This window comes from Pinus tabuliformis, chromosome Q, assembly GCF_031772625.1.
Source record: "Pinus tabuliformis cultivar Carrire ecotype Pingquan chromosome Q, CPIR1, whole genome shotgun sequence".
Taxonomy (NCBI): domain Eukaryota; kingdom Viridiplantae; phylum Streptophyta; class Pinopsida; order Pinales; family Pinaceae; genus Pinus; species Pinus tabuliformis.
The window spans coordinates 881780814-881852902 of NC_142296.1; positions in this window are offsets into that span (position 1 = coordinate 881780814).

Here is a 72089-nt window from a genome sequence, read left to right on the forward strand (position 1 = left end):
CAAATTGAGTCCTCCACTGCTGCTAGGCCTACTAGAAGGTGTAAAAGAAGAAGAAGAACAATAGCAGTGGGAAGAGGTGGAAAGAAAGGCATGATTCCATGAAAAGGAATAGAATATCACATCAAAAGCATGGGATGTCAGGGAGACCATCAGGGCCATCAAAGATGAGGATATAAACTAGTTTCTCAGAGGATGAGCAACACATTCAGTAGGGGTGACGATGAGCCCCATAAATCGGTAATTATATGGGCTCATTTGGCCTCCTAACTTAGCTTAATCCACCATTCTCATTAGTTTATTGCATGTTTTTTATTATATTTATGCTAATAGAGTGAGTTGGGTTAGTCATTATGCCATGAAGTCTAATGTGTGATTTATGCAGATTTTTGGTCAATCTTGAGACAAAGTCAAAGGCTTAATGAGCATTTGGCAGCCAATATTCGAGGAAGACAAAGGAGAGGATTTATGGGAGGGTGTCTACCTCATTGATGACTCCTTACTTTGAATCCTCCTTCAGAAAGCTCAGAGCACAAGCAGCCACATCAATGCATCAAAGAGGCAGCCAAGTAAGTGAAGGTTAATAGTTGTCTATCTTAAGTCCTGGGAGCCAAGCCTCCCTGATTTTAGGAGACCTGTTGGGAGATCCAGTTGTATAAATAGAGAGGCCTAGGGCCTCAGTACGTTGTTGGATGTTAGTCAAATTTCCTCGCTTTTGTTGCAGCTTTTGCTCATCCCATTTCGAGCTTCCTTTTGTAGACAGTTTTATGTAATGTGACTATTATTTTGATAATGAAGATGAAATATTTTCTAAGCCAGCACTGAGTTCTTCCAGAGGGCTAAAGCTCTTGGGTTAGGGCCCAACCCAAGCTGCCCAACACCTCTTGTTTTGTATTTATATGTCTTGTTGCAGTTCACGAATTAGATGATGTTAGATAGATTTCTTCCTTAGTAGAATAGGTTGTTTTTTGGTGATTTAAATAGCTATTTCCGTTTCAGTTTGTTGAAGTATGTTAAATAGTGGTAAGAGAAAGATACAAAAATGGCCATCAATAGAGCCTTAACCTCCTTTCCTCCCTTTGGGACCATGAGCTGAGGTCAAAACCCTCTTGCTGCCACCAAAAACATAGTTTTGCCTTCTCCATGCAATTTCTAGTGTTATAATTTGATTTATAGGTTAATGTTTTTCTTCAGTTCCATTTTTCCATACTCATTTCTATTTCTACAGTAAATCTCCATTCATGCTTTCCTTTCCATGTAGCATTGTTCAGCATTTTGTTTTCCTAGATTAGAATTTAGGGTAATATGAGGTACAGTTCTGTTTTTTGGTGCAGCTAGTTTCTTTTCTTCCTCAGTTTCAGTGTTTGATTTGCAGCTCTTTTGTAGTACATCTCTACTCATAATAAGTCAATAAATCAGCCATCACCATCTCTTTTGCTACATGTTCCATAGGTCATTCACAGCCCCTCATAAATCTGCCCTAATTTTCTGCACTTTTCTCATAAACTTTCCTCCCTTTCCTTGAACAAATCCAACCACCTCCCTCTTTCCTGATTCTCCCTGATGAACCTCAAAAACCTTAACACATCCTTCTAGCCCTAAACTACCCTTTCCAACCATTTTCCCACCTTCAAAACCTCTAAAACAGCCCTCGGCATCCTCCTATAGATCCTCCTGTAGACCTCCTATAGATCCCCTGCAGCCTTCTGTAGAAATTCATGTAGGTGACTTTTTGAAGTCTGATTTCAGGGAAAGCCTCCAGAAGGTTAACAAAGGCCTCCTAGGACCCATCCACACCTTCCTACACCTCTGCAAACTCCAAAGTCTCCCTCCATCGCCACCTAATCGCTGCCACATCCACAAACAAATAAATTACTTGCATGACAATTCCACATAAAATACATAAAAACCCAAAAAGATGTTCTTTTTTCTCATTTCCTTCTAGAAATAGATTGAATAGATGCTTTTTACTCCCCAACTAGGTAATGGAATTCATTTTATGGTTTTTCACCTCTCTTTCTGTAAAAGTAGGGTTAGTTGGTTAATTAGGGTTTGCTGGGGTTACTTCACATTTCAGCCTTGCTTCAGTTTTTGCAAGTAGAGTAGCCTGTGTAGGTTAAGATTTCCTTTCTTTCATCACATATAAAGCTTCTTCTGGAATTCATAGAAGTTGTCTTGAGCTCCTTGCGCCAGCTGACCAAGTGACACCCTGCAGTAAGAACTAGTACTTCTGCATACAACACCGTCGCTTCCAATTTTGTTACGAACTACTGGGTTTATAAAAAGTAAAGTAGGAAGCCTGATATGAATTTGAAACTACTTGTAAATGGTTTGCAAGGTATTCAATTCAGTAATATACATGTTTAAAAGATGTCCATGTCTTGCAGAAAAGAAACAAATCAAATTTTCAGCTGTTCATGACCCATTTAAGTATAGCAGATTTATTTCCTTTTACTGTTTAACACACTAAAACGAATTTGTTCTACAAAATAAATCAACCACAGATGCAAAAGAAGTTGATGAAGAAGTTCACCCCTCCTGGGCTACGTCTGTTGGGTCCAAGGCTCCCAAATGGGCCTGTCCTTGTTTTAATTAAATGCTCAAAATGAATATACAGCTGAATAAAAGTCTCTACAGGTGGAATAGACTGTAAAAACGGATTCATAACACTTGAATCCTTCAGGATTGACTACTGGTTCACCTCCAATGAGTACCTGTAACCCTATACAGTTCTCCCAATACTGGGCCCTAGTGGCTCCTAGAACTTCCACAGCTCCAAAACCTCTGCAAATGACCTAATATGGCTGTAAGACCTGTGTCAATGGCTTCAGAAGGTCGAAGATACCCAAAAAAAAAATAAAAAAATCGTCCAAAACGGACTTTCCTAGCCAAAGTTATGGCTCATTAAAGATTCCCTCCAGTTTGGCCTAAAAAAACTCCAGCTAACTGTAGTTGGGGCCAGTTATCTCCGCCAATTATGGCGGGACCGCCAAAATTTGGTGCTCCGCCAAAAGTCCGCCATCTTAACTGCCACCTAATTGTCATGTTACCCGCACATGTGAACGGGATCTTCGGAATCGACGGTTTGCATTGGAGTTCGTGTCATAACCTTCGGTTGGCAGGCAGTTATCTTAACTCCGCTTTATTATACCATGTGGACACGTCCCACACATTAAACAGAAGACTGTTGGAATCACGGTGGCGGTTTGGGGTTAAATTCCTCGGTTCCGGGGCTGCGGACATATGTGATGGGGGCTGGCCCCCTTTATGCCATGCCCAACATAATACAACCTTTTAATATGGTTAACTCTGCCACCAAATCAAGTCCCACTGCATTGGTGCAATGGTAAAGCGTTGTAATGTTGTTTGAGTGGTCGTGGGTTTGATTCATAATCCAACCAAAATTTTAAACATATGCGCCCGTTATGATGACGTCACCTTGGGCCACGTGGTGTCCTCCGGGCCTGCCACATGGCAACCTATGATTGGCTGCCCCAAAAGGAATATTCCTTGGAATATTCTATGGAATATTCTTTTTTTTTTTTTGAAAAGTTCAAAAATTAAGGGTTTTTGGGCAATTTTGTTTTTGGCATAACTTTCTCATACGGCGACCGTTTTTCGAACCATTCACGGCGCCGGAATTAGGAGGAGAGCACTTTCCAGTTGTTCAATTTTGAACTAGTTCTGAGCAATTTAATTTTTGAGCATTTTACGACACTTAGGACATGACCACCTGATCACGCCTCCCCATTGGGAAGCTTTTGGACCCCAAAAGCCTTCAACTACCTGTTAAAGTGGTGAGGGTATAGCTCCCTCACTCTGTCCACCTCCATCCACTTTTCCTTGTTCGGTTTGCTGCCTCTGAAACCAACCCGCACATAATCTACATTGCCCCTCCTTGAAGTGCGTGTCCTTCTGTCAAGGATTGTATCTTCTTTCAGCTCATCTAAGAATTCTAGCGATAAATCTTCTATATATGGCAGTTGAACATCACTTTCATGATCAACAATCAAAGGAGGTTCATACAAACATAAGTTCTCCACATTGACAACATAATACATTTGCATGTAGGAAGGCAAATCTAATTGAAAAGCATTATTTCCAACCTTCTTGAGGATTTTGAATGGACCATAACGAATAGGCTTCAACTTTTTACCTTCTCCTTGCATCATTTCCTTACTAATGTACAGCCATACCTCATCCCCTTCTTGAAACTTGTGATCGACTCTATGCTTGTCGTGTCTTTCCTTGTACTTGCCTTGACTCTTCTCAAGCTGTTCTTGAATTTGCTGATGTATTTGCTGAATTCTTTCAATGAATGAATGAACTTTGTCAATATCACTATGTCCCTCAATGGCGACATCTTTCTCAAGAATGAAATCAAGAGGTGATTTTGGCAAGTAACCAAAACAAGCTTCAAATGGTGAGGTTATTGTGGAAGAGTGCTTGGCACGATTGTAAGCATGCTGTATGTAGTGCAAATGTTCATCCCAAAGCTTGGGATGCTTGCTACAATAACCTCTCAAAAGGTGCACAATGGTTTTGTTCACAACTTCTGTTTGTCCATCTGTTTGCGGATGGAAAGAAGTACTTTTCTTCAACTTTGTGTCCATCATCTCCCATAGGTTGGACCAAAAATTCCCCACAAATCTAGAATCCTTGTCACTAATAATGGAAGTAGGCAAACCAAAGTGAATCCATACATGATGAAAAAATAATTCAGCAGTTTGTTCAGTAGTTATAGTTTTCTTACAAGGCATAAGTATACACATTTTGCTGAAACGATCAACTACTACACATAAATAATCATGCTGCTTTCTAGATTTTGGCAAACCTCCTACAAAATCCATAGAGATGCTCTCCCATGGTCTAGAAGGTACCGGCAAAAGAGTATACAAGCCAAGCTTCCTATTACTAGGCTTGTTTGTAGCACATAATGAACAACCTCTTATGAATCTTGAAACAAAATCTACCATGCGAGGCCAATAGCAATACCTCTGTAGATGTGATACTCTTTTGCTTACACCAAAATGGCCAGCAATAAGAGAAGAATGAGCTTCTCTTATGACATTTATTCTCTCCCCCTGTGGTATACACAACTTTCCCAAATGAAATAGCAAATTGTTATGCATGTGATAGTCATTTTCCTCTACATAATTCCCTTTACTCAAGTTAGCATACAAATATTTAAAGTCATCATCAGATGCATATTGTTATATGTAACTATCATGTACAATGGAATCATTCTTAAGTAAAGTAACAACACCAATAATAGGCCTTGAAAGCATATCAGCAACTTTATTCAGAGTACCTTTCTTGTACCTTATTACAAAATGGAACTATTGCAAGAAGCCCATCCATCTGAAGTGTCGTGACTGTTGTAACTTGCTTTGTGATTGCAAGTACTGTAAGGGATGATGGTCGGTATGTATAACAGTTTCTTTGCCCATCAAATAGTGTTTCCACTTTTTGACGCTTTGTACCAATCCATACAACTCCTTATCATATGTAGGATAATTTACAACAACACCATTAAAAGTTTCAGAATGAAAAGCAATAGGCTTACCATGCTGTAGAAGAACTGCACCCATGGCATAATCACTAGCATCGGTTTGTATCTCAAATGGCTATATCAAATCCGGTAATGCAAGGACCGGAGCTGAACTAATATTCTCTTTCAAAGATTTGAAAGCTTTTTGCTGCTTGCCTCCCCATTGGAAAGCATGCTTCACACTTGTCACTGCATGCATAGGAGCTGCTATAGAAGAGAAGTTAGAGATGAACTTCCTCCAATATTGAGCTACACCCAAAAAACTTCTTACCTCTGTTATGGATTTGGGAGTAGGCAAATTCACAATAGCCTCTATTTTAGCAGGATCTATTCTCAAAGCACCTCCTCCTACTATGTGTCCCAAATAAACCAAAGAAGTCTTTCCAAATTCACACTTTACATTTTAAGAAATAACTGATTCTTCTTCAAAACATCAAGTACTTTCCTAACATGCATGACATGATCTTCTCTAGACTTGCTGAAAATTAAGATGTCATCTAAGTAGACAATAACGAAATCATCAAGAAAAGGATGCAAGACATCATCCATTACCCGCATGAAATTTGCGGGTGCATTGCACAAACCAAATGGAATCACAAGCCACTCAAAGAGTCCTTGTTTGGTTTTAAAGGCTGTCTTCCAAATGTCACTTTCTTCAATTCTTACTTGATGATATCCACTGCGCAAGTCTAACTTAGTGAAATATCGAGCATCTTTCAGCTGGTCTAGAAAGTCATCTATCCTTGGGAGTGGGTAACGATTCTTTACCGTTATCTTGTTCAAGGCCCTGAAATCAACACACATACGACAAGTGCCATCTTTCTTTGGAATCAATACAATCGGTGACCCACATGGCGAAGTACTTGGCCTTATGAAACCCTTGTCCAACAAGTCCTTGATTTGCTTCTTTATTTCAGCATTCTCCGTAATAGACATGCGCTACATGACTATGTTTGGAAGAGGACAATCTGGATGCAAATGGATTTCATGCTGAATCTCCCTCTTAGGAGGAAAACCTGTTGGCTCCTGAAACATCTCATGATATGCATCAACTACATCATACAGTTCTGACTTAAGTTTTGGATCATAATTGTCAAATGACTCATGATTCACATCAACCTTGGGCTTAATCATAAGAAGAATAAAATTCTTACTTGAATTGACCAGCCTTTTTACCTGTCCTGCATTTACCATCGCTATATTTGTCTTCTTGCGATGAGCTCTAACAATGAACTCCTTGCCATATTTGAAAAGATGATATTTGTTTTCATGGCGATGAAAGATAGCTTTCCTGTCAAACAAGTAAGGACTTCCCAAAACAATTCCTGCTATATCAAAAGGTACCACATCAAGTTCAACTGTGTCAATAAAATGTGTAGTAATTGCAAAGCGCAATGTGCACTTTCTTGAAACTTGTAAATTTGCATCCTTGCAAATCCATCCAAGTGGATATGGCTTCAGATGTGGAACGGTTTCAAGTTTAAGCTGCTTGACCAAGTCCTCTGATATAAGGTTTGCTTGTGACCCACTATCAAAAAGTGTGTCAATTTTAGTATGTTTTGAAATCACCCTCACATGAAACAGTTCAATTCTTTCTTCCTCATTAGGAGCGTGTACATGGCAGTTTGAGGTACTAGTGCTGGCTTGAGTTTCAATTTCTTTTCCCTTCAAGTTTTTCAAACCCATGGCTGCAATTTTGGTCTCATCACCTGAATCATCCCCTAAATCCTATGGTGTAGATGTAGTAGCAGCAGTTTTTTGTTTCCCTTTGGATTTGTTAAATTGAAGTCTTTTTTCAGGATGTAATTTCCAATAGTTTTTCTCCTCATGGCCTGGTTTAGAACAGTGTTTACAGATCACTTTCTCACTCTCCTGTTTGACAGATGCATTCTTTTTTCCCTTTCCCTTGGAGGCTTTTTCTTTGTTTTTCCCCTTTGGGGGCTGGTTTCTACCCTCTTCAAATGTGTTTTTTCCCCTTGCCTCTAAATGGGTAGCTTGGACACAAACCTCGTCCAGGCTAGTAGGATTAAACATCAAGATGGTGTGTCTAAGGTAGCTATGCAAGCCACCAATGTATTTCAGCAAGGTTTCCTGGGTCTGTAAATCTACCCCTAACAAGAGAGCTCTTCTCCTGAATTCTTGGGTGTAGTCTTGGACACTCTGACCCTTAAGTTGTCTGAAATTTTGTCAGTTCATAATGGTTTTCTGCATGTGAGCAAGAGGATAAAACTGTTTTTTAATGGCTAACAGAAATTCAGGCCATGTTAAGGTAACCTTACCAAATTTCTTGATCTCCTCTTTAGTCTTGGCCTCCCACCAGACCAATGCTGCTCCATCCATTCTCAAAGAAGCCAACTGAATCTTGGTGGCATCATCATGCATATTCTGGATCCTCAAGTAAACTTCCAACTGCCTAATCCAATTGTCAAGCTTTTCTGCATTCACTTCACCATTAAACATAGGTAATTCGAATTTTACACCAAGCTTCAAAAAAGGACTTTTTCCAGAGGATCTATGCTTATGCACAGAAGAAGAAGATGAGGATGAAGAGGAAGAAGGTGACGATGGGGGTGGTGGATCACCATTACCTCCATGTCCTTTCTTGGAATGATCATCATCCTTCTTACCTCCTGAAGAGCCCTCTCCTTCATGTGGATGTTTGGACCCTTCTCCAGCCAATTTCTCATTTCTTTCTTGGTACAATATCCTCACCATTTCAGTGAGGTCCAAGAAAGCCTTTCTGAAGACTCTTTCTTCTTCTTTTGGATCCATGTATGCAAGAATTTCTCCTTCATGTGCAGACATTCTTGAAGCTTCTGCTGAGACTCTTGAGGGTGAAATTGAAGGTGGAGGTGATGGCTCTCTGGCCTTCCTTGACTGAGGATTCTCTCGTTCTCTAGTCAACTATCCTTCCCCTCTTTTAAGTTTCAACCTGGTAAGCATCAATACTTGCAAGACAATTAGAAGATCTTTGCACAAAAACAATCAAAAGACAACTACACCAGAGATTGACTGAAAGAGCATTTATCTACTTTGCAATTGTATAAAAAGAGCATTTCGAAGGCTTCCTGGCTCGTTTCAGGCTCTGTCTATAGTTTATTTGACTGCTTTTGATATAAAGAAACAAAAACATAGATCTGATACCAACTTTATCTGAATTTGAAACTACCTGTAAATGGTTTTCAAGGTATTCAATTCAGTAATATACATGTTTAAAAGATGTCCATGTCTTGCAGAAAAGAAACAAATGAAATTTTTAGCTGTTCATGACCCATTTAAGTATAGCAGATTTATTTCCTTTTACTATTTAACACACTAAAATGAATTTGTTCTGCAAAATAAATCAACCACAGATGCAAAAGAAGTTGATGAAGCAGTTCACCCCTCCTGGGCTACGTATGCTGGGTCCAAGGCTCCCAAATGGGCCTGCCCTCATTTTAATTAAATGCTCAAAATGAATATACAGCTGAATAAATGTCTCTATAGGTGGAATAGACCGTAAAAATGGATTCAGAACAGTTGAATCCTTCAGGATTGACTACCGGTTCACCTCCAATGAGTACTTGCAACCCTATACAGTTCTCCCAATACTGGGCCATAGTGGCTCCTAGAACTTCCATGGCTCCAAAACCTCTGCAAATGACCTAATTTGGCTATAAGACCTGTGTCAATGGCTTCAGAAGGTCGAAGATACCCAAAATAAAAATAAAAAAAAATCGTCCAAAACGGACTTTCCTAGCCAAAGTTATGGCTCATTAAAGATTCCCTCCAGTTTGGCCTAAAAAAACTCAAGCTAACTGTAGTTGGGGCCAGTTAGCTCCGCCAATTATGGCGGGACCGCCCAAATTTGGCGCTCCGCCAAAAGTCCTCCATCTTAACTGCCACCTAACTGTCATGTTATCTGCGCATGTGAACGGGATCTTCAGAATTGGCGGTTTGCATTGGAGTTCGTGCCATAACCTTCGGTTGGCAGGCCGTTATCTTAACTCTGCTTTATTATACCATGTGAACACGTCCCACACATTAAGTAGAAGACTGTTGGAATCACAGCGGCGGTTTGGGGTTAAAGCCCTCGGTTCTGGGGCTGCAGACATATGTGATGGGGGCTGGCCCTTCGGGGCTGGCCCCCTTTATGCCATGCCCAATGTAATACAACCTTTTAATATGGTTAACTCTGCCACCAAATCAAGTCCAACTGCATTGGTGCAATGGTAAAGTGTTGTAATGTTGTTTGAGTGGTCGTGGGTTCGATTCACAATCCGACCAAAATTTTAAACATATGCACCCGTTATGATGACGTCACCTTGGGCCATGTGGTGGCCTACAGGCCTACCACGTGGCAAGCTGTGATTGGCTGCCCCAAAAGGAATATTCCCTGGAATACTCCAAGGAATATTCTATGGAATATTCTTTTTTTTTTTTATTTTTTTTGAAAAATTCAAAAATTAAGGGTTATTGGGCGAACTTGTTTTTGGCATAACTTTCTCATACGGCGACCGTTTTTCGAACCATTCACGGCACCGGAATTAGGAGGACAAGAACTTTCCAGTCATTCAATTTTGAACCAGTTCTGATCACTTTCATTTTTGAGCATTTTACGACACTTAGGACATGAGCACCTGATCAAAGCCCAAGAGTTGCAACATTATTGCTGCAATACTGGTGCTCACCACACAAATCACACTCAACTACAAAAGTAAGAATGTCCTTTTTCATTCCTGTCCAAAAGAATGAATGTCAAGTGCGAACATAAGTCTTCTGAAAGCCTGAATGGCCTATAGTGGGAGATGAGTGCAACTCTGCCAAAATGTGACTTTTAAGGGTAGATGTTGGTGATATCACTACTTTGTCCTTGTAGCAAAGAATCTCATCCTACCAAGAGTAGCCCGCTATGGAATTTGGATCCGCCTGCAATTTATTAATGAGTTGGGAGAGCAAAGGATGTGAAAACCATTCCTTGCAAGCCTCTTTAATCCACTCTAGAATGGGAAGAGAGATTGCTAGCAGGGTGCTTTCCTCCTCAAATTGGCATGATAAAGCATCTGCTACGACATTTTCTCGCCCTTTCTTGTAACTTATCTCATAATCATATCCCAACATTTTGGCTAGCCATTTATTTTGTTGTGGCGAGGATAGGCATTGCTCCAAAAAATATTTCAGGCTTTGATGGTCTGTGCAGATTTGGAAAGGCCGCCCCAATAAGTATGGTCTCCAGGTATCCATTGCATGTAAAATGGCCATCATATTCTTCTCATAAGTAGATTGCCCCAGATTTGTCCCACTTAGTTGTTGGATAGTGAAGGCCAAGGGTCGACCTTCCTGCATTAAGACAGCCCCAATACCCGTACTTGAAGCATCACATTCAATCACAAAATATTTGGTGAAGTCGGGTAGTGCCAATACGGGAGTGAAACACTTGGCATGTTTGAGAGCTATAAATGCCTGTTGCGCTTCCTCATTCCAGAGGAATGAATTTTTCTTGAGAAGGTGAGTGAGGGGTCTAGCAATGCTACCATAATTGCAAACAAATTTGCAATAGTAGCTGGTGAGACCCAAAAATCCTCTCAAGCTCTTCAAGGTCTTTGGTTGAGGCCAATCTTGCATTGCTTGGATATTTTTGGGATCCACCCTAACACCTTCACGCCCCACAATGTGGCCCAAATACTCAACTTCTTCCATGCCAAAAGAGAACTTGGACAATTTGACAAATAATTTATGCTTCCGGAGCAGTTGCAAGAGCAGATCTACATGCTAAAGATGTTTTTCCCAAGTAAGGCTATAGATGAGGATGTCATCAAAGAAAACAAGGACAAATTTTCTGAGATATAGTTTAAGCACGTGATTCATGAGGCTCTAAAAAGTGGATGGGGCATTACAGAGACCAAATGGCATGACCAAGAATTCATAATGGTCTTCATGAGTTTGGAAAGTAGTCTTTGGAATGTCTACTTCTTTCATGCGAATTTGGTGATAGCCCGAGCGAAGGTTGAGCTTACTAAAGAATTGAGCACCATTTAGTTCATCCAGCAAATCAACAACAACCAGGATGGGAAATTTATCTTTGACTATCAGCTTGTTGAGGGCCCTGAAGTCTAGACACATATGCCATTCTCCATATTTCTTGAGCACCATGACCACAAGCAATGAATAAGGACTAATGCTAGGACGAATGACACCAGCTTCCAAGAGTTCCTCGATGATTTTTTCAATTTCATTCTTTTGGGCAAAAGGATATCTATATGGGCACACATTTGGTGGTTGTGCCCCTGGGACCAAAGTAATGCTATGATCATGTTCCCCTCTCGAGGGTGGAAGCTCATGAGGCTTGTCAAAGACCTGTAGATGGTTGTTTAAGACTTGTTGCGTCTCAGGATGAATATGAAGAGAAGCGGGTTCGAAGGCCTGGATGGAATTAAATTGGGCTATAACTCCATGGTGGGCCCTTTTTAACAATTTTTCCATCCTATGCGAGCTGATGATAGAAGGAGCACCTACCTAGAGTCCGCGGAGGGTATGTGTGCAGTTATTCTTCTTGAAGCTCATATATAACTCTTGGAAATCCATTGTGATTGGGTCAAGTGTGCGAAGCCATTCAACACCCAAGACAATGTCACACCCACCCATGTTGATGGCAAACATGTGGGTCTTTAGGTGATACCCCCCATTTGAAGTTTGACAATTTCACAGTGGCCTTCACATTTCATTGTCCCCCCATCAACAATCTGGACCTGGAAATTAGAGACTTCACTGACAAAAACAATGTATTGCTTCCATGACACTTCGATGTATAAAGTTACGCATACTGCCACTATCAATCAAGACTATTATAGGGCAATTCTTAATAAAACCGCTGATTTTGAGAGTTTGGGGAGAAGAAATTCCTGCGAAAGCATGAAGTGAGGTAACTGGTTCTTCTGGTGTAGCTGGGAGCTAATTGTCTAGCTGGTTGTCCTCATCTTCCTCCTCTTTTCCCTCAAATGGTGGGGCTTCCTCAGGTGAACTGTGATCATGATCCGGATTTAAACAGGAACGCAACAAATTACAGAGATAACCACATACCCAAAGATGCAGCGGAAATAATACTTCATTTCATTAATGGAAAATACTGAAATATGCTTACAACCAGAAATGGAAAGAAACCAGCTAGGGCGATGGTAGCTTATCTCTGAGAAGAGATGTGGCGGCTACATGCCTCTGAACTGTTCCGAACTGCATTACAATGAGGCTCGAAGGCCTATTCATTGTTGATAAACAATGGAAAACCTTTCACATCCCGACACCTAACCCTAGAAGATGAAACGCCAAATTGTGGGCACCGTTTGGGTAAATTGGTACATCAATTTCCCGGGGTCGTAACCTTGGCATACGATCTCCATTTGACGTGTACGATAGCTCGTTAGAAAGATCTATCCGAGTACTACCACTTTGGGAGGCAACATCGGTCCATGGACCCATGTTGCCCCAGATTCCCAAAAAAAAATCGTTTAGGGCCTCAAAACGGCTCCGGAAGTTCAGGACCCGAAAAACTGCTAAAAATAGTAAACTGTGCTGCAATTTAGGAAACTGAAAAGACTGAAAGAGACAATTTTGGGGGTCCAAATGGGATAGGTGGGTGGCCACCAACATCCACCTGGATCATTCCTCCCCCCTTAGGAAGCAATGGTCCCCATTGTGTTGAGTTCCTCCATCTGCTGAACTTGTCCTGCAATCTCTGATGTGTCCAGTGATGGTGGGAAGCATGGTCGACGATGGTCCTCACTGAACATTTGGTGCAAGCGAAGGAATGGAGGAATGATGTGGTCCAAAGCATTGTTCCCCATAGCCTTGGTACTGGTGTAAGGACCATGTCGGAGTTTCCTGAGTTTCTGATGGGTTCTGGTAAGGCGTTCTCTCTGCAGATGTAACCAAACTTTGTCGCCCACCTGAAACTTGTGTGGTACCCCTGTGGGTGAGGAGAAGTTGTTCCTGTGTTTTGTCATGACTGTATCCCTTTGCTGCTGCTGCTGCGTGGAGGAACCCTTTGCAGGGGTCATGAATGTAGCAACGATCTTCCCCTTACTTTGGGAGTGAACCAGACAAATGAATTTCCTGGTCTGTGATATGAGCTTGCTGCCTTTCTTGGTAGTAATCAAAGATGTGGCGGTAGGTGGGGCTACCTCCGGTATCCTGTATAATGAATTATTCAAAGAAATAATGACAGCACGAGGCCTGGACTCATACACAGCATGTCGCCTCCACAAGTATGGCTGGCCTAATAATACATCACAAACATCCAGAGGTGTAACATCACACAACACCTCGTCTGTGAAGGGTTTGATGCTGTAGGGAAGGCGGCACTGCTGGCGAACTTTGAGATCTCGTCCTTCATGAAGCCACCCGATACTGTACGACTGCGGGTGTGGTGTAGTCGGTAGGCCCAACCACTTCATGACCTCTGCTGAAATAAGGTTCTTTTGGCTGCCACTGTCGACAATGAATTGTAGCGGCAAACCCTTCACCCACATCTGTGAGTGGAAAAGACGCTCCCCTTCCTCTAGATTTTCGGGCTCATCTTTTTGGATCTTGGCGGTGGCAACAATGGCGCTGGGATCCGCATCAATGATCTGCTTCCCTTTGCCATTCCCCTTGTCGGGTTCTGGCTCAGGATCGGAACATGCATCTGATTCGGAAGCCTTCAACTCAGCCACCAGCGACTGCTTGGTCCGACACTCACTTGTGTTATGAGTGGGACTCTTGTGGAACTCACACCACTTTCCTGTGTCCTTCTTCGGCTTCATGGTGTTGTTATTTTCTTGCGGCTTTGACGGGTTGTCTTGGGTCACCCCGCCTTGGCTTTGTCCTTTGGGTTTCGGATTTACAGATCCAAAGTCTCGCTTCTTCTGTTTGAACTTTTTCTCGATTTTGATAGCGTATCGGTATGTTGTGCCAAGTGAGGAGATGTTCAAGAACCCCATCTCTTCCTGGATGTATCTGTGTAGGCAGCCACGGTATTTGAGTACCAGATGCAGCTCAGAATCTTTGATACCCAACTGTGTGCGAAGGGTATGAAAAATGTTTGTGAACTACGGCACATCTTGGTCTCGTCCCTGCCGCAGTGTGGTCCATTTGATGTATTTTTCCTCATAACTTCCGACAGGGTAGTACTGCTCTTTGATGGCATCCCGGAAGTCATTCCAAGTGGGTGCGGCTGAAAATAGTGAGCCTGTACTTTCATCCTTCTACTTGCAGTAGGTTTCCCACCAGTCCTTGACGTGTGGGGTTGCTTTCAAAAGAGCGAAAACAATCTTCTCCCGACTTGAAAATTCGTGAACAGAAAAATACCCATCTAGCAGATTTAACCATTTATCTACGACATCTGCGTCTATTTGACCCTCGAAGATGGGGATTTCAAAATTAACTTGTACCTTAAACGGTGTGGCGTTTCCAGAGTCGCTGTTGGAAGCCGATGCGTCGCCTCTGGGTAGCCGTTGAAGGATCTGCGCAAAGCTATCCATCATCGCGTTCCTTTGCCACTCGAGCGCTTCTTCGAGCAAGATTTTGATAGGATCTCCTGCCCCCTCGTCTTTCTTCACATCCGCCATGGGAGGCCGTCAGGATTTGCGAGGCTAGTCTTGCAAAGGTTCGACCAATTCAAGCCCTAACTCCTTATATCCCGACCTCGTTGGGGACATGCAAAGAAAAACAGAGAAAAAGCAGACCGCTTCGATACCACTGATCCAGATTTAAATAGGAACGCAAAAAATTATAGAGATAACCACATACCCAAAGATGCAGCGGAAATAATACTTCATTTCATTAATGGAAAATACTGAAATATGCTTACAACCAGAAATGGAAAGAAACCAGCTAGGGCGATGGTAGCTTATCTCTGAGAAGAGATGTGGCGGCTGCATGCCTCTGAACTATTCCAAACTGCGTTACAATGAGGCTCGAAGGCCTATTCATTGTTGAGAAACAATGGAAAACCTTTCACATCCTGACACCTAACCCTAGAAGATGAAACGCCAAATTGTGGGCCCCATTTGGGTAAATTGGTACATCAATTTCCTGGGGTCGTAACCTTGGCATACGATCTCTGTTTGACGTGTACAATAGCTCGTTAGAAAGATCTATCTGAGTACTACCACTTTGGGAGCAACATCCGTCCATGGACCCATGTTGCCCCAGATTCCCAAAAAAACATCGTTTAGGGCCTCAAAACGGCTCCGAAAGTTCAGGACCCGAAAAACTGCTAAAAATAGTAAACTGTGCTGCAATTTAGGAAACTGAAAAGACTGAAAGAGACAATTGTGGGGGTCCAAATGGGATAGGTGGGTGGCCACCAACATCCACCTGGATCAGATCAGTAACATCGATTTGAAGGAATTTTGGTTCCTTGCATTTATTCCCGAGGGAGTATTTCTCATCACAGTAGTAACACAATCCTTGATTTCTTCTTTCTGCCATTTCCGCTTCTAACGCCTTTTGAACCTTAAGTGTTTTGGTAGTGCTCGTAGCCTGGGTTGGCATCCCTTGGCTATGAAATTTGGACAAGTCGACTGGGCCACTAACGCGTGTTCTACTTCACGAGCTATCTTGCAAGCTGCCAGCCATGAGACTGGGTGTTGTAGTTGGACATGGGCTTGTATGGTGTCTTTGATACCACTGATAAAACATTCCAAGTAGAATTCATCTGCTAGACCTCCTGTGTGGAAGTCTAATGCTTCAAAGGCTTTAATGTATTCTTGCATTGTCCCTATCTGTCGGAGCTTAGTAAGATGACCCAAAAAGTTAGATTCATGATCAAAGCAATCAGAAAGGGCTTTTGAGAATATTTGCCAAGTTAGTGGCATTGCATAATAGCGTTGATGCCACTACCACTATTGCCATCTTTCTTGGTCCAAGTACAGGCTTCCCACACTTAGCTTTGTCACATCATCTCTGATGTGATTCAATGTGAAATATTGCTCCATTTGTGCTAGCCATATGGCCGGATGAGAGCCATAAAATTTATACATGTCCAACTTGGGTGGTCGAAGCTGGGATTGTTGGTGGTTTCCATAGAAGTGAAGAGAATGCCTAGATTCGCCCTCAAGGTTTTCATTAAAAGCATATGCCTCTAATTGTTCCCTTAACTTGCCCTTTGTGAGTGAGTTAGCTAAGCTCTGGATCTGCTTCGTTAATGCATCCAAATTTTGTTCAAGGGTGTCGATCTTCTCATTGGCCATAGCTTGAGCTCTAGTTTGTACCATGCACCGATCCGATGCACTTGTTGTTACTGTGAAAAAAAATTGGGACCACCCAAAATTTTTACGTTGACAAGTGAATGGTACCACCTTGCTCAGCTTGTCAACCTGATTCTTATGGGCTCAGTCTCTTATAACCATCCCGAGAGGGTCTTAGACCTCTTTTTTTTTTTTGTACTCCAAAAGGAGTTTTACTCCTCGCTTAGGAATATTGCAGTAGCCGATTCCCAGAAAAGTTAATTCTACCCACTGTCCTGCAAGAATCACGCCCAAGTATAGGAGCCACACAAATAGTCAGATCTGTCGGTGAAACCCTCAACTTAGTAGAAATGTGGTAGTGATCGAACCCCTGCTGCTAGATCTGAATGGCGGATCTAATTGTTGCGACTGCTACAAAACCCAAACTGCTTGATCTGAATGGAAAAACTGATATATCCGATTGGTGGATCTAATAGATCTAAATGGCAGATCTGAGAGATATGAATAGCGGAACTGATTGTTGCAGCTGCGACAGAACCCAACCTACTAGATCTAATCTGGAAAAGATGATGCATGATCTAGAGAGAGACAAGGGAACTATGGTCTCAAGGAGTGTCAGGTGCTACAGATCGCAATATACATAAGGGTCTGACAGTAGTACTTGGCCTAATCTTTCAGGGCACTAACCAAGGAGGATCAACCGTACCCTTATCCATACAACCCGACTACCCTATCTTACGTGTGAGTAATCTTCCCAAGTGTTGTTCTTGGTGTACTGTAGCAGCAAGACGACCAACGGTTTATCTATGGCAAGGTTTCAAGAGAGCCTATGGGGCTTCCGATATACCCAGAGGGTACTTGGAATATAGTCCGTGTGCAGTTCTATCTAATGCACTACTACTCAAAGGGGTACCCACAAGGGTTACAAGGGAGTCCAACAAGCGTGACCACCTCTTGTATTTCTTGCATGCATGCCTCCCCAAATCCACAGGTTTATGTGCTCAATGACAGATCCTGTGGTTTAAAAATTCCGGAACACGTCTCTAGCCAAAAAAACATTCTACTAAAAATGGAGATCCCACTGGCCCTGGAAAGTGCTCTGGTACCACTTGTTATGATCTTGACCTATGAGAAGATACCATAATACCAAATATGCAAAGAAATATACCTAGAACATAGAACAATAAGAAATAATAGCATGTATTTTATTATTCAGAAAGGAAAGCAATGTTCACTTGCCTCTTCGAGGGGGCAACCTCCAATAGAGTTGGGCTCGATTATAAAATAAGACACAACGCTCCTCAAGGGGAGTCTATATCCTTTATATAGGATTCATACATGCAATACCACGGGTCAGTACCATGGTTATTATTAATACCATCTATCTACTACCATGGCCCATTTTCAACTAACTATGGTCCCTTATTTAAATGCGAGTCAACCACTTACAATTATTAATATGGGCTTTATTGACTCTTTAACTAACAATAACTATGAATCAACCCTATTACATAAATAAGGGGCTTAGGGTTGGACCCTAACAACATTCATGTCAATAGCTCAATCAATACCAAGGAGCCCAGGGTATGGGTTGCTGTCATCAACAATCTCTATCACTTCAAAATTAGCTACCGCACTCGCACCTTCTATATCTATGGTCACTCCATGCAATCATCCCATAGGGATAATATTTTGCTAGTTTTCCATCCTCAACTGAATCAGAGACCACTGTAGTGTAGGATTCCCCATTCTCTCGCATGTCTATTTAGGAAAAACATTCACATCAGATCCCAAATCCAAAATAACCTAGTCAATATCATAGTCTCCTATTTATGCGGTGAACCCCATCTCGCGTCATGTCCTTCTCTTATGTTTTCCAATATTTCTGACTATGCGTGTTGGTGTGGAGCTTGATTATCTTCTTTTTTTAGAGGTATCACCGCATTGGACACCAGTTTGTAATCTGGCGGGAACGCCACCCATAATATTTGTGCTGTAAGGGGGGTCCACGAGGGGGCAGCAGACAACTAAAAATAGATGTAAAAATTCCTTGTAAAATGTTGTAATTTCGTAGTCAATCTGGGTTGTTCATTAGGCGGAGATCTGATGATAGAAGTTATGATTCATAAGCGATAGACAGCTAAAAACAAATGTAAAATTTCCTTGTAAAATGTTGTAATTTCGTAGTCAATCTGGGTCGTTCATTAGGTGGAGATTTGACGATAGAATTTATGTTTAATTTAGGGGTTTTTTCCCCAAGAAGGCAACCCCTCGCTATATATGAGGGAATTGTATTGCATCTATGTAGATCTGTGTTCTGAGTGAGAAAGAGAGAGGAGATTATGTGAGAGCGAAGAGGGAATTATAACGGATCTGATGTAGGTTGTATCTCTGCAGTTTGTTAGATAATATAAAAGGAAGGATTGGTTGTTTCCTGTGGATGTAACCCAAATTGGTTGAACGATGTATATTTGTGGCTCTCTTGTTTTATGTGTTTATGTGTTTATATTTCTGCAATATATTTTATGTATTCCATTGTTTTGTAATATATAATTTTCTAACAAAATGGTGTCCTTCAGGAGTATTTTCATTCCCATCACACTTATTTATCAATTCTTTTAGCCATTTCACATCCTTTCTATCACGCAGTAGTTTCATACAAGTCTGAAGATCACTACCTTAACCTCCTGCAGCACCTCATCAATGTTTTTGAATTCGTCTTCAAAACTGAAGGTGATCAAAAAGCCTTCCCTTAAGATATCCCACTCCAAGGTGCCGTGACAGAGCTCTTTTTCCAGGTCCCAATTCATAGGGATTATATCCAAAGTCTAAGAGAATAAATTCACCCATTCTAGCTACAGCTCCATTCCATACACTTTAGTCCATTTTTCAAAATAATCACGCAGATCATTCCTCCCATCATATTTCTTAGCTAGTCTCACTTTAGGACAACCAAATCACATCCTCATCTTCCTCCTATAATCGCACCATTCATCAAAGTTGTCTTTATGTGTACCCCACCATCGAGCGGGCGTAGCACGCAGTACAAAATCCAACACCTGAAAATGATGATCCTCCAAGACTTCTCTTTCAAAAGAATCCAAATACTTATTTACATCGGTTAAACCATCATAATAAGGTAAATTTTTTACGTTCAATGACACATAGTGCAGTGATTTATTCATCATATTGCAGCACATTATAGATTCTTCATGCAGAAGATTCTAGATTAACCAAATCATCGTTACTTTCCTCATAGTCGTGGACCGGTTCAGTATAGCACGATCCTTCTACAGGATCCAATGGTACTACAACATGGAGCGATTTTCTCTCGAATGACATCATCTGCTTCTTCAAGTTGATGAACCCATTCATGTCAATAGCCCAATCAATACCAAGGAGCGTGGGGTATGGGTTGTTGTAATCAACAATCTCTATTGCTTCAAAATCAGCTAGCGCACTTGAACCTTCTATATCTATGGTCACTCCATGCAGTCATCCCATAGGGATAATCTTCTACTGGTTCACCATCCTCAACTGAATCAGAGACAACTGTAGTGTAGTATGCTCCATTATCTCACATGTTTATTTAGGAAAAATGTTCATATCATATCTCAAAATCCAAAATAACCTGGTCCATCTCATAGTCTCATATTTGTGCGATGAGCCCCATCTCGCGTCATGTCCTTGTCTTATGTTTGCCAATATTTCTAATTATGTGAGTTGGGTGTGGAGCATGATTATCTTCTTTATTTAGAGGTATCACCACATTGGACCCTAGTTCGTAATGTGGCAGCAACATTGCCTGTGATATTTGCACTACAAGGGGGGTCCATGGGGCGCAGCGTAAATCTAAAAACAGATGTAAAATTTCCTTGTAAAATGTTGTAATTTCGTAGTCAATCTGGGCCGTTCATTAGGCGGAGATCGAATGATAGAAGTTAATGATTCATAAGTGATGGATAACAAAAAATAGATGTAAAATTTCCTTGTAAAATTTTGTAATTTCATAGTCAATCTGGGTCGTTCATTAGGCAGAGATCTGACAATAGAAGTTATGTTTAATTTAGGGGGTTTTGCCCTAAAAGGCAACCCCTCGCTATATATGAGGGAATTTTGTTGCGTCTATGTAGATTTGTATTCTGAGTGAGAAAGAGAGAGGAGATTGTGTGAGAGTGAAGAGGGAATTACAACAGATCTGTTGTAGGTTGTATCTCTTTAGTTTGTTGGATAATATAAAAGGAAGGACTAGATGTTTCCCATGGACGTAGCCCAAATTTGGTGAACCATGTATATCTATGTCTCTCTTGTTTTATGTGTTTTTTGTGTTTATATTTCTGCAATATATTTTATGTGTTCCATTGCTCTGTAATATATAATTTTCTAACAACGTGATGTCCTTCAGAAGTATTTTCCTTCCCATCACACTTATTTATCAGTTCCTGTAGCCCTTTCACAACCTTTCTATCACGTAGTAGTTTCATACAAGTCTCCAAGAAGGTGGTAAGCACAAAAGGGTCAACCTATGTAGGTGCACCAGTTTCTAGCGGTTTGTCTTGACTTCCTGAGGTAGAGGCCTCAGTGAAGCTTTTCTTCACCTCCATAAATGTTTCCTTCACGTGCTCCAGATCAAACCCAACCTCCTTTTCTGGGGCCTTGCGTACCCACTCACTTTCTTCAAGTTGCTTTCCTTTATCACTGCTAGTCATTATTCTGCTTCGCAACACGGTATTCACATTTGGATCTTCCTCATGGGGCTTGGCCCTCATCCTCTGTAAGTTTTGGGTAGGATGTTGAGGCTGCACCTTCTTCTCCTAAATCTTAGCTATCAACACAAGGCATTCTTCTATTGTGTGGTCAAATTGAGTGCAGTATTGACATGACGAGCATGTCCGACTTGTACACTCCCATGCGTAGTGCCCTGTTATTCCGCAATTATAGAAAATGACCTGTCCAAAATCTCTATAGGTCCTCCTCCTCCTTAGCCTCGTTCGTGCCCCTAACATCCTCCATGCGCTCCCCCAGTGCCCTGATCCAGGGGCTAAGTTTCTGCTTGCATTCAATACGTAGGCATCCTCTCCATCATTAGTTCATAGCTACAGCAGTTGCGCTCATCATGGCCTACCAATTTGCAGAAATCGTAGAACAATTGTTGTGGTGTCCACATAAATTTTTGCAGCAAATGACAGTTATCGTTACATGTTTTCTATCCACCTAATAAATAGTGCACCATAGCACAAGCCCCATACTTGGTCTTGTTGGAGCTTCTTGTCTCAGGGGCATCACCCGCCCCCCCAGATATAATTCATGAAGACAGGGCAATGATCCTTATCATGCCCCTGGCTCTTACACTTGAGGCACCAGACTTCTTCGTGCACCTCTGTCCTGGCCTCCTTTTCTTTTTTTCAAGCTCTACAATTCCAAACAGAGGTTTTTCAACTACGAGTGAATTTGTTGGACTCCCAAAGATGCACCTGAATAGGTGTTTCATGCAATCTCATCAAGATTTCCAGAGCTTCCACTTGAGTTCCTATCTTTTTCTATGATAAAGCAATCCTTAGGTGGGGTAGGAGCACAACTATAAACCAATCGTGGTGACGACTATCTGAGATTCATATTATCTGTTAAACAGACATGGATAGCAAGACAATAGGAAGATAAATCAGTGAGTACAATTTTTATTAACAAAAGATGTACATTTATAGTACAATAGGTGACTCTTGGGATTCAGATCCCAAGGTCTCTTGGACTGCTTTGTCCATTCAACTTCCACGCTAACCCTTTAGGATTAGGTGTCCAACATTCCCCCCCTTAATCCGAAGGGTTATGTATGAGTCCAAGAAGAGAGCTGTAATACAAAATGTGCAAAAAATGCATGGCAGCACTAGGCTGAATGTGCTCTATGAAATGTTGGTAAAAAGAAGGGCGGTGGTTTAAGGATGACCACCAACACTGGAACGCTTAGTGCAGTTCCCGGAACTCTTCCAAAACTGGCAAGAAACTGAAGTTTTCTGCTAGAGGAAGTGATCCTATTGTTTTAAAGAGGGAAACCTTCAACCATAAAAGGGAGGTCTCACCCCGCATAAAAGGTAAAACTTCAACCTGAAAAGGGAAGTCTCAACCTGTGATGGTTTAAGGATAACCAACAACTCTGGAATGCTTAATGCAATTCCTGGAACTCTTCCAAAACTGGCAAGAAGCTGGAGTCTTCTGCTAGAGGAAGTGTTTTCAATCTGTGTTCACGGGCATCTTTGTCTCTGGCTGCAACTCTGAAACTGGTGTGGCAGGTTGTAGCTCAGGCTCGCTTGATGTGACTTTGAAGCTTGTAGATGACCATCATTTCCCCCCCTGTCAGGTACAAGGTGAGAAGATGGAGAAAACTCAGCTGCAAGACTGTTCAATACTCTGGAACAGGTTCTGACATGTGTTTGGAATATCTTCTTGGCTGTTGATGCCCATTGCCAAGAAGCGATCCATCCAAGATGAATCTTCGTTCTTGCAGGTCGTTTGTTTTTGAAGCATCTGTGTGAAGAATGGCTGGTTTTATGACAGTGCTTACATGGATGAAGATCAAAACAGTGATCTTTCAAATGGCCAACTCGGTCACAGTGTTGGAATTTCACGATCTGTTGTTTTTGTTGTTGTTGTTGCTGTGGAAGAGGGGCAGAATCTGGAACAGCTGAAGGTGAGCTGCCATGAGAAGCAGGTGAACTGTCATGAGGAGCAGGTGAATTGTCATAAATGAATCCAACACTCTGAAACTGAATGGGCTTGGCATAGTCTGGAATATGAAAGGACAAGTCCTTGTCATATCCAAGACCGGTTCTGTGCTTGTTGTGGACAAGCTGTTCCCAAGGTCTGATGATGGGCTTGGGAAGTGCAGACTGAACCTCTGCATCTGCATGTAACTTTGCTGCTTTATCTGAATGAACTGTAACATTATTGACTTGTTGTTTATGGGAGTCTGCTTCATTGTTCTGAACAGAAACAGGTTCAGAATGATGACTCCACTGGTGTAATTCTTCCTGCTGTAGCTTTGTTTCAAGCTGCAAAAACTCAATATTCTCATGTGCAGTTTGCAGAGAGGTTTGGATGTCAAAGAGAGTTTCTTTGTTAACTTTGACCATCTCATCAACAGTGGAATGAATTAGGATATTCAATAACTTTAATGCATCTTCAAGTCTGGCCATTTTTCTTCAATGTCACTTAAAAAACACAACTGAGTAAGCTGGATGTTACCAAGTTAAACTGCAATAAACATTTCTCGTCAAGCTACAATAAACATTGGTACAATTGGGCACATGGTAAATCAACAGTCCACAGTTCATTTCAAGAATGAACTGGAGCATAACATGTGAAGATGAGCGCTGTCCTCAACTTCAGACTTCAGAGCATCTAGCTGCTATGGAAATCATGCAAAATCTCTACAAGAAACTGCTCCAAAATCTATACAAGAAAAATGGAAGTTGAGAAAGTTTAAACTATCGATTTTATCTTTTGTTCCAATTTCTGAGAAACCACTCAATATTTCGTCTGAGCAAGTATCTGAACTCTTCAAACAGTTCTTACACCTCACAGTAGAGAATATCGTATAAGCTGGCACTGGGAATTAGACCATTGAACCTAAATGCGTTTTTATCTAAGAGTATATATCTCAATCAGACTTTGCTCCTTTGCTGACAAGTACATATTGTTTGCCCTTCAAATTAAAAATCTGAGCCATTTCTGCATATTCTCGAGAAAAGCGTTGACAATCACAACCCAGTCAACTTGTTTTCATATGAAATTCATATGTTTTCCGTGCCTGTGCACCATCCCTCGTATCTTTCCAGATGTGAAATGGAGTTTAATTAAAAAGTAAAGCGGTTTTCCGTGCTTGTGCACACTTTAGATGATAACATCATTCACGTTTACAGTTCTGTTTACACATTTTGTGCTTGAGAAATTAGTCATGCCGTCAAAGACTCAAATGTACCAAATATATCAGAATATTTACATACAATGACTGTAAGCTGAACCCGTGTACTTTATTCTTTATCGCAGCAAAGTAGAACAGAATACAAATAGAACCGAAATTTCACACTGTAGAGACCTTAAGGGATGGCGTTGTGCTGGCGGCAAGAGATGCTCCTATCGACAAGAGCTGAGATATTCCCTTTAGGCAGTTTTACGCTCTCCAGCGAGCAGTTTTTGCAGAGGGCTTTCACATCTAACAAGCTGACCTTCAAATGACATATGTTAAACACACAGCGAAACCGAAACGCACATATTGATATTTTTGCTCGAAAAACGCCACAGCCTCCTACATATCGATGTTACAATTAGAAAAGACAAGCAAAAGCGAAGACTAAAATCCTGCCCTCAACCATTTATTTATGCTAAAACCCTATTCTCAATTTATTTATGCTAAAACGCTGCTCTCTGCCTCTCAAGCTTTTTGGCCTGAAGAAGTATTGCGACTCTGAGCATATAAACCGTCGTTAAACCTTGGCATTACTCTCAGGTGCCCATGATCTAACATGGCTTGGAGGACACTTATCATCTGCAAGTATTTTGATGGATTTTTCAGTTAGAATCTCGGCCGACATGCAATCGTCTATTTGTTAGGTGCCCGTTCAAGAACAGCGTTCAAGAACGTTCAACTTACCAACAGCGTGACAACCAGCAATGGACATTTACTTCGAATCCCCAGCTACATATCACTTAGTTTCATAACTTTATTGTCAAAAAACATCTCATCTCCATAAATTTATGTAAATGTATCAAAAGTACGCAACCTTGACCTCCATAATCTGGTTCTACAAAATTATAAAAGGAGTGACATAATATTCATCTATCTGTTGTCAAAATCCCAACCTTCAATCACTAACAAATTTGAATAATGTGGTGAAGATGAACTCGTGTGCAAGAGTCCTCAATCAATACAAAACCAGCAAGCATGTAGGCAGATTTTGTTGAAATTTAAACAGACTGCACATCAGATTTAAAAGGTAAGGTTATTCCTTCTTCCGACTTCTGAGTTTCCACAATTATATTGACAATCAGTCTCGAGAAAGGCTTGCCTTCTCTACTGTTGGTTTCTTCCCCGAGTAACCCAATGGACAGCGTTCACCATGGAGTAACTCCTCATCAATGGAGTAACTCCTTTACAATCCCATTGAACCTCCACGCAGCCATCATTTTTTCAGAACTTCATTGGTGCAGCAAATAATATTATTTGACCACAGATACCTAGAACTTCGACTTGCAAAAATATCCCAAAGCCAAAACAAACATAAATATTTCCTTCAATCCTCGCATAATTTTAATCATTGTCACAGGGCTGGAGATAACATTAGGGCTTCGGAATAGATGTTGAGTTTATGCCCTAAAGAACTGCCACAGGTCCACACTTCAGATTGCTCAATGAACGCATCATAAATCTGTTGCTCAGAGATAAGCCTTTCTTTTATCCTCAAGAAGGCCGAAAACAAATTCCAAAAACCAACCAAAAGAAAAACTTTAAAAGAAATTCTCTCGTCTGATATGATCGACTCTCCGCAGCGCCAAATAGAACAATTTCAGAGCTTCAAAGATATTCATTCATGTGCATCATCTTTCAATTCAGGCAGCGTTCACAACGGTTCTCAACAAAGTTTCAAGACTTTTCAATGCATCAGAGTCTTCAAACCACCGCACCAAATGAACCCTCTCCCCATGACAAACTTGATGCAGATGCGTTATTCAATGTGGCAGATGTATTTGGAATGAGCGTTAAGCAGAGAACTATGCAGATGCGTATGACAGATACGTAGATGACAGATGCGTTATTCACCTGCAAATCTGCGAGGATTAAGATTTCACAGAGGCTGAGCGTATATGGACAGTGGACGCAGAGCGTATATGGACAGTGGCAGCGTGTCAGAGGCATGCGTTTCACTCAGCAGTGTTTCAGGCAACGTTATTGTTTCAGCTCTGACAACATTTTGTATGCAGCTTCAGAAGAGCAGGGCGCAGGTACACCACAGGGATGGCAGAATTAATGGAGCGTTACAGAACACTAGGCCAGCTCTAGTCAGCACTATTCAAGGCAACTCAGACCAGTTGCTCAGGGAAAACAGGCCACTCATCATGGCTCTGATACCATGTTAAACAGACATGGATAGCAAGACAATAGGAAGATAAATCAGTGAGTACATTTTTATTAACAAAAGATGTACATTTATAGTACAATAGGTGACTCTTGGGATTCAGATCCCAAGGTCTCTTGGACTGCTTTGTCCATTCAACTTCCACGCTAACCCTTTAGGATTAGGTGTCCAACATTATCTTCATGGATCCTGCACTTCAGGCTTTGATCTATCTCCCAGGGCATTTCACTGGGCCTCATCATGATTTCCTTAAATCCAATTACTGGTTGTGAGGCAGACCTAGGCTTACCGAATTCTTTGTTCAAAGCGGTTTGAGTATATGTTAATGATGCCAATGGATTATCAGTGTAGTACTTAACATACCATGTCAGTGTGCGATCCTTCGCTACTTGCTTCCTAGTTCAATTCCTCTCTCTTGATAGTCCTTTGCTACTTGCTTCCTTGTACACCCAGCTTCACAGAGTACCTGTAGAATCAAAGCAGCATAACAGTATACAAGAATACGGATCTATTATCATAAACAACCTAGGATCAGATGTAAATTGACCATACAAATGCATGAAACATAAATGACACAAGAGTATGGAGGAAAACTTGAATAGCTTTATTGATAATCAAGAAAGAGCCAAGAGAGTTACAACCAGTTGTTCTGACCCAACATCATCCTCTCAGCCAGTAAGCTCTTCTTCACCTCATGCAAAGCTTAGATCACCCAACACTATGATGTTGCCTCAAGAAACCAACAGAAATTCCTTACAAGATGCAAAATTCTAGCCTCTGGATCTCTGGGATGAGGGATCCATATATAGATATCTATAAGGGAGATGAGTCAGCTTGTGATTTGATTAGTGTCTTCCCTCTGATAGTTCTTGTTTCCACTTGGAGATTGATGATCTCTTACTCATCCTTGGTCGAATTCAGAGAGGCAAGTGTCACAGGAGAAGTTTTTGGAAGATTCCAAGCCTTCCCACCTCGCGGATTGACACTGCCATTTGTCACTTCTCGCCCATCGCACCCCATAGAAGGACTTTTTGAAATGCAACGCACCCACAGAGTGTACTTAGGTGAGATGCAACACACTTTGTCTATGGAGCAGGTGAAATGATCCTGTTTTGACCAGTTCTGAGCAGTTTTTCATGGAGAACTTCTGGGAGAAGCTGTAATCAGTTGACCTTGTTCCTTTAGGGGTTAGAACAACACTTTTAGGGACTTAGGAGCCCTTGGTTTATGGAAATTTTATGCTTGGGGTTGTAGTGCCAAAAAATGTCTATAACAGTTGCCCCCTAAAGTATGAGGTCGTTAATCTTTTTTGATGTCGGGTGAAATTCTTTATCATGAGGATCTGTAGTTCTTTCAAGATGGGAGGAGACGTATAATAAGATACAATACAATACATTATCTTCATAATATTTTCATGATCTAGCTGACGCGGGCATTCCCATGCTCAGCTTTATAAATTCACTTTCATGTACATAGGACAGACAATCGTCTGAGTGTAGACTGATGATTCTGGTAGAGCCATCATCCCTTTGATTGGATGATTATCTGTGCAGCAATGATGTACATTTGATGTCTTTATTTCCCTGAATATATATCGCAGCCCAGATGGATGAAACTAGATCCGGGGTCTTCAATCTCATTCGATCTTCACTCGAAGTACAAGTCAATCCATGTGAGAGATGTTCTGGAGTTGAACATGGAAAGACATTGCCTGATTACCAGCCAATGATGTAAGCTGTTAACAGGCGCGAGAGGAATCACCGATAATGATAATGACCCTCAAGGTACTGCAGTACAGTTCACGTCGTGTGAATAAAGGACTTGGCATTGAACACCACGCAAAATCTTTTGGTCAAAGGCTATTGATGTAAACCTGTCGCCAGAAGTGAGAAACTTGCCATTGAGGCATGCAAGCTTCAAAGTACTGAACGGGGTGTCCCTAGATCAGCTTCTTGGATAATGAGCTGATGTCGACAAGAAGCGATCCATCATAGGAGGGCCTTAATGAATCCTACATCAATGACACGGAACGGAGCAAATGATTTTAATGGAGGTGAAAACAATCTGGTGGTATAAGGTTCAGGGTGGCGGTCATGAAAGAATGGAGCGTAAATGTATTGCAGTGGGTGAGACACAGGTGAATTCTCTGAGTGAATTCTCTTGAACATATTGGCGACACTGACGTGATGGATTGGTAGCATTAACCCCAAATGTGGATGGTGTGATGGGACCATGGTGATGTGACCGGTGAATGAAGCAACCCAACCCGACTTGGATGCAGAGTGAAAGTGTCATGTTCAAGAGCGACTTGCTACCGACAAAGTTTCTTCAAGTTTTCTTCCCAATTTTTCCCCAATCATTGCTGACCAGTACCTCTTTATTTTTGTCAAGCTTGAGGAGGATAACATATGCTTGTTCTATAATTTTCCCTTCGAGCAAACCTATCACTATGTTTTAACGAGCCTAGCGATAGTGAAACTCGTTCTTGTCTGCTATGGACAAGTTTATCGCTATTAGGTTTTAACGAGTTTAACGACAAAGATAACTCGGTCCTTTTCAATTTTATAGAGTCTGAAAAGGGACATAAAGGAAACTCCAAAATTCCTTTTTCGTCATCTAATCCCTTAATTCCGAAAAAGTATAAAACAATACAAAAGGGATGAATTTTCGATACTTTTAACGAGCCGAACAAAACAAGCGCTCAATCTTTTTGTGTAATAATCCCCCAGGTCCAAAAAGATTAAAATCTAAAGGAGGGATAGCACTTCCGGTCCCTTTAACAAGCTGGAGAGGCCAATGGCTCGGCAATCTTTTCATATTTTACAAGTCAGTTGAAAAGAGCTTAAAGGAGACTCGTCTTTGAGGAACGAGTGATAAAATTGGGTAGCAGCTGATTCCAGGTAAGGTTTAGAATTTTCCAATCACGGCAGTGTTACAAGGATGGCTAGCGGGATCACTCTTCGTAGATGTTCCTCAAAAGGGGTAAACAATCAAATGGAGGTGAATGATCGGCCAATACAGAGTGGAGGTGATGATGGGAACACGACCAAGGCTTTAAAGGCTAAAGTACTACATTCACGATGATTATTTACCGGGAATTGGTTCATTTTTTATTGAGCTTAAACGTTGGGGGAAACATTTTCTCATTGCTTATGTTTATTTTTTAATGAGCATGAAGTCCGCATTAAAACTGCTTGATACAACAGTCATTTCTTGAATTTACCATAAATAGCTTTGTTCTTTTAAAGATTGTACTACATTTTCAATCGCTTCATCAAACTAGTTAGAAATGAACAATATATGTTTGAAAAATGAGTTAGAACACTAATATTTTACTCGAACTACGTAAAAAGTAATTTAAAAGTGCTTTTACCTCTCATTTTACCATTTCATTTGAACTTTGGCTTGTTGGAGCTTTGGAGGTGCTTTCCCCCCTTGATCTTCATCAGCTGATTTCGGGAGATTCTGTGGACGATTCTCCGCGCCGTCTGGACCAGGTAGGAGCTAAACCTGAGCTCTTTCATTTCATGCTTTCCATTTTGCATTTTGAGCCTGATTTCTGGTTTTTCTGAGCCTCTGGGGTTTGAAAAACTTGCCCTGGCTTCAGCGCACCCTTTGTGTATCGAAAGGTGCATTGGATGTTAGCCTGTCTACTGGCCAACTGACTTGCAACACACCCAAAACACTACTGTAGGTGCGATGAGCACAAGGAAGGAGATTTATGCATAGTTTTTGATGGAAATTTTGTCCTTTTCTCACCAAATCAGGATCTAACTCTTCTCTTGTTTGTTTTCAGAGATTTTTGGAGCAAGATGACTATTACATGGTGAGAACATGAGCATGAAGAAGAGGACATGCTTGCTTTACATGATCCGGTTATAGTAAACGCACTGTGGAACTATGGCTTGCTGAAGTTTTTCCGCATTTGTAGCATGAGACAACAAATCAACTTGCTGCAGTATTTTCTCGATGCTTGGGATCCTACCAGCCAGGTGTTCCAGATTAGGGGCAAATCCATCCCCTTGATTGTAGTGGACATCTATTTTTTGACCGGCTTATCGAGGCGGGGTGCCCCCATCTCTTTATCAGGTTCGGCCCGAGGAGGTGAAATTGTGAGAGATTATGTTCACAGGTATTGCAGAGAGGGATCTTAGCCGAGTAAAGACGGCAAGATCATCATCCGAGATGTCACTGACAGGTCCTTGAGGACTATTCTGTTCACTTTTGGTAGGATGGCTGGTGGTGTGGCTCTTCATGTGGCCAACCGATCTTATATGCAGTATGCCTTAGAATGTCTCCAATCGAAGGTGTTCAACTAGTGTGACGCAGTACTCCTTGTGATGAAAGAACAGTTGACCAAGGTGAAGAGCGGGAGACTGAAGAACTTTGGATATGGTTCTATCTTGACCGCCTTCGCCTTGGAAAAGATACCACTGATGCAGCCGCAGTATATTGCACTCGCTTTACCTCCGCCGACTGAACCACATATGCAGAGATGGGTCGACCATATGTCTAGGCATGCTGGTCAGTCTCAGATTTCCTTTTCTGATACCTTCTTTGGGTGGTTTGACCATCAAGAGAGGGTTTATTCTGAGTATCCATATGGTGGTATGGACTTCCGGGGTGACCTAGATTTGGTACTACTGGCTGGAAAACAGTGGGGTGCCATTGGTAAATTCCTTGACCATATTCCTGTTTATCGTTTTTCTTTTATAATGTCCTTGTGCTTTATTCTATCAAGACTAACCAAAACTCATGTGTTCATGCAGATGTCGGTCCTGTTCGGCCAGTAGTATGCCTAAGAGTGCTAGCTGCCGCCCTAGCAGAAGAGGCTGTTGGAAGGGCTATCTTTCGCGACCTCGATGTGGCCGAGACTCTCACAGCATTACAGGATCAGGTTGAGGGCCTCACTCTCGGTATTCCAGATGTGAGGACTGACGAGCTACCTTTGAGGTTGCAGCGGCATACTACTGGTGTGCCAATACAGGACTAGGCTCTTACGCATGATCGCACAGGTTGTGACTTGTTATCACGAGCATCATTAGACTAGGGTGCCCCCTAGCATTTTGCGTTTTGGGTCATTTGACCAATTTTGTCCTGGTTACAGAACATTATGTGTAAACCATAAACAATTATATATATTTTTGATTTTCGGAGTTTTATTTTGGTTAAGTTGCATGATCCTGATGCAAATATTGATGAGATGCTTCTTTTTATAAATGTTGCAAATGTCTATCTAACACATAATTTGCCAATGAGTCAGTTAATGTGTTTAAGGTTCTGGAAATATGTTGATATTGAATAAAATCAAATTGCCTTTCCAAAATCTTGACCCTTAGAATCATGCGATAGATAGCTGGGTTTCGGACGGAGTAGATACCAGTGAATTGTAGTATGACGAGCTGTGAGTCTAGCCTGACGACGAGTCGGCCTATGCCATGTGTGATGGCATCAGAGATAAGTTCTATCAATGCGCTATATTCAGCGATCTTATTCGTTGACCGACCAATGCATACCCCTCTGAAACTTACTAACTCACCACTTGGGTAAAAAATGGCCCAGGCCACAGAAGATAGGTTCCGCAAACTACAACTTGCTCCGTCGGCATATCCAACAAAAGATTCCAATAGGTTCGACATCTGCGACAAATGTAAAAAGTGGATTTACTTGACCAAAACAAATACTTTAGCGAAAACAAAAATGTAACAAAAGCATATAGGTTACCACACCGAATCACGCATAGTAACGCTTAAGGTACAACCCATTACGAGGTTGTGCCAATGGAATCTCGTCATAATCCATTAACTCGTAGGCTCCTTTTGCTAACACTCGCTTAACAATATAGGGGGCCATCCATAAAGACTTGAATTTACCTGCCCCCAATTTATCGGATTCTTGGTCATAAAGCAAGACCAAGTCACCTTCTCAGAAGACACGGGGTTTGACATTCTTTTCGAACTGTGCCTTGACTCGTTTCTTATGGGCTTCATTAGCCAAAGCAGCATCATGACAGGTTTCATCCAATTGGATTAGTTCCAAGAAACAAGCCTCCTCTTCTGAAGTCCTGGGGAGAAGGTTGATTGTGAGTTTGAGGGATGAGATTTCACACTGGATTGGTAAGACTGCTTCTAGGCCATACACCAGTTGGAAAGGTGTAAACCCGGTTGCATTCCTTACTAATGTTCGGTAAGCCCACAAGGCTGAGTACAGGATTAGGTGCCAACTTCTTTTGTGAACTCCAATCATCCTTTGCAGCATGCGCTTCAGGACCTTGTTGATTGCTTCAACTTGTCCGTTGGATTGTGGGTAATATGGAGTAGAGCTGTTGTGAGACAACCCTAATTTGGCAGCTAATTCGACCATCATGTGATTGCGAAAATGCGATCCATGATCTGTGACTATAGCTTGTGGGACGTCGAATCTGGTGACTACATGATTGAAAAAGAAGAGGGCAGCTGTTTCACCAGTATTATCTAATGTAGGCATCGCCTTGGCCCATTTGGTAAAATAGTCAACTGCGACTATGATATACCCATGCCCCCCAGTCAAGGCGGGGTTACATGTCATGAAATCGATGCCCCATTTGGCGAATGGACCAACAGTAACTATTGGCTGTAGAGGTGCAGGTGGTCTTCTGGTTTTGCTATGGCAACTTTTGACTCCGGTTATGCAATCTTTGAACATTGTTGGCCAGAAGTATCCTGCTCGTAAAAATTTTTGTGCTGTAGCGTAGCTATATTGATGCCCCCCACATGCACCTGAATGGCAATCATTCAGGATTTTTTCAGCCTCCTCATGGGTGAGGCACCTCCGTCGGACTGTACCGACACCACGACGGTAAAGTGTATCACCAACAATCATGTAGTCTTTTGATTGGTATCAAATACATTTTTGTTCGAAGCAGGAGGTATTGGGCCTATATTTTTGGGTTTCGAGATAAATGATTATATCTCCATACCATGGATTGCTTGAAGATATCAGAAACAAAGATTCATCCACGATCATGTCACATGGAATGAGTCGATCTTGCGGACAAGATAGACCTTCCTAGAATCTAAAGAAGACCTAATGACAAGCAAACCAATCACACACTATCTTTCTCTAAATATGCTTTTATAAACAAAGGCAAACAAGTGTTTTAGGGCCTACCTTAGGTCCAACGCAAGTTTGTGGAAGCCTTCGCTCCTTCGATCCAAATGAGCTCCTTTGTTGTGAATCTGCAAACACAGACAAGAAAACAAATTAAATAGCACCTGAAAAGCCAATATCGTAAAACATATTTAACATGAAAGTCAAGGAATTCATGAAACAAATAACATGAGACAATTTGTTGAGAAAAATGAGTTTGATTGTATTAATTCAAAAGAAGAATAACTTTACAACCTATGCCTTGACGCTGTACAAGCTTCTCCCAGGGTCCAGCAAGAAGTCTCCTCTACTTTGACAAGTTTCACTCTCTTCCCAATGAAGCCAAAAAGGTATGTGATCTCTCCTCTTAAGCTCAAATAGGAAGACTTAATTTCACCAGCATTTACCCTCAAAAATATTCAGCTTCTAACCTCCCTAGCAACCAGCCCAATGCCTGAATTTATAGTGCAATGGAGGGAAGTTACTAGGTCCTCCTTCAAAGGGATAAAGCCCTCCTTCAAAGGGATAGCTCCTCTCATCAAGGGATTAGCTCCTTCTCTTTTGGGATGCATGAACCACCTAAGAGCAGCCAATCCACATCAAAATTCCTTCTAGAATCATCTAGAATTAACCCAAAGTGAGTTTTTTAGAATAAACTTGTGCCTTTTTTACTTTCACAGGGGTCCGCACCCACACCTTTAGGGACAGAGCGGGCAAGTCTACAGTTTTTGTAAACAGAAGGCGCGGGACCGCAGGCAATAGTGAGAGAAAGTGCGGAACTAGAGTTTTATTGATTTTCAATATCTTTCCCTCAATTTCAAAGCTTGACTTGAAGATCTGAGGCCTGAGACTTGCTTAGGAGGACAGTACAAGTGATGATAGACCCATACTGACTACAAATAATCATGATGACGATATTTTTGTGTAACAGATTGTCCCCTAAAGTGTGAAGTCTGTAGTAGATGAGGATTTCATTTATCATTTAGGAAGAGTGAAGTACTTTATCATTTCGAGGATCGTCTTGTGGAGAGCCCAGTTGGAACCTGTAAAAACATTCAATGCAAGATACATATATGAGATCATATCATCGCTGAGGTAGGCATTCCCATACTCAGATCAAAACTGACTTAGAAAACTAACTACTACTCTGATACAGGAATGATCTTGTAATACATCACAAGTATAGACTCATGTGGACACAGTATGGACACAACCATCTATTTATGAATAGTCCATTATATAATGAATACAAAATTTCTCGCAGCCTGGATTGTGGAAACTAGATCCAGGGTGTTTATTTCTACTTCCCGAAACAGTATGATTCTATCCATGCGAATGAATGTGTTGATGTCGAACATGGTAGAAACCACTTGATTACTAGTCAATGATGTAAACTGTTAACAAGTGTGAGAGAAACCACCAGTGATGTCAATGGCTCTCAAAGTACCCATTACAATCCATGAGATGTGAATAAATGTGTTGATGTCGAACATGTCACTGAATCCTTTGATCGAAGGTCTATGATGCAACATGTCGTCAAAGGCGAGAAACCTGCCATTGAGGCATGCAGATCCCAAGGTACTGATGATTTCTAGATCATCTTTCTAGATAATGAGCTGAAGTCGATAGAAAGCGATCCGTCGCAGGCAAGCCCACAACACGAAATCATAGATCAAGTTGAAGAAATTTAGTTGCAGGGACTGACTCAGGGATGGTCAAGATGGATGACAATATTTTGCAGATGAATGGCTTATTGGCAGTGACCTCTTGAACACATAACGACACAACAGATGGCTTGGTGACAATTGACCCAAAGTTAATGCCCAGAAACTGGCTGAATACTTTCAATGTGGTTTGATCAACTGTTAGGAAAAGGATTTCCCAACCCAAGTGAATAAAAGTGTCGTGTTCAAGAGTGGTTACAAAGTATGACAAACAGGCTCATTTTTCTCTCTTTTCCCCCACCATTTCTGGCAAGTACCTCTTTATTTTTTAAAAGCTTGAGGAGGATAACATTTGCTTGATTATAAGCTCATCCTTTGGATGAGTCCAACTTAGTTTAAATTCGAACAATAAGAAGGAGTGGTTCATTCCTGTTTGTAATTGAATAGGTCCTTTACTGTGAAATTTTAACGAGTCCAGTATAGGAGAAACTCGGCGTTTTTCAATTTTAGAGAGTCTGAAAAAACTTAAGAAGACTCCAGGGTTGACCTTTTTCGTAAATTTGTGTCTCCCAAGCCCGAAAAAGTATAAAATAATACTTGAGAGAAACACTTGATCTTTTACGACCAAGGAGTACTTTTCGTAATTAGTGCCCTTGATCCAAAAAAGTAAAAAAGCGATCAACGACACGTCATTTTATAACCAATATCGAATTTGAAACGACAAAAATCCGGTAACCTTTTCATGTTTTTACAGTCAGAAAAGAGCTGTAAGTGGACCGTCTTTTAATTCCGTTTTAACAAGTTTAAAAGAAAAACTTGGCGATCTTTTCATGTTTTAGGAGTCAGAAAAGAGCTTAAAGGTGACTCTAAATGTTTTTTCGTCGAAAATGATAGATTTCGCCTGAATAATCCATTATCCTGAACAAAAACACAAACATTACTCATACCTGTTTGAAATGGATAAAAATGTTGCAAAAATAACTTTCCAAAGTGAAACATAAACAAATTTGCAATTTATTTACTCAAAAAACTTATAAAAAGGGCCTTCGTCAATCATTTTTACCATTTGAGTTTTGGGTGAGAAAATAGTGCTTTTGTTAAGAAAACTTCCCGTGAAGATTGCGAAAAATCCAACCGTCAGAATCGAACGTCGTCTTCTCTAGGTAATCTACATCATCCTACTCTTCATTTTTAACTGTTTCATTTATTGTTTTAGGCTTTCATTTCATTTTTTGGAGGGTTTTTAGGCTTAAAGCCCGTGCGCGGGGGCCCGCAGGTGTACCACTGCTGGCCTGCTGACCCCGACTTTTTCTCCATTGGGAGAAAGTCAGGGGTCCGCACCTTCCATGTAGACAAGGTGCGGACCCACGCACTGTTTCTAACCGGGAGGGTGCGGTCCCCGCCGCAAGGGTTTTTAACCCAAAATTTCTCAAAAATGGCCCAAACAAAATAATTTCTAGCATCCTAATTTATCTTTTTACTTGATGCAGAGAGTACATCATGCTAGACTGGCGTGAACGAGAGAATGAGGACATGGATGCTTCTGCATGGAATCATCAACCTTCGCTTGATGCTTTGAAGGCGTACGGCTTGTACAAATTCTGGGCCATTCCTGGCATGAGGGCTCAGGTGGATTTCTTACAATGGCTGGTTGAGAGATGGAGCATACATGACAAGTGCTTCTTCATTGGTGGCCACCAGCTCGAAATCGAGCCGGCAGACATATATTTCTTGACTGGTTTGCCTAAGAGAGGCGAAGACTTGACTCTATTCGGGGCTAGGCCAAGTGGCCAGTCTGTCGATAGCCTCCGGCTAGAGTTCTGCAACAGCCAGGCTAGAGACAAAGGGATAGACATAAAAACCATATCCCTTCCTGAACTCATGGTGTTTGCATTTACTATCACTAGACTTTGCGGGAGTGCCGCATTACATGTTTCCACCGGATCCGAGATGCGTATGGTAGTTGATTGCTTTCGGGGCACCATCTTCAACTGGTGCGATGCTGTGTTGGCCAATGTGAAAGGCCAACTGACCAGGGCCAAGAACGGACAACTAAAGACCTTTGGTTATGGGGCTTTGGTTGTGAGTTTTGGTTTGGAGAGGGTTCCCATGTTGATCCCGCAGCACCTTACTGTTGGAGCTGGGCTTCCTCGAGAGCCCAAACTGATGCGATGGGTCGCAGTTATGGCCCATCATCTGGACGAGAGGATAGAGGTTGCTCGATTCAAACCGGAGTATTTCCAATGGTTGGAAAACCAGGTTTTTCTATTCAGGACTTCCCTTACGCTGGGGTAGATTTTAGTGGTGACCCAAACATGGCTCTTCCACCAGGAGAGGAGTGGGATGAATTAGGTAAAATCATTTTCAACATTTTTCCTATTTTAATTTTTTTATTATTTTTCTATCGTCCAAAACTGATAGCAAAAGTTTCAAATGCAAATGTGGGTCCACAGCGACCAGCTGCTCTCCAGCCTTACGAGAGGAAACAACTAGTTGCAGCCACGCCAGCCCCACAGGACGAATCAACAGAGGTTTTGGCCGAGTTGGAGGGTCATCTCAAGCGCTTGATAGGAGATATTCCGGGGACCACTATAGATGACATTCCTCGTCGACTTCAGCGCTATGTGATTGGGGTCCCGGGACCTTTTAGGAGGTTCCTTTGCAAGGTGGCCCGTGCAGTGGTTTCTTATCAAGATCATCACCAGTGACAGGATGATCGCCTATTGTGGGCACATATGACATTTTTGTTTTTTGTACTTATTATTTTTGCCGATCATAAGGTGCTTTTTGACCTATGATCGAGGACGATGTATTTTTTGACACACTCCTATATATATATATATATATATATCACTATTACCAGCTTATCTTGTAAATCATGTTATGGAATGGTTTTAAATTTACATGCATGATTATTGCAAATGTCTACTTAACATTCGAGAAGAAATTTCATCTGCTAATGTATTTAAATATCTTGGAATATGCTGATATTCAACATAATCAAATTCATGTTCCAAGAGACGCACTCTAAAAAATAATCTTAATAACACTGGATTTCTAATGGCATACACTCTATTAAGCTGTAATACAACGAGTTCAGAATCTAACCTCACTATCAAACTCTGAATCCCAAATGAAATAGATTCAGATAATAACTCAACCACTGCACTATACTCAGCAATGTTGTTTGTTGTTTGACCGAGGCTTACCCCATGCATAGATACTCACTCGTTAGAGGGCGAATAGATAACCCAAGCTGCGGAAGAAATGTTCTGTGTATTACGACAAGCACCATCAGCGAAACCAATGTATGTTTGGAGAGGCATCGACATCTGCAATATCAAGAGTAAAACCAAGATAAGCAGGAATAATGACGAAAAAAAAACACTCTCTAAGCTTAAGCACACCGTTTAAACTAAAACACACCAGCTAGAAAGAAGAGCTATCCTAACTAAAAATTCGCACACCCATTCTTTAAGCATAATACCTCTTCAGGTAAAGACCATTTTTGAGTTTACCCAAAGAGTCCCCGTCAAAGTCTACCAATTCATAGGCCCCTTTTGCTAGCTTTCGCTTGACAACATAGGGACCATGCCACATAGGAACGAATTTTCCAGCACCTAATTTATCATTAGCTTGATCGTAAACTAAGACTAGATCTCCTTTCGAAAAATTTCGAGGGGTCACATTTCGATCATACTAAGCTTTCATACGTTTTGCGTGAGTCTCGATCGCTAATGCAGCATCACGTCGATTCTCATCTAATTGTGCCAAGTATAACAAACTCTTTTCCTCTTCGGAAGTGGCTGGAAGTAACTCAATGGCCATTTGCAGTGACGGGATTTCGCATTCAATGGGTAACACAGCTTCTAGACAATAGACTAGTTGGAAAGGAGTGAACCCTGTTGATGTTTTTACTGAAGTTCGGTACGCCCAAAGCGCTGAAATATAATGTTATGCCAATTAGACCGATGAATCCCAATGATTCGTCGGATCATGATGACTAAAACTTTGTTGATGGATTCAACCAGACCATTAGCTTGTGGATAATAAGGGGTTGAACTATCGTGACGCAAACCAAGCTGGCCTGTAAGTTTGGTCATCATAACATTTCGAAAATGACGCCCATGATCAGTGATTATCGCTTGTGGGACACCAAACCTAGCAGTTATATGATTCAACACGAAAATTGCAGCTACCTTGCTGTCTGCCTCAAATGTAGGCATCGCCTCGGCCCACTTGGTAAAACAATCTACTGCAAGGATGATATATGCATGCCCCCTAGCCGAGTGAGGGTTACATGTAATAAAATCAATACCCCATTTGGAAAAAGGACCAACGGAAATTATAGGGTTGAGAGGAGCAGGTGGAGCGCGCATCTTTCGATCAAAAATTTGGCAGTTGTGGCATTTTCAGACCACGATAATAAAATCTTTAAACAAAGACGGCTAGAAGTAGCCAGCGCACAATATCTTTTGGGTTGTGGCATACCCAGACATATGACCACCACATGCTCCAAAGTGACAGTCATTTAGAACCCTTTCAGCTTCTTCGTGAGTTAAGCAACGTCGAAAAACAGAGTCCGCCCCACGGCGATAAAGAGTATCTCCAATAATCCTAAATTGCTGGGACTGGAATCGTATTTTCCGACGTTCTCACCTTGAAATTTCTGGCCGAAAGGATTGGGTCTGGAGATAAACGATGATATCCCCATACCATGGATCTAAAGTGCTGATTAGAAACAAGGATTCGTCCACAATGGGCTCCTCCGCCACAGTTTCCATGTCAGCACGCGGGAAGTCACACATTAACTCCGCAAAAACCAAAGATTTCTTAGACTTAGATTTCTCAAATTCCAAATCGAACTCCTGCAGGATAACAATCCATTTAGAGTACTTGCCCCCTAGCAATTGCTTGGTCAAAATCTAGATCATAGGGTTGCAATCCGAAATTACTATAGTTTTACGTAGTAAAATGTAGTGACGAAAACGTTGGACAGCTTGAACAGTTGCCAATGCCAATTTCTCCACATGTGATTATTTTAACTCAGTTGAATTTAAAGTCTGACTAAGGTAATATATCACATGTTCAGTTCCGAATTCATCTTCCTGAACTAAGACCATTCCAATGGTGGAATGAGAGGCGACGAGATACATTAAGTAATCCTGGTTGTAGTTGGGAGGATGCAATAATGGTGCATGGGTCAACGCGTGTTTGAGTGCATCAAAATATTTCTGAGCTATCTCATCCCAATAGAATGGAGTATTCTGTTTCAACAACTGGGTAAAACCCTTTGTAACCTCGACGTAGTTAGGAAGGAATCATCGTAAAAAGTTTGCTTTCCCTTGCAAACTTTGGAGTTGGTGAAGACTCGAAGGAGGAGGCAATTTTACAATAGCTTTGACGTTTGAGGGATCGACGCGAATGCCGGCTTTCGAAACTACAAACCCAAGCAACCGACCCATTTCTATATAGAAAAAACATTTGTGTGGATTCAACCGAATCTGATAATGCCTACACCTCCTAAAGATTACTCGTAAATGGACGAGGTGATCAGCTCGATGTAATGAATGAGCAGGCAAGTCGTCAAGATAGGGTTGCACAATGTGCTTGATGTCATGAAACGCATAAGACATAGCCCTTTAAAAAGTTTCTCCAGCATTCTTGAGCCCAAAAGGTAATTTGCAATAAGAAAATGTCCCCCATGGACAAATGAAAGCTATTTTTGGTTGATCGGCAGGTAGAATATTGATTTGATTGTATCCGGAAAAACCATCCATGAAGGAGAATATTTTGCCGCCGGCACAATCATCAATGATTTGATCGATATAGAGAGTTGCGTAATTGTCCTTTGGACAGGCTCGATTGATGTCCCTATAATCATACATATTCTTATTGTTCCCTGCTTCTTGTTAACCGGAACAATATTCGATACCCAATCCATTAACGGGATCGGATAAATGAAACCTGCTTTGAGTAATTTTTCAACTTCGGCTTTAATTGCAGCAACTTTTCTTGGGTGAATCTGACGCAAACGTTGCCGGACGGGTTTAGCATCCGGGTAAGTCTTTATTTCATGAACAACAATCACGGGATCAATTCCTGGAATATCCTCATAGGACCAGGCAAACACATCGTGGAATTCTTGAAATAGGGCCTTATATATTTGAATTTCGTCATCTGTACATGAGGCACCTATATGAATGTTCTCAACAATTCCCGGCTTAACCGAAATGTCAATAGGAATAGTTTGAGATATGTTTCCCAAATTTAACTCTGAATCAAGATGTTTCATTGGATTCTGAGGTTCCTTGACATATTCAGTCGTAAAAATTGATGAAAAATCATTTTCAAAATGATCATTCTCGGGTAAAAACGAAGATCTGTGATGGAGATCTTCCCATGGTAAATCATCTACACATAGGATTTCACAAATTTTCTCGTCATAGTGAACAAGTTCAAAAAACGTGATTGAATCCGAGCTTGATGTGAAAAGTGATTCTTCACGGACCACATTCATTAAGTCAATTTTTGTTGAAGATGGGTCGGTAAACGATTGCACGGCCTCATACGCAATTTCATATGGACTCAAAGGCATGACATCACCAAATGAGTCTATCTCAGATTCAGAGGGAATGATCCAAGGATCATCATAAACAATGGTGTTTGACGTAATCATATGAATGGTTGCAAATGAAGACGATGTGTTGATCGGAGGAAAATGAAAAGTTCCCAGTAAACCGACATCTTTAACTAGTCCTACTCCAACATCCTTATATGGGATAGTCGTTTTACCGACATGCTGAATACCTTCAGAAGAGGCTGGGTCAGATGAAAAGTAAGCTAGCTGGTCTATTGTTACGATCTTTCCATTATGAGGAAACTTTATAACCCAAAAGACCGATGAAACGACCACTGTCATAGCATAAGACCAACTTCGACCCAAGAGAAGGTTGTAATCTAGAGGGGCATCAACCACCTCCACATCTAGATTAACGGTTTTTCCTTCAACCCCTATAGGAAAATCCTGTAGAATGCTAAAAGGATGAAACCCACGGCCATCAAAGGCCTTTAGAATCGTCGGGGATTGATTTAGCGAAGGAGAACCAAGCGATCTCCAACACTGTATTGACATAATACACGTTGAGGCTCCCTCATCAATCATAGTCCGATGAATAGGCCTGTTTTTTACTATCACTGGAATCTGGAAAGCCATTTGATGAGGTAAGTGCGGTGTACTATTTTCTAGATCGAAAATTATTAGGTTCGAGTCCTGAATGTCAATAGCTCCTATAGCCGAAAAAAGTAATTTACGTTGTGCTGGACATGATTGCAACACTTCCAAAGCCGACATTGCTGAGGGTGAAACAACCAAATCCTCAACAATGTTATAGTTCTGAGCCTATCTCGCATGTGGATTGAAAGCTGACTTTCGAAGTATACCCTTGGCGGGCGGTTTGATTACCAAGTCTGGATTAGGTTTCTCGATCTATAGTGGATCGGAACCGGGAGCTGAGGTTGATGGATTAGAATGAGAAGATTCTGCTTCTTTACCATCAACAAGACTCTTACTACCATAATCATGCGATCGAGTCGCAATCCTAACATGGGACATCATCAGGATGGGTTCTACATTGGCACTCGAGGAAGAACCTATCATCTTACTGTCTTGAGCTGGAAAAGGATCCTTCAAAACAGCAGGCATTTGGGAACCTTTGACAATATTTGCAACCTCTGCACGATGAGGGCAGTCTCTTGTAAAATGTTCATCGTCACAAATGAGATAAGGATAGAAAGGTTTGCGTTTTTCATCATTGGATTCCGATTTTTCAGGTTTCTCCTTTGAATTTTTGTCTGTTTTATTCTTCTTCTTTCCTTTCTTCTTCCCACCGGATTTTGATTTGGCTATAGATGACTCTACAATGTGAATATCGGCAGAAATCTCCACAGAAGAATCTCTTGTCGGGGAATCAGGCAAGGTTATGATAGGAGAAGAATTCTTGGAAGAATTCTTCTTACTTTTAGTGTTAACCATACCAATCATACCATCAGCGGCATGAGATCCCGAAGGAGCTGCAACAATTTGATTTTGCTTGGGAAGATCGGGGATTTTCTCGTGTAACGTACCTGACTGAGTATAGACCAAGTCAAGGTATTGTGCTTGAGCAATTACTTGCTCCTCAGTAACAACTCCGGCTTTAGCGACATCTTCAGTGATCTTTGGCAACAAAGACTTTACAAACCATTCAACCAAAATCTGATCCAGAATAAAAACCTTCACTAAGCGTCATCGACGTCTCCATTCATGAATATGATCTGAAATGTAAGTGGACGTCGATTGCTTTAACGAAGTTAGTAATTCTGTGCCATTGTCATATCTGACTAGCAACTGAAAATGAGTTAAAAACGAGGTAGCTAACTGACTAAAATTATAAAAAGTGCCTCGCGGTAACTCAATGTACCACTTGGCCGCAAGACCAATTAGAGTGCGCTAGAAAAGTCTTAGACAGATTGAATCATCTGAAATGGAGTTAGACGCACACCAAAGGTGATAAGTCATCACATGGTTCGACGGGTCCTCTCCTGATTTGCCTTCGAACTTAGGAATATCACTGGGCAACTTATTCGGCATTGGCGGCCAAAACGGAAGATAATTAATGGGTTCATTCGTTAGGCATGACAAGTCAGGCAAATCCAAAGTTGCGATAAACGGTAATTGATGATTAGGGTCCCTAAAACTCTAGGTCATGAGACCAGCCCTAGGAGGAGGATATCCAGGATAACTAGGAATAGGAATTGCATTTGGGATATTGTATCCTCCCGGAAAACCAGGATTAACCGGACCGTACTGGGGTTGCTGAGGTTGTTGATAAGTGTACCCAGGGTACGATTGATACTGATTGACTGACTGCTGCACAACAGGACTGAATTGGTATTGTCCCTGGTACGGTTGATAAGTAAATTATGGTTGACTTGTGACAACCGTACTTGAACTAGGTTGTCCTACAGGAATCTGAATCAAAGTTTGAATCGTAGATCCAAATGGTGGTAAATATGTCTGAGGAGTAGATACAGGAACAGTAGAAACCAGAGCTATCGATACTCCATAAGTAGGTGGGGTAGATTGAACAGATGTTGCGGCAGTTGCTGCAGTCGTTTGAGGCGGAGTACGAGGCGTACTAGGCCCAGGCTAAGAAACTACCGAAGGTACAGAAGTTTGAATATTAGACTGGACTGGTTGCTGGGGTGTACCAGAAACTAAGGGTTGTCCAGTTTGAGATGACAACTGTACATTTGGCTGCAACACCTGTTGAGTTTGCGATGGATCCCACACTATATTCATTTCGGGGTACGGACCCATAACAGGTTGAGAATATTGAGGACCATAACTGGGTTGAGGGTAAGATTGATAATTCAAAGGTACATTTCCCGTTCCTTGAACATACGATTGACCGGAGGGTGGTTGGAAACCTTGGTTCGAGTACTGACCTTGGGGTTGATACCCTTGAGGCACGTACTGATACTGGGGTTGACCTTGAGGTATAAATTGATACTGGGGTTGACCTTGGGGTACATATTGAGTCTAGGGTTGACCTTGAGGAACGTACTGTCCTGTAGGTATGTACTGTCCTTGAGGTTTCCCCCCAGATGCAAATTGGGTACCTTGAGGTTGCCCCCCAGGCGATAATTGAGGCTGCCCCCTAGGCGGTAACTGGCCACCTTGAGGTTGAGGATTGGGAATAGAACCTGACATCATGAGAATATCTTCTACGCTCAACGGCTTAGTACCATTACTTCCAGTTAATAACCCTTGTTCAATGGGTTGAGGAGATGCTCCCGAAAAAGTACCAAAAAGTGACTGATACCTAGAGGGAACATAAGGACCGCCGTACAAAAAGGATTCGGGCGATTGAGTAAACATGGATGACAGTTTTGACATCCTTGGAGGATAGTAACCTCTAGGTGTTGGGTGATAAGGAACACGAGGTGGTGAAAAACTTAACCCTGGGTTTTCTAAGAAATTAGTCAAAGAAAGATACCAAGTACTGCTCCTAGGTGGACTGTAAAAAATTGATTCACGCTCCCTTAGCTCAATAACAGTTTGATTTTCAGGGATAGGGATGCCTACTTCTTCTTCCGGAGTAGAAAGTTCTTCGATAGCTATAAGTCCAGAAGGAAGATCTTGGGTGATTACTCTTTCTACCCTAGGTGAACCAGGACCACTAGAAGCTGGAGAAGCAAACCCCGATGTCGGAGTAGCAGCAAATTCACTTTCAGGTTCAGATATTTCAGGTTCCTCACCTATATCACTAGTAGATGAAAAGCTACCAGTAACTTCGGAAACAGACACTGATTGTGGATTATAATCTGCTACTAAAGCTTGAAAATCAGGATGTACTACCAAAGAAGACTCTCCTTCTTCAGGTGACCCAACTCTACTGTCTTTAGGAGTCACGAGGACTTTTAAACCTTCAAGCTGGCTCGATGAAAACTCAGGAGGTTGGCCCCGAAGTCTACGGGACTTCCTCGGTAATTCAGCCACGGTTAAAAAATTTTAACTACTTCACACGCAAACAAAGTAAAATCTCAATGAAAACCACCTAAAGCCTCTAAAGAACCAAACAAATTCAAATCACACGCCTAAAGAATCTAGGAGATCAAACACACACAAACAGTAACTTTCCATACTGAAAACACTAGTTGGTGATGAAATCCAACGTCGCAGAGTTCAATACAGAAATGGCGGTTGGAACAGTTACCCCGGCAACCTGCTTAATGAATAGACTGGCACAATTTCCTCCACTTAACCTTCTCGAGTGAAGAGAACCCCCTAGACAATCCAAGTGAGTCTAGCCGACGTCTGCTCCAGGTACAGTGGGATCTTCCCACCACTGTCACCTCAGGAAGAATCCTAAAGAATATGGCCACTAAGATTACCAACTGAAACAAATATACCTGGGGGAACAGTCTACGATCCGATACACATGCAAGGGCAGAGTAGCGAGCTCAATCCCCTTGAAGGCTCCTTGACATAATCCAAGGTTTACCAACAAGTGACCCCAGGCTCCTCGACAATGGTTAATCCGAGGTTTACCGTTTTTAATACGTGAATATTTGGCATCATTCCCAATGAGGAAGGATTGATTCCCACACTGGTTCGGACACGATCTCGTGCTTCTCCTTTAAGAGGAGCTTTCCCAGAGCATAAATGCAACAATTGGATTTCTTCCCTACCACAAGATACAACTACTTATTTGTTTTTTTGTCTTGGAGAGTTAATTACTCTCCTACTCCAAGACACTAGCCTAAGCTAAATTGGTGTATTAGAGCCCTAGAAATAAAAATGTTGCTAGATGAATTTTACTTTAAGCGTTATTTTTTATTGGTTTTTGTTTAAGTCAAAAGGTGCGGAGATGAAACTCGTGGTATGAAGACTCAACTCAAAATCACTAAAAATGCACCTAAGATGATTTAAACAATCTTTTCTCTTCGATGAACTTCTAGCTAAGAAAGAGTTTGAGAATGCAAATACTTTGTAAACACAAATCCTTCTTAACAAACAAATTAAAAGAAGAGCTTTTTGATTTTCCAATGCACGCAAAATGAGACAACTAGTTATTTCACAAAAAATTCCCTTTTTCGTTTCAAAGCACTCAACCACTACAAAAACTAACTTTTTCCAAAAGAGATTTTTTTATTTTTATAAAACACTCAAAACTATGGAAATGACTAACTTTGAGATCTATAAATTATAAAAGCCTATTTGAAGTCAAATCCTACAAGATGTCTTTTTTAAGGATGTTTTACTTAGCTAGATGTAAGCTAAGGACCAATTTATGCAGAACCACAAATCAGTCAAAAACAACCAATTTTGTTTTCTTTTTAAAAAATGAAAATCCAAACTTTTAAACACAAGCTTTTCGAAGTTTTGTAAAGAGAAAACACAAAGCGGATTCCTCAACAAGGGGAGATTTCATAAATGGTCAGACCCATAAGAAGGCTGGTAGACACCAAGGTTATCTGAGGTCCCTACAGCTTCTAAGCTCAGAGCTACTACAAGACCAAAATGAAAAACAAACCCAACAAGCAAAACTCCTAGGAATTTCACCTAAAACCCTAACACCAATGAAATCAACCTAAGGAAAGCTTATGACAGGTTATATGCAGGTCTGGTCAATGGATAATAACTTCTAAACAAAAACTAAGCTAACTAATATAGGAAATCTTAGGTTTTTCAAAATTTTGACAGGGTCCGCAGGCCCATAGTTAACACAGGTGCGGTACCGCTCTGTGCTAAAAGAAAAGGTGCGGATAGGTATGCACTGTGTCAAAAGGCTAGGGTGCGGTCCTCTCCCAAAGCTATGAAAAATGAAAAATAACCTTGGATCTACAAACTCTACCCAATTCCACACACAACAAGCCAAAAACAGAAACAAAAACACAGTTTCTCAGGTCAAAGTAAAAACAAGGAAAAAATCAAGTTCCCCAGTATGGTCGCCATTTTGTCACACGGAATGAGTCGATCTTGTGGACAAGATAGACCTTCCTAGAATCTAAAGAAGACCTAATGACAAGCAAACCAATCACACACTATCTTTCTCTAAATATGATTTTATAAACAAAGGCAAACAAGTGTTTTAGGGCCTACCTTAGGTCCAACACAAGTTTGTGGAAGCCTTCGCTCCTTCGATCCAAATGAGCTCCTTTGTTGCGAATCTGCAAACACAAACAAGCAAACAAATTAAATAGCACCTGAAAAGCCAATATCATAAAACATATTTAACATGAAATTCAAGGAATTCATGAAACAAATAACATGAGACAATTTGTTGAGAAAAATGAGTTTGATTGTATTAATTCAAAAGAAGAAGAACTTTACAACCTGTGCCTTGACACTGTACAAGCTCCTCCCAGGGTCCAGCAAGAAGTCTCCTCTACTTTGACAAGTTTCACTCTCTTCCCAATGAAGCCAAAAAGGTATGCGATCTCTCCTCTTAAGCTCAAATAGGAAGAATTAATTTCACCAGCATTTACCCTAAAAAATATTCAGCTTCTAACCTCCCTAGCAACCAGCCCAATGCCTGAATTTATAGTGCAATGGAGGGAAGATACTAGGTCCTCCTTCAAAGGGATAAAGCCCTCCTTCAAAGGGATAGCTCCTCTCATCAAGGGATTAGCTCCTTCTCTTTTGGGATGCATGAACCACCTAAGAGCGGCCAATCCACGTCAAAATTCCTTCTAGAATCATCTAGAATTAACCCAAAGTGAGTTTTTTAGAATAAACTTGCGCCTTTTTGACTTTCACAGGGGTCCGCACCCACACCTTTAGGGACAGAGCGGGCAGGTCCGCATTTTTTGTAAACAGAAGGTGCGGGACCGCAGGCAATAGTGAGAGAAAGTGCGGAACCAGAGTTTTATTGATTTTCAATGTCTTTCCCTCAATTTCAAAGCTTGACTTGAAGAGCTGAGGCCTGAGACTTGCTTAGGAGGATAGTACAAGTGATGATAGACCCATACTGACTGCAAATAATCATGATGACGATATTTTTGTGTAACAGATCATTTATTTTGATGCTTCATCATTGGACGACGATGGGAGATCGCATAATAATTCTGCGAAAACCAGTGCTTTCTTTGACTTGGATTTTAAAAATTCCAGATCAAACTCTTGTAGAATTGCTATCCATTTTGAATATTTGCCCCCCATAAACTGTCACAACAATATATAAGTCATGGGGTTGCAATATGATAGAATGGTAGTTTTTCGAAAGAGGACATAGTTTCGAAATCTCTGTATCGCTTGAACAGCTGCAAGTGCTAGCTTTTCAACATAAGAATATTTGCTTTCTGTATCATTTAAGTTCTTACTTAAATAATATATAGGATGTTCAATTCCGTTGTCTTCTTGAACTAAAACCATTGCAATGGTTGTATCCGCTGCAGCCAGATACAGGTTAAAGTCTTTTTGATAATCAGGAGCGTACATTAATGATGCTTTCATTAGGGAGTCTTTCAAAACATCAAAGGAAGCTTGTGCGACCTGATCCCAAATGAAGGGCACTTCCTTTTTCAATAGACGAGTATAACCTTTAGCAAGTTTGGTGTAATTTGGAATGAACCTCCTCAGAAAGTTTGCTTTCCCTTGGAGTTTCTGAATCTGAAGCAAATTCGAAGGTGGAGGCAAATTTATGATTGCGTGAACCTTACATGGGTCGAGACGAATCCTGTCTTTCGAGACTACAAAGCCAAGTAAACGACCAGAAGTGACACAGAACACATGTTTGTGTGGATTGAGTCGTATCTTATAGTGTCGACAACGTAGAAATATCGCTCTTAAATGCTGCGGATGATCAGTCCGCTTTCGCGAATGAGCCGGAAGGTTGTCGAGATATGGTTGAACGATGTTTTTGATTTCATGGAAGGCATAATTCATTTCCCTCTGAAATGTTGCCCCTGCATTCTTTAAACCAAAGGGTAATTTTCGATATGCGAATGTGCCCCATGGACAAATAAATGCAGTCTTTGACTGGTCTTGTGGGCAGATATTTATTTGATTATACCCGAAGAATCCATCCATAAATGAAAAGATTTCACATCTGGTGCATTCATCAATTATCTGGTCAATGAGGGGTGTGGGGTAGTTGTCTTTTGGACAAGCTTGATTTACATCCCTATAATCGATGCACACTCTAATCCTTTCTTGTTTTTTCACAACAGGGACAATATTCGATACCCAATCGGTTAGAGGAACCAGGTAAATGAAACTAGCATGGAGAAGTTTTTCAACCTCTGCCTTGATGGCAGCGGCTTTCTTGGGGTGCACCTGCCGTAGTCGTTGTCGTACTGGTTTGACATCTGGATACATCTTGATTTCATGTTCAACAATACTCGATTCAATGCCTGGCATTTCATTATATGACCAAGCAAAGACATCTCTGAATTCGTGAAAAAGAGCGTTATACATTCCCAGTTCTGAAGGAGAACAACATTTGCCAACATAATCCCGGATGCGGGTGTTGACATGGCGCGATAGGCAGGTGTCGGAAGAGGCTCGTCACGTGGGCAGATGTAAGCCCGGACGAGCCACGACACACCAGATCGCAGAGGTAATAAATGTGATGGGAGGCTCCGCAAACTCGGCTTCAATGCTGGTTTTATGGCTGGTTCAGAGGGAATTCATTGTGCAGCTGAGTTCGAGGCAAATGGCGCTCGTTATCTACACTCCCCCGGTCACCTGGATTCATTCCTGCAAGAATTCCGAGCAGACGTTGGCAGAGGAGGAACATTCCGTGGTTCAGAGTACAAATACTCAGTGGGATTCTGGTCCGAAGGTTAATTTGACAATGCAGAGGGAGAGGCTCAGGATGAGCAGTCGCAGGGGAGGTTCTAGGGGCTGCTCTGCCACCCATCGCCCAGTCAATTCGCCCTCCTCCTCGGCGGAAATTGCTTATGAGCATATCAGAGGCTCAAACAGACCTGTTGGATGCGGCACTGTGCGTGGGTGGGGAGAAATTCTAGAATGCAGGAATTTGGAGCACCCGGCTGTTCGTTATCGAATTCCTTGAACGTTGGAGAACAATACTCTTATCGTTTCAGTCATGGTGGAACACTGCAATAATCACAGAGGGCCTCTGGACAATTTGGGTGTGCCAGTGGTCGATATGCAGGTTCCCGCAGTCGATATGCGGAGGCCTACCAAAGATTACTCACACCCAGCAACTCAAGCTGAGGAAGCTGGCCCTAGTGAGCCGGTTCCGCGGACGCTACGTTCAGAAATGTGGGTCTCGCAAAAGCTCAAAGGGCAGGTGAAGGATATGGAGGTCTCGCAGAAGCTCAAAGGACCGGCGAAGGAGGAGCCCCATACAACCGATGAGGACTAATTCCGTTGTCAATATGTTTACCGTTGCCAGGAAAGCAACTCTTTGTTTGCCTCTCAAGCTCTCTGTCGATTTACTGCTCTCTTTATCAATCTGTCTATGTGCTCATCCATGTCGGATTTTGTGTCCACCGTGTCAGTCAATGTGTCCATTGTATCGGTTTGTCAATCCACCGTGTCAGTTCACATGTCCATTGTGGCGGTTTACAAGCTTACTGTGTCGATTCAATTTTGTAATGATGCTACTCAGAAGGGTCTTTCATGGAGACAATCTCGCTGGAGATGCAGGGCCACGGCCCTGGTGTAATTTTGCTGTAATTTTTGTTTTTTGTAATATAAATTAGCCTAGTCTTACAGAGAAAAAAAAAAACATTTGCCAACATAAATATTCTCTACAACATTTGTTTTGGTCGAGATATTTATGGTGATAGTCTCTTCAATGTTGGACAAGTTTCGCTCGGAATCCACCGTGTTTACAGTATTTGATAGAAAATCAAAAACTAAAGGATGATAAAGGTCATCAGGAGTATCTTCTTCACAATCTGGAAGAAGGGAACGATGGTGGTAATCTTCCCATGGTGCCCCTCCAATTACCATTAATTGAACAATTCCTTCGTCGGTGTCATGCACTCGCGACCAAGGATTTGAAAGGGTGCCATATTCCTTAGACCTATCTATCCAAATGCTTGATGAGCGTTGATTCGGGTTTGCCTCCCATGCTAGGAATATTGATTGCTACAATATCTCTATTGGGCTTGGAGGCAATACCTGTGCATGATCCATGTTGATATCGTTTTCTGAGATCTTTTTAATCGAATATATCATATTGTAGGTTCCTACCGACGCTACTTCCGCCAAATTGATTGGAGGCAGAAGGGCAAAAGTTACCATTAATATAGGGTCTTTTAGTAGGCCTACTCTGATATTTTGAAGTGAATGGGGGCTTCCATGGATCATTGGAATGCTTCCCGTAACTTGAGAACCATTGGGGAGGAAGGTTTGTTGATCGACAATTGTAATCCCTCCTTGAAAGGGAAATGCAATCTTCCTAAAATAGGTCGACACAAGAGCAACCATAGCATATATCCATGGTCTTCCCAATAGGATGTTATAATCGAGGTTTCCATCGATTACTTCAACATCTATTTCTATTGTTTTCCCTCCTAGTTCAACCTTCAAGTTACTTAGAATACCATATGGGGTATATGTTCGTCCGTCAAATGCTTTTAATGTCATCGAAGATCGCGACAAGGTTGGAGATCCTAAAGTTTTCCAGCAACTCATCGACATAATACATGTAGATGCCCCCTCATCAATAATTGTTCGATGAACAATTTTGTTGAGGGCTTTCACTTGAACGAGGAAAGCTAGTTGAGCTGGTAATTGAGGATCGTATCCTTTATGATTAAAGGATACAAGATTGGAATCCTTTGGGTCTATCCCACCGATGGCCGATAATAAAGCCTGCTTTTGGGATGGGAAATTTTGCAGTACCTCAAGTGTCGACATAGCAGATGGCGATTGGGCCAGATCTTCCACTATATTATAATGTTGTGCTGCTCTAGCACGAGGATTAAATGTCGATTTGTGTACTACTCCCTTTGGCGGTTTTATTTTCAACTCAGGAATGATGGGCGGCACAACTTCTGTCGAAGTTGTTGTCGAACTACTAGGTTGATCTTTATCCTTGTTGTTCGACAGCTGTGGATTCCCGTAATCTTTGTTCCTTGTCGATATCAAAGCATCATTTTTCTGTTTGGAAACTGACAACATCAGCACTTGAGACGGGGAAGAATTTTTACTATCAACCAGATTTGTTCCTGGATTTGGAAACGGATCAGTTAATACTGCCGAGGTTTTTGAATTCTTGAAGAATCTTTTAAGCTCAGCTCTGTGTGGACAATCTGATGTCCAATGATCCTCATCGCATATAAAGCATGGACGATTTGGTTTCCTATTTCCAGAACGGTTTGTAGAAGATTTTTCAAGTGATGATTCCTCTTGTTTCTTCTTCTTCCCTTTGCTTTTCTTCTTGCCCCCTAGTTGCTTGGTTTCTTTGCCTTTGTCTGTCGAGACGGCATTTACTTCCAAGGCAAGAAGTTCCTCTTTTGCATTTTGACTGGAAATCTTACGGGCATTTTTAGATGTAGCCTTTTTCGATTTCGTGTCTGTTGCACCAATCACACCATTGCCGACATGAGAGTCATTGTTTGATTTAGGAGGAGGAGGGACCGAGAATTCCAGTCTAGGAGCGTCAGGTATTTTATCGTAGAGCGTGCCAGACTAAGTATAAATCAAGTCTAAATATTGTGCACGAGCAATGACTTGCTCTTCGGTGACGACTCCCCCTTTTGCCACATCTTCCGTAATGGAAGGCAATAATGACTTAATAAACCATTCAGCTAAAAGTTGAACAGGAACATATATTTTTACCATTCTACGAAGACATCGCCACTCATGTATATGATCAGATATGTGAGTGGCCGTTGTTTGTTTGAAATTGGTAAGAAGTTCCGTTCCTGTTTCGTACCTTATCGGTAACTGAAAATGGGTTAAAAAGGTTGTGGCTAGGGTACTGAAGTTGTCAAATGAAGCTCTGGGCAATTCGATATACCATTTTGTTGCTGGACTAGTTAACGTCCTCTGAAAAAGGTGAAGTCTAATCGAATCATCGTTCAGTGTGTTCGATGAACACCACAGATGAAAGGTCATCACATGATTCGATGGATCTTCACCCGGATTTCCATTAAATTTAGGAATATCTGATGTAAGTTTATGCAGAATCGCTAGCCACCATGGGGCGTAAGCAATTGGATCGTTTGTTAACAGATTTAAATCAGGTAACTCTAAAGTTGTCGCGAAGGGTAACTGTTGATTCAGGTTAGGTGAAGCATACCCAGGATAAGATGGAATCACCTGAGCAGTTGGTCTTTGCATACCAGCATAATGCATTTGATGTTGATAAATTTGGTAAGGTTGGTGGGCATGACCATTGTAGAATGGTTGATTTTGACCGTTTTGGATATACGGCTGCCCACTATTTGCAAAGATTTGTTGCTCAGATCCTTGGTATACTTGTTGGAATTGCGGTTGTTGGTATTGCACTAACCATGGTTGTGAAGCCAGGTGTTGTTGCCCGATACTAACTGTTTGACCAAGATGAGGGGTAATTGTACCCATTTGAACCTGTGCCATTCCACCAGTTGGCGATTGTGGTTGAGTCGCAGGATCAAGAGGCTGTTGCATTACAACCTGAGAAACCTGAGGTTGGCATACAACAGGCAGTGCTTGTACTTGCGACACCGTCACAATAGCTGGCGTAGTTGGTATATTTGACATAGGTAAACATTGTTGCATCGAATATACAACTCTTGGTTGTTGAGGTAGCATCAGTACCCAACCGCTAGAGGTAATTCCAACATAACCTAAATTTTGTTGTGAACTCCCGTATGGCTGTCCTCCCGGAGGGGACAATGAAAGGGTATACTGCCCCCCATACGGCGATAATCCAATACTTAAGGGAATGGTTTTCCCTTGAGGACCAGACTGCCCAAATTGACATCCCAAAGGATCAATTTGTTGAGACTCAACATAAGAGTTTCTAGATACTATTCCGGATGAAAAAACAGGAACGAACCATACTTTCAAAATAGCCCCTGAGTGGGCTCCTTCTAGCGATCGAGAGCTAGTTGTGACAGATGGTATACTGGCAAACATTGTTGGAGTGATAGCAGGAATTTCTACCGTCGCTGTGTCGGATGACACAGTCCTAGATGTTGACGGTTGCTTAGACATTTCTAGTCTATCCAAAAGATTACCTAGCAATTCTACAGGACCTTCCGCTGGCGGTAAACTAATTTCTGATGAAGAAGGATACAGAGTGATCCCGACTCCAAATTGCGATGGAGTACTAGATGGAGGATCCTCCACAATCTCTTCTATAGCAATCAGACCAGGTGAAAGAGGTAGACCGTCAGGTCTGTAGAATATTTCTGGTGTCGAAGAAGGTATGGAATCTGCAGCGACAGATGTTTGGGGAACAACACTCTTCAAACCAGTTGTAGATGGAACTGGTTCAGTGATACAGGTGTTTACCCTCAAACTAGGATCAATACTACTATCCTTCGGTGGTTGCTGAACTTCTTCTATAAAGGCAGGGATACCAGAAATGTTTGGAGTAACCGAAGTCTCTGATGTTGTTGGAACACTTGTTCTAACTTTACCAGGAGATTTGGAACCAGTTAAACGAGTTTGCTTTGTCCGTAATAGTTTCGATTCCAGAGACAAAGACGGTTGACTCGTAAGCCTCCGCAAACTATAGGGTTTCAATTGACTTTCTTCCACGATTGTAGATTACTCGATCAACTAAAAATAAAGGGGAAGTATGTTTCCAAATTAGATGAATTTTAGGCGCTTTTGACACAACTTGTTTTTTCAATTTTAAAGAGTCAAGAAAAAACAAAAGATGACTCTAGTCGCCTTCGATTTTTAATGAGCCTGAAGTGACAAGTGCTCAGATGGACCTTTTCCGTTAAGGAGTCTGAAAAGGAATGAAAGGGACTGCTCTGGAAATCTAGGCAGATGGATTACCAAACCAATCGCAAAACTGTAGAATACTTTTTACAGTACGGCAATCAATCTTCCCGAATGATGTGTTCAGTGCATTGCGATAGATAGGGCGGCAGACACGGCTTCCTATGGATAAAGGATTAAGCCTATTGTGGTCTCCAAAAATATACTCGATGGTACGTGGGAGCGCAAGTCCGTACTGGCACTTATCATCTCAAAGTGGAGGAATCACCCAACCAACAGTGAGAACAACAGTTACCAGGCTTTACGACACCGGAATATGTCTCTAGCCTAGACTTCTAGATGTTGTGCGTTAGGTTCCAAAGCGTTGTTAGATTCATTAAATTTATTTTATAGTTGATATTGCTTAATAAATTTTCCTTTCAGGTTCACCACGTGATGGAGATGTGCAATTCCTAAAATGCAATCTAAGATGATAAACAGTCTTTTATCTTCTTTGTGCAATGAAAATCCTAGCTACTAAGGAAAGAAAGACATAATTCTTTCAACAAAGAGCAAACAGCACACACTATATGCATTGTCCTAAATCAAGCCAATCAAATAGTCTAAATGCAAATGCACATGCATGTATTTGTTTTCAGCCTTCTTAATATGTGAATGATAAAAAGAAAGCTAATGCGCAAATCTGAATTACCTTTCAAGCGACAATTACCAGCAAGTTTCTTTTCAAATTCAAAATGAAGACTTGCTTTCTGGTGAGCTCCAGTATTGTAGCAATAATGCTACAACTCCTGGGGCTTCCTGTCTCTCATTTTATCAACCCGGTAGTTCGTACAAACTTGGAAGCGACGGTGCTGTATGCACAAGTACTAGCTCTTGTCGCAGCTGTCACTTGGTCAGCTGGCACAAGTCCGCTAGGGCTCAAGCCAACTTCTATAGGCTCACAGAAGAAGCTTTATCAATGATGGACGAAAGCTAGCTCAAAGGAGACTAATCTACTTGACAAAAACGAACTGAAAGCAAATCAAAGCATGTAAACCTAGGAAACCCTAATTTAACTAATCTAACCTCTATAATGCAAAGAATGTGAAGGAAACTTCTACCAATGTTGCTGTTACCTCTAATCAGTGAAAATGCATGGATCTAAGCTGCTTGCATCATAAAAGACATGTTTTTGTATTTTTCCTTTAAGTGTGTGGAATGATTGTGATTGTGTGCTAATTAGGGTTTGGTTGTGCAGATGGAATGGAGAAGGAAGGAGAACGTGGGACAGGTTGGGAAGGCTAGGAGAGGTCCCTAGGGATCCTTAGCATCCATCCACAGAGGTTCCTCACATTCAGAAGCTCAGCAACCGAGTGAGTGGCCTCCTACAGGATGTCTGCAGGGGATCCTACAGGATACTTAGAGGTTTCTACAGGATGTCTATAAACTGCTACAGGATGACCTACCGTGAGTGTTTGAAGAGATGGAGGAGTGATGGAATGGTAGGGGGAGATGTGCAAGGTGGGAATGAGGCTGGTGATGGCTCTAGAAGTGGAGGAATGAGATGAGAAATGAGTGTAGGGAGTAGGTTGGAAGATAGAGGGCTAGGTCAACAAGAGGCTAGGAAATGAAGTTACGTGAGGAGTGGAAGACTTTGGGAGATAACAGAGCGGGGTAAAGGTCGAGGAGATGTGTTGCATGCGTGATCAAGATGGAGAATGAAGTAATGGACGAGAGAGGGCAGTGCAAGTGAAACAAATGCTTGTGACTGTTACCAAACCGAAAATGCATTAACCTAAACTACCTGTGCTTGTAAATTCAATGAACAGCAATCCAAAACGCGAAGGAGAATGTGCATGAAGCTGTGGTAAAGGAGTGTGGTGCAGGTGTGAATGACAAGGAAGCATCTAACATAACGTGACTGTGTTTGCAGCAATCATGAAATAAAGAAATGCGTGTTTTTGGTGGTTAGTCATGGACTGCACCCCAATCCCAGATGAGACGGCAGTGAGCCTTAACAACCCTTTTTGTTGGAGCTACAATGGACTATATCTATCCTCTGCTACATTAAACAACTGCAAACAAACTCACCATAAGAAAATCCTATCTAACTCATGAAAAAGACCAACTTAACAACCTGTAATTCGAATTGCATGTGCAAATGAAAAGCTCAAAGTGCTGAAATGAAATGGAAACAACACTACAGCAGAGGGGATCTATGGCTCTCAGGTTGGGCCCTAACCTGAGAGCTATAGTCTCCTTAAGAAACTCAGAACTAAATCACAAACTGCCTTCTTTATTCATAATCTGATATCATGCCAAATTGGCTTACAAAAGGAACGAAAACTGAACTGTGCTCCAAAATTACAATAGCAATACGAGAGTTTCAACAACCTATCCAAGGCTAAGGCCTCTATACTTATACAAAAACGATGATCCAACAAGTATCCTTGATTTTAGGAGCTCGGCTGTCCAACTTCGAGTTTAACTGTTGATCCTGTAGGACAGTCATAACTACTGTTCCTGTAGAACAATTATAACTGTTGTTCCTGTAGGACAGCTGGCTGCTTCTAAGCTCGGAGGGGAGATGGATTGGAGCTCGGAGTTCTTGGTGGGAATCACGAGGAATGTCCCCAAGACCGTGGACATCCTCTCCTAAAAGTCAGCAGTGCCACCTCATTGTCTCCTTGTCTCCTTTTCGTTGTCTTTTGCTCCCTTTTAATGCCAAAACCTGGAATCACAATGCATTAGTCACGTAGATAGAGTGCCTACCCTTCTTCCTACAAACAACATGAATAAACTAAGAAATGCATGCATAAGCAGTAAAAAATGAATGGTTTGAGCAAGTAGAATAGGCCAAAATGAGCCCAAATTGTACCAAAATTGGGGCTCATCATCACCCCCCAGCTGAACCATTTGCTCATCCTTGAGCAACTTAGTCAAGATCCTCATCCTTCATGGCTTTCACTGCTCCCCTTACATCCCAAGCTTCTGTGGTGATGTCTTCTTGGTCGATATGAAACCCTGCTGTGTTTTCCACTTTTTCCCATTGTGCCTGGTCATCCTTTCCTGTACTTCCTTCAACCAATCCTAGCAGCAATGGAGGGCTGAGTTTAAGGCCAATCCAGCTGGCCTGAAGTCTTTGCACGAATTTCTTGTAAAGGTCCACTCTTGCCAATGCTTCCCTCATTCTGGTCGGGGTATGGTATTCCCGGATCTTCAAACTATGTGCCAAGGCATGCCACCTACGTGCACAAGCCTGGGCAGCAGTTTCTCCCAATAATCTGTCCATGTCTTCAAAGTGGGCTATTGCTTGGGCTTGCTGGTCCATAAATTTCAAGGAAGCTGTGGGATCATTGGATAACTGTTGGCGGGCTGAGATGAGGGCAACCGGATCCTCTGGTTCTGCCCGAATGTACAGTGGCTCACTCACTTCTCGGCTCATGACCGATTTTTCTTCAGTGGCTCTCTGATCCTCATGATTCAGCCACGAAGCAAAAGCCATCAACTGCAGATCGCCCAAGGTGATATTGGGATCCCAAGAGACTTCATTGGGCAAAACTAGATTGTGGATGTAGAATTCTGCTAGCTTGGCTTTGTCCTCTGCTGAGCTAGTATTGCATATTTCAGCAAATTGCTGTGGGTTATGGATTTGCTCAATACCTCTTTGTGCTAGTGTGTTTATCTGGAACTGTAGCCACTGATCCTTTAAGTACAACCCATAAGACTTTGCAGGATGTCTGCACTGTAGGGCCTCCATGGCCCAACTGGCCATGCAAGCCAATTGTGTTTCCTTTTGTTGCAGCTGTTCCTTTAAGGCTTGCACTTCAATTCTTATCTGCTGTTATTCTTCCTGTAGAAGTGTCTTTGGCCCTTCAAGATTGGTGGTCAGCTCCTTCTTGCCTTCTTGTTCACTTGTGATGCCCTTGGAGGATGTTTCTGCCCCTGCCTTGAGTTCTTGTAGCTGCAACCTTAACTTCTTGTTTTCTTCCTGTAGAAGTGCTTGCTGGCAACTAGCCACATGTTTGGCCATGGTGAACTCGCTCCTGACCTCCCTGAGCTGATCTTGTAGAGGGCCTATGTCCCCCACCCCCTTTGATTTGGCAATTTGCATCCATGTATGGGAGCGGACTCTTTCTTTCTCTAATTCAAAGAATAGGGGTACAGTAAATTTTTGTGGGATGACCTTGCCCGCCTCCAAGAAGGTATAATATGAATTCAGATTGGGCGAAGGGCTAGGTTCGGGTATATGTTCTCTTGCTGTTTCTTCAGGTAGTTCTGCCTCCTCCGCCCTTGGTGATGAGGGTCCTCCTTCTTCTCTTTGTTCGGTTTCCTGTAGTCGAGCCAAGGTATCCTGTAGGACGTTTTCAGCTTCCTGTAGCCTGGTTTTCTCGTCCAACAGGTCCACTCGGTCTTGCCATGTGCTCTTCTTCGGGCTTCCCTTTTCGTAGGTAACTGTGACCTTTGAGGGGGATTTTTCTTTGGGCGAAGTAGGGGTGTCCTCAATGACAATTGGGCTGCTGGACTGCTGCTGTGGCTTCCCTGTTTTTATCCGAACACTTCTCCGTGCTTTGAAGTAGAGAGGAGGGTCCCTCTTCCTCTTTCCTTTTGGCTTAGGTGGCGTACTGAGGCCAGCTAATACAGCCGCTGCCTCTCTGGCTAAAACATCCACCTTCTGCTTCTCAGATTTTGGTTTTGCATGGGTTCCTGTAGAAGCCTGTTTTTGCACTTTTGTGCTTCCTGTAGAAGCTGTTATCGGGCTTCCTGTAGAAGCCTTGGTTTTTGCTTTTGGGCTTCCTGTAGAAGCCTGCTTCTCACTGATCTTCGTGCCTCCTGTAGAAGCTTGCTTCTCCTTTCCTGTAGTGGTAGGTGTCTTTACTTTTACTTGCTTTGCTGCAGGGGTTTGATCCTTTTGTTTGCTTGTGAGTGCTGAAGAGGTAATTGGGCTGACATGGCCTGCCCCAACTTTGTCTCTTCTGCTTTTTGACCTTCTTTCTCGTGCTGACAGGATGGGGGAGTCAGCTTTTTCTTCAGCCTTCTTTTCCTCAGCCACCGCTTCCTCGTCTTCAGTGCTGGAGGAGCCACTATCTTCGATCAACATTTTAATGTCCCCATCTCGTGTTAGATTCCTAAACGACTCCCAGGAGAGGGGAACTTTATATGAGTGCAGTGCATCCTCCACAAGCAATTTTATTAACCCATGATGGGCTATCTGATCAGGGATGCCCTGTCTTAGCTTTGCAGCACACTCCATTAGGGACTGCAGGAGATAATAAGGGATGCTTAGTTTTTGCTCTACAGGAAGGTCAATTCCGTGTCTTAACTCAGTGAGGAGCCGGAAGTGATATGCATACACGATACTGAACCGGCCTTCACAAGTAATATATTTCATAATGTGAAAACTGACTTCGTTCCATGGTGGTGTCAAACTATTCCTTCGTACTCCATTCTTATCTTCAGAGAATTCTTCCTCAGGTGGAAAGAATTCCTTCTTCGCTTGCTGGCTCTGTTTTCGTTCTTCTTTATCCCACGGGAGACCCATAGGAAGCTCAGTGATTCTACTGATGGACTGCGGGGTTATCTTGAGGCTTAGGCCTCTGAAATTGACTGTGGCCAGCACCTTGGATTTTGGCCTCAGGGCCTGCAAGAATTCCTCGGCTACTTCATCATCGTACCCCTGCAACTTATCACAAAAAGACATCCACTGTGCTTGTGTAAAGAGCTCCACCACTGCTTGATTTCTCCTCAATGTGGTTGAATCAGTGGGCTCTCGTCTGATAAACCCACCAGGCATGATGAGCACGGTGGTTTTGACCACAGGTGGTAAATATAAAGGGAATTCGGTCTTATAGACAGAGCATGCAATGAATTCACAAAACCACAGTCTAATTATACCTCTATCCTGTAGAAGCGATAGTATGGGCACAACAATCCAATATCTTTTATGACCAGACTGTGAATAATGACCTTGCCACCTTTGAAAACCAATTGCGGAAGGAGTTTCAGGGTTACCTCTTTTCCGCCACCTTTTTTTTACGTGAAGACTTCACCTTCCTGTAGAGACTGCTTTCCTGTAGATACTGCTTCCTGTAGGACTGCGTTCCTGTAGAAACTGTTCCTGTAGGAGCAGTGCACAGACTTCGGGGGAGCTATAGTTGGACAGCGGTCGAGAGGTGCCTTACCAGCGTTCAGGTAGCCGAGAGCTTGGCGTATCAACATGCAGAGGTAATCAGAGGAGCTACTCGAGTTTTGAAGTGAGGTTGATGGATATACACGCTTAATCGAGCCGATTAGATTTTGAATCGGTGCAGCTCGTGGCGCGGGGGGTGAGCTGTCCCCGCCGGACCGTTGGGTGACGTCACCCATCATCCGCCTGCACATTCGCTTGCTGCCGCATTCATTCCCACAGATCTGCCGCCGCCCTTTTCGGTTAAACTCGTTTCACGGTTGACGGGACTAATCTTCACGTGCGTGCTACGTGTGTCTTTTGTCGTGGCTGCCACCTCATCATCTGACTATCCTTTCACTAGCCGATGTGGCCAGTCAACTGGCCTTACGGCCGCTCAACCATTCACCTTTATGCCATGCAAAACAAATCAAAGTAATATCCATGCGATTTGATGGAGAGAAGGATTAGAACACTTACCTGCGCGCGGCTGCACATGATTTCCAGTTTGTGGACGATGGATTTATCTGCTGCACGCGGCTTACACAGACCCGGAGGCACATGGCTACCGGTTGCTGACGCTGGAGTGGATGGTTTCGCGTTCATGCGCCCGTGTTTTATCTCGGATGGCGGTGCTGTGGACGGTATTCACTCGAGCAGGTTGAACTGTTACAGGATCCCCGCGAGGGGTCTTGTCACAGTCCTTTCTCCTTGGGTACATGCTGCATGCTGGCGGTTCTGGCTTCTCGATCACGATCCCAGCGCTTCTGATGCATAACGTGGATGTGGTATGGCTCTCGGTGCTTGGTTTTTCTTTGACAGATGTTTTTTCACGAGAACTCATTGCTTTGTTGTGCTGCTGCAGGGATCTTGGTTGCATGGCGACGAGGATGGTGGAGCAAGATAATAGCAATGTTCAGGGGTGCCATCAGTGGCATGCATGCGTTCAATCCACTCCTCAGTCGCTAGATCTTCACTTGAAACACATTTCGGCCGTCGCAACCTTCTACAGGAAGTTTCCTGTAGAACACAGAGCTTCCTGTAGAAATTTTGCACTTTCCTGTAGAAGATCCGCGTCTTCCTGTAGGAAGACTGTCTGTTCCTGTAGAAAACTGTATCTTCCTGTAGAAGATCCAAATCATGATAAAAATTGCACATACCTTGAAAAGCATTGTTATTCTTGGAGGAGGTGTTGATGACATCCTTTGATAGCATGATGAAGGCCCCTGGCTTGGAGTGGAGAGGCTTCTTCTCCTCCATAGAACATCTGCATGCAAAACTTTTATTGTGCTTATTGTTTTTTTTTCTCTCTTTTTTTTTTTTTTTTTTTTTGAAAAGATAGCAAGGGCGCCCCAAAGAGGTTTTCACCCTTGCTACCTACCCTGAGCGCCTCAAAGAGGTTTTCACTCAAGGATCTTTTTTTTAACTTTCTTCTTTTTTTTTGAAAGACAATAGGAGCGCCTCAATGAGGTTTTCACCCCTACTGCCTGCCTTGGGCGCCTCAGAGAGGTTTTCACCCAAGGATCTTTATTTTTTTTCTCTCTTTTTTTTTTTTTTTTTTTCTTTTTTTTCTCTTCAGGGTATGCCCAAAGTGGAGGCAGAACCCTTCTCTATGACCAAAACAGATTTCTCCATAGTGCTGATAAACTCTTGTCTTGAGAGAGGTCTTCTGTAGATCTTCAATCGGTGCCCATTTACAAGCATGGGAATGGCTTCCTCATCAATGGTTCGAATGAGGACAGATCCATTGTCATGGCACTGTTCCACTACATATGGTCCTAGCCATCTGGTTCTCAACTTCCCCTTGAAATCTTTGAATCTGGAGTCATACAACAAAGCCCAATCTCCCGGCTGGAACTGCTTGTCATGGAGATGTTGATCATGCCACACCTTTCTCTGAAGTTGAACCACTTCTGAGTGAAGGAGGGCCTGCATGCGGTGCTCATCCAGTCCATTTAGCTGCAATAACCTTTCTTGCTGTGCATGGCTGAGATCTAGGTCCAGCTGAGCTGCCATCCTCAAAGTGTTATACTCAAACTCAATGGACAGCAAAGCTTTCTTGCCATAGACCAGCTCATAAGGTGTGAAGCCGGTGGTGGTCTTCCAGGTGGTGTTGTAAGCCCATGTGGCCTCAACCAGGCGATCTGCCCAGTCCTTTCTGCTGCTGCTCACCACTTTGGTCAAGATCCCTTCTAATGCTCTATTGGTGACTTCCACCTGCCCATTTGCTTGAGGGTGATAGGGGGTGGAAGTCCTGTGCTTGATCTTGTGATGAGCTAGCAGATCTTCAACCAAGTTGGATGTGAACTGGCTCCCTTGATCGGTCACCAGCTCTCTTGGGTAGCCAGACTTGTAGAAGATGTTCTCTCTTAAGAACTCGACCACCTTCTCTTCTGTTGCTGCTTTGATTGCTTTAGTCTCTGCCCACTTTGTCAAGTAGTCAGTACACACAATGATGTAGGATCTCTGCCTCGAAGAGGGATTGATTGGACCCACAAAGTCCATGCCCCACTTCTCAAATGGCTCAAGAGTCACTTGAGGTTGGAGAGGCATCTCATCCCTTTGGGTCGGTTTCCCCATTCTTTGGCATTGGTCACACTGGCTGACATATCTTCTGACATCTTGATGAAGTGTGGGCCAATAGTAGCCTGCCTGCAGGATCTTGAAGGCAGTTCTCTTTGCTGCAAAATGTCCTCCACAAGGCCCGTCATGACAGGTGAGGAGGATGTCAAAGACTTCCTCTTCCCTTACACAACGCCTTAAGATCTGATCAGGGCCAAGCTTGAACAGGTTGCCCCCGATCCAAGTAAATGAGGCACTTTTTCTGATGATTTTTCTCTTCTCTTTTGAAGAGAGGTGCGGAGGGAACTGAGCTGAAACAAGGTAGTTCGCTATATCAGCAAACCATGGAGAGAGTACTGAGATAGCAAACAGATGCTCATCAGGCATCTGGTCATCCACCGTCCCATCTTCATCTGCAGACAAATCCAATCTAGACAAGAAGTCAGCAACAACATTTTCTCTTCCTGGTTTATCAACAATGGTTAGATCAAACTGCTGCAATAAAAGTAACCATCTAATAATACGAGCATTCACATCGGGTTTATTCATCAAATATCTAATAGCAGCATGGTCAGTATGTACAAAAGTCTGGTAACCAGTAATATAATGTCGGAACTTGTTCAGTGCATGGACCACAGCTAAGAATTCCTTCTCGGTTACAGTGTAATTCAGCTCTGCTTTGGACAAGTTTTTGCTAACGAAGTAAATGGCATATGGAAGTTTTTTCTCAACTTGTCCTAAGGCTGCACCTATGGCTTTGTTCGAGGCATCAGTGTGGATGTGGAAAGGTAGGGCCCAGTTTGGACCTCTCAAGATTGGTGCTGACACCAACTTGTCCTTTAACTCATTCAAACTCCTCTGACAATCGTCAGTCCACTTAAACTCCACATCTTTTGCCAACAGACCAAACAATGGTGAGGCTAACTTGCTGAAGTCCTTAATGAATCTCCGGTAGTATCCTGCTAATCCCAAGAAACTCCGGACATCCCTTACTTTTTGAGGAGGTGGAACCCTCTTGATGAGAGCAATTTTGTTAGGATCCACCTGCAATCCTTGGGAAGAAATGGTATGGCCTAGCACGGTCCCTTCAGTCATTAGGAATTCACATTTTTCAGGGCTGAGGGACAAGTTCATCTCGGTGCATTTGGTTAGGACTTTCCCCAGGTTGGACAATGCTTCCTGGAAGTTGGCCCCATAAGGAGTAAAGTCATCCATGTATATTTCCACTGCATCATGGACCAACTCCGAGAAGATGCTCAAGACAGCTCTCTGAAAAGTAGCAGGAGCATTGCATAGCCCAAAGGGAAGGACTCGGTAGGCAAAGGTACCCCAAGGACAAGTGAAGGTGGTCTTATCTTGGTCTTCCGGGCTGATTTGGATTTGATTGTACCCGCTAAACCCATCCAGGAAAGAGAAGAACTTCTTTCCTGCCAGTCCATCCAACACTTGATCTATGAAAGGTAGAGGGAAATGGTCTTTTTTGGTAGCTTTGTTCAGCTCACGGTAATCTACACAGATCCTCCACTTCCCATTCTTCTTGGGAACCAACACTAGAGGGGACACCCATTCACTATCTGAGATGGGGTAGATGAATCCGGCATCCAACAGTTTCTGCAATTCTTCCTTGACAATGTCCTTAAGGGCTGGATTCATTCTCCTCTGGGGTTGCCTAACCGGTTTACAGTCCTCTTTGATGTATATATGATGAGTACAGACCGAGGGATGGACTCCTTTCATCTCCTTATAGCTCCAAGCAAAAGCATCTAGGTGGCTGGCCAACAGGTTGCACAGCTCCTTTTCCTGAGAAGGAGATAGGGAGGAGCTGATTTTCAATGCTCTCTCAGGGCCGAACTCCACACTCTTAACTCTGGGAGTGACAGGGTTGGTTGTACAAAGATCCACTAAGGTGCTAGCTTGGGCATCCTCCACCAATTTTTCTAAAGGTAGTGCACTGGTAGGTGGGCTTTGGATCAAGTTCTCGATCAAATCATCCTCGGTTGGGGGATTTCTTCTATTGGTTTCTATGGTACACAGAGGTGCTGAATACACCTCATCTTCTTCTCCTTCTTCCAACCAGAGTGGTAAGTCATGCTCCAAAGAGGGTTGGGCAGGAGGGTATAGGACAAGTTGCTTGGACATAGGACCATTTTTGATGGTCATATTTCCGGCACGACAACTGATATAGGCATCTGCAGTGGCTAACCAAGGCCTTCCCAAAATGAGGGGATATCCCGTAAGCTTTGCCTTTGGTTGCAGAACCAGGAAGTCTGCAGGATACTCCCAAGAGTCAATAGAGACCAAGACATCCTCCACAATCCCTTCGGGAGTCACAGTGGAGCGATCTGCTAATTGCAGTACTGTCGAGGTCTTCCTCAAGGAACCTTGAAGATTGAGCTTGAGCATGGTATCCCTGGTCATTACATTAATGGCAGCCCCCAGATCAATCAGGGTGTGGGGTATGATGGTGCCATTGATGTGGACATCTACTACAGGACTTCCAGGATCTAAGTACTTTGGGCAGATGACTTGTCCTAGCATAAGGTCAGAAAGTTGTCCTATGACATTGATAGTTGAAGCATCTTTCTTCCGTCTGCCTGGATGTTTGAAACACTTCTCCTTAACTAGCTTGTTATAGATTGGCACATCCTTGATGGCCTGGAGAAGGGGTATCTTCACACACAATTGCTTGAGCTCTCCCAGAAGCTCATCTTCTTCCGGGTTGGGTTGTGTGTTGGCTGTAAGTCTCTCAGGAAAGGGTGGAATAGGCTTTGGTTCACTTTCCTGATGGTCTTCCTCATCCTCTGGGGGAGGAGGTTGGCGATCTGGAAGAGTCTTTCCAGATCTAAGATTGATCTCCTGGATCTCCACAGCATAGGTAGGGCATGAGGTCTCCCCAGTATATACCTGCTGAGCCTGTCTATTGTTGGGGTTCGGGTTCGGTTGAGCAGCCATTTGAGGTTGCCTTGGAGGAGCAGGAGGTAATGGTTGTGGCTGAACTGGAGGTGGAGGCAGAATGGCGGGAGGAGTGTTGTACTGGGGCCTCCACCCCGACTGAGGTGCACTCCATTGAGGCTGTGACTAGGCATGTGAGTGATATGAGTGAGTAGTGGGTTGAGTAGGATACTGAGGTGGATAAGACCATGGAGGAGGCATGGACCAAGAAGGATGAGCAGGGGGACCCCAGGAAGGCATAGGAGTCGATTGGTTGGGGTTGTAATAGGCTTGTGGTGCCCCTTGCATTCCCTGCTGATAGGGTCTAGATCCTTGTGGTCTCCTTTGGTTGATGAAGTAGAGAGGTTCAGTGGGGGCTTCAGTCCCTTGGTACATGGCTTTAAACCCAGGTAAGGTGGGACACTGATTGGTAGGATGGTCCTCCTCACAAACAAAACACACTTCAACCGAATGCAATGGGCATTCGTTCTTAGGATGTCTTCTTGTGCACCTAGGGCAGAAGACAGCCAGGGCTCTCTCAGCTTCTTCTTTCTTCTGCTGGATCCTGAATGTGTCCAGCTGCATGGCAATGGTCTGTCTCACCTCACTCTTAAGATCTTCTAATTGGTTTGTAAACTCATGTTTGGAGAAAGGGACACCAGTGGAGAGGAGATTTCCTCTACCTCGTTTCCTAGCTGCCCTAGAATGATTTCTAAACACAGTTTTGATGTCCTCATAAGGCAGTTGGTAAATGTCCCCCCCAGCTAACATGTGAAGGGTATCTAAGAGTTCTTCAGGTACTCCTCGGAGCAGAACCAACTTAAGGGATTCAGGGTCAAGTGTGCACCTGGCCCGCTTGTAACTAAGTTGGAACCTTTCCTCATAATCCTCTAAAGACTCATCGTTTCCCATGGTCATCCGAAAGATTTCCCCTTTCGTTTCCTTGGACCTACAATAATCCCGGTACTTGGTGTTGAAGGCTTGCTGCATCTGAGCCCATGTGGTGATACTATTCCCAGGCAAACCCATGAACCAGCATAATGCTGCATCCTTGAGAGTGGAAGGGAAAAGTTTTAGCTTTTGTTCATCTTCAGTATAGTCATAGGTTCTACAGAGGACAGCAAACTCAAATAGGAAGGTATCAGGATCCTCAGTGGTCAATCCATGGAAGTGAGGCAAAGCAGAGGGGCTAATGTTTTTCATTTTCATCTCTCCATTGGTCTCTCGGATGGGGAAAGCTCCTTCTATTCTCTCATCTTCTCTATTGTCAGCCATAGCTTCGGATGGAGTGGTCTCTAACTCTTCTTCTTCTATAGGATTTTGGTATGTCTCGGGATGTTCACCTATAGTTTCCTCTGGATCACTGTCGCCACCGAAGAGTGAAGGGTGACTAAGTGATGTGGTGGGGGTGTTAGGTAGGAATTTGCCTGATCTATCTCGGTTCCTACGAGGCATGAAATGGAAAGGACTTTTCTTTTTTGAGTGCTTTTGCTTTTTCTTTGGTACCTGCAAAACTGAAACAAAGTGATCTACAACTAACTATATTGCTCAAATGAAATTGCAGAATTAGAAAGATAATCTAGGAAAGCAAGAAAAATTACTCTAGGAAAGCAAGAAATATTAGTCTAGGAAAGCAAGAAATATTAATCTAGGAAAGCAGGAAATGCTAAGCTACTTTTGCAGAATGGAAATGAAATAAACTACTGAGCAGAAGTAAGAGTACGAAAGTAGAAGAAAAGCAACAATTACTAATACTCTGACGCTTCCCCGGCAACGGCGCCAAAAAGATGGTGAGCTCCAGTATTGTAGCAATAATGCTACAACTCCTGGGGCTTCCTGTCTCTCATTTTATCAACCCGGTAGTTCGTACAAACTTGGAAGCGACGGTGCTGTATGCACAAGTACTAGCTCTTGTCGCAGCTGTCACTTGGTCAGCTGGCACAAGTCCGCTAGGGCTCAAGCCAACTTCTATAGGCTCACAGAAGAAGCTTTATCAATGATGGACGAAAGCTAGCTCAAAGGAGACTAATCTACTTGAAAAAAACGAACTGAAAGCAAATCAAAGCATGTAAACCTAGGAAACCCTAATTTAACTAATCTAACCTCTATAATGCAAAGAATGTGAAGGAAACTTCTACCAATGCTGTTGTTACCTCTAATCAGTGAAAATGCATGGATCTAAGCTGCTTGCATCATAAAAGACATGTTTTTGTATTTTTCCTTTAAGTGTGTGGAATGATTGTGATTGTGTGCTAATTAGGGTTTGGTTGTGCAGATGGAATGGAGAAGGAAGGAGAACGTGGGACAGGTTGGGAAGGCTAGGAGAGGTCCCTAGGGATCCTTAGCATCCATCCACAGAGGTTCCTCACATTCAGAAGCTCAGCAACCGAGTGAGTGGCCTCCTACAGGATGTCTGCAGGGGATCCTACAGGATACTTAGAGGTTTCTACAGGATGTCTATAAACTGCTACAGGATGACCTACCGTGAGTGTTTGAAGAGATGGAGGAGTGATGGAATGGTAGGGGGAGATGTGCAAGGTGGGAATGAGGCTGGTGATGGCTCTATAAGTGGAGGAATGAGATGAGAAATGAGTGTAGGGAGTAGGTTGGAAGATAGAGGGCTAGGTCAACAAGAGGCTAGGAAATGAAGTTACGTGAGGAGTGGAAGACTTTGGGAGATAACAGAGCGGGGTAAAGGTCGAGGAGATGTGTTGCATGCGTGATCAAGATGGAGAATGAAGTAATGGACGAGAGAGGGCAGTGCAAGTGAAACAAATGCTTGTGACTGTTACCAAACCGAAAATGCATTAACCTAAACTACCTGTGCTTGTAAATTCAATGAACAGCAATCCAAAACGCGAAGGAGAATGTGCATGAAGCTGTGGTAAAGGAGTGTGGTGCAGGTGTGAATGACAAGGAAGCATCTAACATAACGTGACTGTGTTTGCAGCAATCATGAAATAAAGAAATGCGTGTTTTTGGTGGTTAGTCATGGACTGCACCCCAATCCCAGATGAGACGGCAGTGAGCCTTAACAACCCTTTTTGTTGGAGCTCCAATGGACTATATCTATCCTCTGCTACACTAAACAACTGTAAACAAACTCACCATAAGCAAATCCTATCTAACTCATGAAAAAGACCAACTTAACAACCTGTAATTCGAATTGCATGTGCAAATGAAAAGCTCAAAGTGCTGAAATGAAATGGAAACAACACTACAGCAGAGGGGATCTATGGCTCTCAGGTTGGGCCCTAACCTGAGAGCTATAGTCTCCTTAAGAAACTCAGAACTAGATCACAAACTGCCTTCTTTATTCATAATCTGATATCATGCCAAATTGGCTTACAAAAAGGAACGAAAACTGAACTGTGCTCCAAAATTACAATAGCAATACGAGAGTTTCAACAACCTATCCAAGGCTAAGGCCTCTATACTTATACAAAAACGATGATCCAACAAGTATCCTTGATTTTAGGAGCTCGGCTGTCCAAGTTCGAGTTTAACTGCTGATCCTGTAGGACAGTCATAACTACTGTTCCTGTAGAACAGTTATAACTGCTGTTCCTGTAGGACAGCTGGCTGCTTCTAAGCTCGGAGGGGAGATGGATTGGAGCTCGGAGTTCTTGGTGGGAATCACGAGGAATGTCCCCAAGACCGTGGACATCCTCTCCTAAAAGTCAGCAGTGCCACCTCATTGTCTCCTTGTCTCCTTTTCGTTGTCTTTTGCTCCCTTTTAATGCCAAAACCTGGAATCACAATGCATTAGTCACGTAGATAGAGTGCCTACCCTTCTTCCTACAAACAACATGAATAAACTAAGAAATGCATGCATAAGCAGTAAAAAATTAATGGTTTGAGCAAGTAGAATAGGCCAAAATGAGCCCAAATTGTACCAAAATTGGGGCTCATCACTTTCGACACTAGAAAGATTACTAATTCAGATCAAATACAACAGTAACAGGGTAATCAACTATCAAGAGCAATCAGACTCTCTTCTATGACTGAAAACGACACTTGCGACACTTTCAAATCAAGAAACGACAGCACAATTACGTTACTTTTTGCAAAGGAGAACTGAAAATGACTCAACAAATACACAAAAACACTTACAGTTCTTTGCACAATAGAGGCGGAATAACAGCAAGGAAAGGGGTTTCAAACAGAGGTGTACTGACCATAGGCAGCAAAACTCATGAATAGAACTGAAAAGAATGAACAGAAACCAACATTAAGGAACAATGTCTAGTCTGATCAGCACACCTGTAACACAGTGAATTTGAAATGCAACGCACCTACTACACTCAGGAAGTGCGCTGAATTTCATATTCACAGAACAGAGAGTGTGTTGGGCTAGGGACAAGACT